Source organism: Scomber scombrus, chromosome 16 (assembly GCF_963691925.1).
Source record: "Scomber scombrus chromosome 16, fScoSco1.1, whole genome shotgun sequence".
NCBI classification, from domain to species: domain Eukaryota; kingdom Metazoa; phylum Chordata; class Actinopteri; order Scombriformes; family Scombridae; genus Scomber; species Scomber scombrus.
Genome location: NC_084985.1, coordinates 8,736,571 through 8,808,659, shown reverse-complemented (window position 1 = coordinate 8,808,659; position 72,089 = coordinate 8,736,571). Strand labels below are relative to the sequence as shown.

Genomic DNA, 72,089 nt, shown 5'->3' with positions numbered 1-72,089 from the left:
GCAAAACATACGGTAGCTTTTAACTGAAGAGGATACAGGATATTTAACTGTACATGGCAGAGGTGATTATTCAGACTTTTTTCTCTATAATCTTGATTAATTTAAAACTTTATACAAATATTAGTTTGAGGATTTTATAATAATAAATGCAGATGTGGTCATGGCAACAGGTGGTCAAATAATGTAAGGGTTAAAGTATATTAATCATTTACTATGTCAAATAATAAATCATTCAAATATATAGAGTGCCTTTACAAGTCAATGTGTGTCTTCAGGTTCAGTTTCTGTAAAAGTGTCTTCATCCCAATTTCTCTCTCTTTCTGGTGCAGATTTACAGCGGCGGGCAGCTTCAAAACTTCATTGATGGCTATGACGTCCACAGGAGCAACTGGATGCGATACGTCAACCCAGCACGCTCTTTGGCCGAACAGAACCTGGTGGCATGCCAAAACGGCCCGGACATCTACTTTTACACCATCCGACCAGTGGAGCCCAAACAGGAGCTGCTGGTGTGGTACAGCCAGGAGTTTGCACAGAGACTCTGCAGTCAGCAGGATGACATCAAACAAAGTAAGTACAGTTCAAAGCAGATTTTTCTACTTTTTCTATTAAAATGCAACGGTTAATAAATATACTGAGCAGGAAAGAACAGAGCTTATATGTTAGACTATAAAGGTGATGAAAGATGTTGTATTTTGGCTCTGTTCTGTGCATAGAACTTAACTTACAATCATATTGGCTGTTCAGATTAAACCAAACCATCCAGGATATTTGGTGAACTTGATTGCACCGTGACCCTGTATTGCTGAGAAATGAGTATAGTGGGAAGGAATGAAAGACAGCTGACTATCACCTGCTTTTACGTAGAGGAAACGTGATGATGTTATTTTGTTTTACAAGATCTGATAAAATGACAGATTTAGACCTGTGGCAGTGACTAAACACATAGCTCAAAGTCTATGTCAGGCGATGATAGTGATTATCAGCTAAATTCTTTTGCTTCAAAGTTGATAAAGACACATTATTCCCTTCAAGTGAATACCACCACCTATTATCTTTTACCAGACACAACATAGATGGTTTGATCCTAGTTCATCCTGTCTGTCTTAAGATCCCAAACTACTAGCTCATACGTAGAGGAAAGAAATCTCAGAGGATAGCGAAATCGAAGGGGAGTAAAAGCTGGTCAAAGTACCTTTGTGAGTCATTTGTTTTCAGCTATTAGTGGAACAGCAAGTCATATCCTCATGATCCTGTATGATTCTCTGCTGCCACAAAGTCTGATGATTCATACAACTGGATACACCAGATGCGTCGCCATTCAATTTGATGACTAATGCTTAGGTAGTATCATTACATAGTTTTTATCAATTTACTGTTAAGGATCTTAAAAGCGTTCAACTTCCTTTTGGAGAAAGTCCATGTTTTCTCATCGTTCATCTTCTGGGATTTGTTTTCTAATATTTTGTGATGTAAATCAGCAACTAGTTCCCATGTATTGGTTGTTAAAGCAACAATTGAAACACCAACTCTACCAACAGTCTGTTCTTTTAAATGCCTTATTGTATAATTGTAACATATTTTAGACAAAAAAAACTATGATGTGCATGGTTCAGGTCAGGTACAAGCTGATTTTCATATAAAGCAGAAGGAGAAAGAAAGCCAGTGACTGCCTTTAAGACAAAATTAAGATAGGTAAAATACTTGTTTTAATTTAATTTAATAATAATAATTTAAATTTTAAGTACATATCATTTGTATTAAATAGGCTAAAACATGCAGAAACACTTGTACATCCTTTCAAATGATTCTGTAATTCACGTAATGAACACTTGCAATAGGTGACGCACAGTAATGGTGTCAAAACCAACCAGCTGAACGTTTTCTCAAAAAGAGAAATAGAAGGGAAAAAAGGAAGAGATGTTTCACATTTTCTTGTGGCCAGTGTACGGTAAGACAGCTACTCAGAAAAGGTTTCACAAACAAAACTCAGAATCTTGCTGTACGACTGCACACATATGACATGACACATGGACTCCCACACACTTCGGCGCCAACCGTCTCTCCCACACCAAAATCACTACTGCGAATGACAAACAGAAATCTACACCACTGGGTCTGAGTGTCTGAGTCAAAACTGAAACTACTATCATTTACCATAAGAGGGAGTGAGCCTTCTGTGGGTGGATGTGTATTCACGAGACTTGAAATGAAACCGATTTTACAATGAACATTTGTACAAATATAAAGATTTTGTAAAAGTCAATCTTAAAAAACACCAGTGATCTGTGTAAATACCATACTAATAATAATTATTTTTCTTTCTAACAGAATACATGAGTGCTGATGAAGACCATGAGCCAGAGTACACCAAACAACACCTACCTCAGCAGACCTGGTTCAAGGAAAGAACAAAGGAAGAAGTGAAAGAAGAGAGAGATGATGAAGGAGATGAGAAGATCGATGTGGAAATGTTGGAGAGAGACACTCCTCCTGACACACCTGACGACCAAATCATGGACTTCAGCAAAAAAGTTGAAAAGGAGGAGAAGAGCGACAGGGATCCAGAGGATCGGGGGGTCATTCCCTCTCCTCAGTTTGAGCACAGAGAACCAAGTCTGAGATTGAATCACCCGTACGTATCAGAGCACCACCCTGCACTCCAATCTGGCCACCGAAATGTCCCCCTTCACCTCCACGGCCTCTACGGCCACAGGGAGGGGCTGGTGTCATCTTATCCCCTATACCCTCAGTCCAGACCCCTCCAGCCCACATACCCACTCATTCCTCCATACGGCCCACACTATTCTCGCCTCCTCCTCCCCTCCTACTCCCCTCCTTTTCCTGGGATGCTGCCTTCAAGAGGATCCCTCAGGTACAGCAACTACCTTGGCACAGATGGAATCCCGTACCCCCCAATCGGCCCACCTAATCTACTTCCAGTGTCCCTCCCTTACCCTCCATCGCCACAGGGAGGTCTGAAAGAACTAACACCGAATGTGTCACCACCACGAGGCGCCCCAGCCACCCCAGAGCTTTCCCCTCTCCCCAAGCCAAGCGGCCAACACCAGTCCCCTGAGCAGTCTCCCTCTGGCTGCGAGGAGGCAATGAACCTAACCCTGGCTACAACCAAAAGCAACCCAGCGCCACGAAACGGCCCTGGCCACAAATCCCTGCCCTACCCACTGAAGAAGCAGAATGGAAAGATCAAATATGAATGTAACATCTGTGCAAAGACTTTCGGGCAGCTGTCAAACCTCAAGGTAATTCAGTTCCTCTGTGTTTCTTTTTTTGTTAAACCATACCTGCATATGAAATTCATCTTGATGCATTCCAGTAAACAACCAAAAATCCTACTCATCATTTTCCATTTGATACCGGTGCTCATTACATTTCTTTGTATCATCTGTTTAATTTTAGGTCCATCTCCGAGTGCACAGTGGTGAGAGACCGTTCCAGTGTAACTTATGTAAGAAGAGTTTCACTCAGCTGGCTCACCTCCAGAAACATCACCTGGTCCACACTGGGGAGAAACCCCATGAATGTCAGGTATGTTGTAAATGATAGCTTATGTGTGTTTTCTTCTCTCGTTTCAAGCTACTTACAGTCTCTTAACTGCCCTTGCGATGACATAGATGGAAAGTCAAGAATGCAAGTGAAACACACTGTATTCACAATAAACGTAAATGTTCTCTGAGTTAAATACCTTTCAAGTAATGTCTGTTGGATTTTCAATGAGCCACCACCCACTGTGTCATGTAATAGCATCTTCACGCTTTTGTTTGCTAGTGTGACAATTCGGGTGTGTGCATCGAGAGTGTTATTGGATAGAACTGGTTTAACAAAGAGCAAAACATTGTTTTTCTGGTTTAATGAGGAGTACATCAAAGAAAAGGAATAACATAGTCAACCCTGATACCATGTTAATAATAACAATTATATGACTTCATATTGTATTGCTAAGATTTTCCTGGATAATGCCGAAAGCAATACTGCCACTTCTCTTAAGGCGTTTTACGTAATGATCAGTCATGTGAATGTTGCTCACAAAAGCCTTGACCTTTCATTTCTTACTTTCCAGGTGTGTCACAAGCGCTTCAGCAGCACCAGCAACTTAAAAACACACCTGCGACTACACTCTGGGGAAAAACCTTACCAGTGCAAGCTGTGCAGCACAAAGTTCACCCAGTACATCCACCTCAAACTGCACCGCCGCCTCCACAGCAGCCGCGACCGCCCATACCGCTGCCAGCTCTGCGCCCAGGCCTTCTTCCACCGATTTTCCCTTCGTATCCACCAGCGCAGCTGTTGCCTGGCTAACGCTCCAGTCAGCGTACACATAAAAGAAATGGTGGAGCGGTTTGATGCCAGCCAAGAGGCCGACACACTCACAGAGACGGCATCAGCACCACAGGTGGAGGAGGCTGTTGAGCGATGGCTGGCTCGTACGTTGGAAGGCGAAGGGAAGGAGGACCAGAGGGAGGCCAACATACTGCTGAAAGCTCTGACGATGGCTATTAACGCACCAGCACTGCCTTTGGCCCAATCAGCTGTACCTGCTTCGCACCACAGCCCCCCGCTAGCCTATCAGGAAAGGGCCAGCGTTGTCCATCTCCACAAACGGCCAACAGTGAAGACAGAAGGACAGTGAGAGGGGGTTGAAAGAACACTTATAGGGATAGGAAGAAATACAAAGATGGACATACAGCATACCATCAATCAAGAAAACAGATATCGCCAAATAAAACTCTCTATTTTGTCCAAGGACACAACAGGGAATATGAACATTCCCAATCCAATGAGCGCAGCACCAAAAGAAGAGCATTCCAAAGACTGGGCTAGGGTATTCAGTGATTGTACTTCCTCCCAAAACTCAGTGTAAAAAAAATGAAAAGTGGGTGGATGTTGTTAAGCTGTGAAGTATTTAAAACTCTTTTCACTCAGGTAGACAAGTATTTGCTTTTTTGTGCGTTAACTTATTACTTTTTGAAAAAATCCTAGTTGTCATATTTATTTAGTTGTATGATTGTTTTTTTTTTTCCTGTTAGTGTTTTTTTTTCTTCCTGTTTGTTGACATTTCCAAGGAGATATGATCTTTGAGGAAAACCATGAATGGTCTCAACAGTAACTTGTCACAGTTCATTGTGCATTGTTTAACTTTGTGTGGCGGTGTGTTTGACCTTCTGGATGCGTGTGTGAGATGAGTGGAAGTATATATGAAAAGTCAGGGCACAATGGTAGCACAAAATACCTTCCTACTCCCCAACTGTTTGCTATTGTTTTATTTATTTATAATTTAAAAAAGGGAAAATCAAGTATCGTTAAATTGTGTGTTAATAAGCATTTGCCAAAATTACAATGAAAGAACATGAACACGTAGAACCGTTTTTTTGGATCAATTAATTTCAACTAATTAAAACATTAGAAGGGAGGAAAAATATTCAGTCAAAGCATTAGCATTTTTTCTTCAGCATCCAGCAACTTTAGACATCAAAATATACAGACATACTGTGCAGAAGAAAACCAAATTATTCTCTCTCACTGCATTGTTTTTAGTCCAAACTTAATGCTGAGTCACTACAGTAAGATGCATCTATGTAGCTTTTTTACTGGATTCAAATGTTCCAGATATTTCTTCCATACAAAGCTTTACTGTAAATATTTTTTAACACAAGCTTAATCCAAATCTTACTGTAATTCAATCAGTCATAGGGTCAATATACTGCTTTTAGTCGAGGTGTATATTGCAAACTCAGGTGACTAGCTTTAACTGATTCTAACAGTGGGCACATTGGTACCTCATATTCAGCATTGGACAATAAATAAGAGCGACACAAGAGCAGAAGTTTTTAATATTGTTAATATTTTTGTCACTTAGCACTGGGAATAAAAATGCAACTAGATCTGTTTGCTTTTGGTGTCATGAAAAACCAGAAGGTGGGAAACATTCTTGAAAATTTTACTACTGAGTCAGTAATATACGTCTTTTTTTTCATTTCTTAGTTTTTTTGTACGATATGTTTGTCTATGTAGTTTATTTTTGGAAACAGGTTATGAAATGTTGAGAATTTATATGTGAGAGAATATTTTGATCATACTTTTATATTTACACGATGTAGCATATTAAAGATATTGTTTCTATATGCCTTGTGTTTTGTGTATGTTTTTTTTTAGAAAATCAGTTCATAAATCACAGTGTCGGTGGGCACAGAGAAAATTAGGTGGGCCTAGTCCTGTTCTGAAATACTATGTTAACTTTAATAGGCCAACTATACTTGCCTGAATGCACCACAGTTTAATCATACAGGCCTTACACATCATTTCAGAGGTATTAGAAGCACCAAGATGAACATTAACAACATTGCATATAACCACATATTCACACATAGACACACACACACACACACACACACACACACACACACACACACAGCTGTGCAGACGCAACAGCATTATTAATCCAGCGTATGGTTAAGGGTATACTGGCACCAATATGACCGTGACTGATTTATATGAAGTGGAGGAAGTGCCAAAAACTGTAGTTCTTTGTGTGGCCATTTGCAGCTGGCATCACCATCCCCATAGATTCCCATGTTAAAATGCCCAACTTTACAGCAGAAATAAACACATTTAAAGCCTGATAGAAAAAACAGATGTGGTCTCTATAACTAATTTCCCCCTTCATGACAACTGTATACTATGTATTTAGTAGAATACATTTGCAAAATTAAAGGCATCACTGTTTTAGTGACAGGAGGGTGCTGTCACAGGAAAGTTGCTACCAGAGCGCCAATGTTGATTAGGTAACGTAACCATGGCGTAACCCCAGATTCACAGAGCATAGGTGTAGCTGTAGCTGTCTCTATTTCAGTGTTTTTTGCATCCATGAAAGTTAATTATAACATTTTGGGCACCTTATAAAAGTCTTGCTCAGTGTTTGGTTGTACTAAAAGACCCTCTAAGGAGTCAGATGCTCTGTTTTTCCCCCAGTAAGTATGTTGTATTTCAGTGGGTTATAGCTTGTTTTTCACCAGCATAAAACAAGTTTGTTATGTGGTTGACCAAAATAAAGTGTTGTTTTTTTAAATTAAATTGACTTTTATCCTTTTTTCCATAGGAAAGTATGTGCGGTCAATTTTGACTTATAAAATAACAGATGTAACAATAACTGCTCATTTTAAGGTTTAAGAAAATATAAACAACTTATTTTGGGAATTTTTAAGTTTATTTGATAATTTCACGGCCGTATAATGTATTTGCCTGTTCTGTTCATCATTAGCAATAAAATAAATGAATTGTGCCTAACTATTCAATTGTATCTTAAATTTCTCTGTACTTGGGTCAACACTTGTTTTTCTCTCGCTCTGTGATTTTAGAACACATCTTACGTCGCAGGTCTTACAAGCTCTCTTCTTATTCTTATTCTTCCTCTTCTTCTTATCATCTAATTATTTGATATGCAACCATCTTATATCACAGAATGAAGAAATGACCAAGTGGGCATTTTAACAACATAATCTCTCTATGAACACAGTAATTAAAAATCAGGATGATTTAGTAACTGGGCATATTGCATACACGAACACAGTGCATACGCCCTTGACACATCCTGCTTACTCACATTCTCTTGCTGGTAATAAAACTCTAGGAAGTCCCATGCTACATCCCCCTCATTGGGTCACTTTTAAGACTGTCTTTCCTAGAAAACACAGGAAATGAAACTAGTCTGTCACAAATGATACTATGAAAAAGCACCACTTGCGCCACAATTTTTATATAACAAAATCACAGGGTGTGAAAACAGAAATTATTTTTTTCTGTCTGTCATTGTTACTGTGAAGTAACTTAGCAGATTGTTAAAGGCAGGTACAAAACTATGAATAACCAATCCTGACAGTAAATGTGGAACATTGCGGGGGTTTAGTTCTATCACATTTAAGTTCTGTCAGTCTGATTAATAATTGGAAATAGAGATACTCTGGGGACAGAGGTTGGACTGAGGCTGAGGTTGAACTCACTGATAAAAGCTCTGCATTATTGCCCCAAGCTTTTTTTTTTTTAAACATGCCTCTGCTTTTCTCTAGACAATGGCAGATTTACAAGCATAGCAGACAAACTGGAACAGACATGAAACCCCATTATATGATACTAACTCAATGACTGTCATCCCATGACAGTTACACATGCTTTCAATCAACAGAATCTATAGCAAAGTTACTGTAAGCAAGGTTTGCTCTTTACAGTAATTGTCTCTCAGTCACTCTCCCTCTGTGTGTTTCTCAACCTCTCTTTCTCTCTCAACCACTTTCTTTTTCTTTTTGCTGTGCAATGACTGCTCATAGTATTTCCTCCTATGATTTCTGTTGTGGGGGAGAACCCCCACAGTAGAAACCTACACACCACTGACCAGAATAAAAAAAAAGTATTTTCTATGTGCTCAGTCAAACTGCAGTGGTGACAGGAAATCCTTTCGTTCTGGCAAAGCTACTTTATCTTATTGTGCAATTAAGAAATAAAGGAAGAGGCCATAGTTAGAGATAAGACATGTAAAAGTAATATGTGCATGCTGTTTTGATAAAGACACGTGAGAATAGAATAAAAAAGAAAAACATGATAACATCCAATAAAATGAATGCCCTTTTCACAGACAGACAACCAGCTGAGTCCCCCTCAAACTTCAGACAGCCCATTTACACACCACATTCTCCGACACATTTGTATCCAATCACATGGACATAATACTTAGCCATAAAGTGCACAGACACCAGGATTGGGTTGCAACAGCTATTCATATATGTTTTTTAGGCGTAAATGTACATCTATTATTATGTTTTTGTGTGAAGACCTTCCTAAATCCTTTGTAACTACTAACTTTTACAAATGTTCTAGTAAAGACTTTTATCATGTGGAAATTGGTTGCTAAGAAGCATCTTATATGCATACGTGTATTTCATAGCCAGTATAAATCATACAGTTGTGGTCGAGTGGGTGGAAAAATATCTGATTATGCTAATATTATTTGGCCATTCAAACTAATACTAGTAGCACAATTTACAGCACAGTTTGCATAGTTTGACTAACATACTGTGACTAAAACAACATTTTAATCACAGGTCAGATGTCTACACTGTATTCTACTCCTGACTCTAAATAAGTCAACCGTAGCATGTCAGTTGTTCAGCTATATCAGAAGCAGGTAGTTCAATAAGAAGAGATCAATAGGAAATGTCTGACAATATTTACAGATGTTAGTGACAGAAAGATTTTTGGTGAATACACATTTCATAAAGAGCAGGGCCATATGAAAATATGTGGAGGTTGATGGAAACCTTTAGATGAATCTCCCTGGATATTGTGTAGGTCATTGTTGTGATGGGGAGTAGGTGGTATTAGCAAACGTATGTTCTGAAAGTAAAAATCACAGAATCAAAGGGATATTTGAAGAATGTCATCTGGGGACTGATTAGCTTGAGGGGCCAATGGCAGAGAGATTAGGTCAGGTATGGTGATGTCAGAATTGTGAATGATGGGATTTTGACAGCATGGGAAAGCAGAAGTTAGACCGTGGGAAAGCAGAAGTGACGGAGAGACAGAACTGACGCTTACCCTTTAAATGCTTTTCACCAACCCTCTATTCCTCCACTGTTATGTGTCTCCCCAATGAAGCCTGACCTAACAAAAAAACAACAACAAAAAACCACAACACATTTTTAATCTTTTTTTATACAGGAAGCAGACAGCAAATAGTAAATGTTACACAATCAAAGACAGTTGATGCACATATCCAGGTGTGTTACAAAATACACAGCCCTTCCCTGCATTCAAATCAAGCAGAGCAGGACAGGAGATGAGACAACTGATGTCAAGAAAAACAACTATATAACGTGATTTTGACACAAAGGAAGTTAATCAACCTGAAAAGAACAGCAGAACAACATATATTTAGCAGTCTTGTCTTTGGCAGAACTGTCAGCTGGCTGGTTGAGAGGATGAGACTCACATGACTCAGACATCCTGTTTATATGTTCTTTCCCCTCAATATCTCTTGAAACTTGACTTCTTCATAAACCAGATACTATATAGGTCTCCTCGGCTGCTGGCCGGCCTCTTAGCGGACTCAATTCATTGCAGTAAGTGCATAAGAATCACAACAGGAAATCCTTTAACACGCCACAAAGGGTGGCTGAGAGGCACATCTAAAAGAAACACACATACACCTAAAAAAAAAAAGAAGAAAAGGCAAACACTCTGCTGTTATTGTTGTTACAGTCACTCAAGTGAATCAATAAACGTGTTCCAGCTAATCACGTCATTGCTCTGAAGATAAACTATCTTCAGAAAGTGACGGGAACATTAGTATAGTTATCTCTCAAGTGTTTATTTTACACAAGGTAGTTTTCATCAGGGTACAAAAGAACATTTTCAGGGAAGTTGTTATCTCGTTTCAGATTGTATCATGCATCTATCTTACATGCACAAAGCTTTTTCTCTAGTTTCTCCTCTTATTTAATTGAAATTTAATTAGAGAATAAATCCATTGAAAAGCACCATTTCATTTTAAAGAGAAACATCCTCTCCTTTAACCAGACAGATCTGAGCTCCAGGGGGAAATGTATTCAAAGGAGCCTTCTTTGGGGTCATGAGAGGAGCCCTTACAGGAATCATGACACATCATATCGGTGTTATTTCCTTTATTCCCGAGAACACTCTGCCTCGGGGGCAACATGCATTCTAACACAGTATTACATCTCAAAAACAATGAATATGTCATACGTTTGTGTACATTGTGCTTTTATTTTACATTCAAAAATCCATCACAGCCCCACAGAGCACATTATGAACCATCTATACTAAACCCTGACTCCTGTATTTTGCCTCTGATATATGGATGCTACAGTGATGTCATTTTGACGTGGACTGATCACCAATTTGTTTAAACCTTTCCACCAGTAAAGTTTTCAATTGCATCAGATTGAATTACACTTTCAAGCAAAGTGCAATTCAGTAATTCCGGACAGTGCAGTGTGTCATGACCATTACACTAACAGGAAATTTACAAGCATTGGCGTGACATAATTAGTACCCTGCTACAGAGGCGAGGAGAGAAAGACGGAAAGGGAGAACAAAGAAGTTTGGGAGTCATTCACACGCTCAATGCTCAGAAATGTATTTGAATCACTTTCTTAATTTCAGTGCTAAGTGAGACCTTGGTGACAGTTAACTCATTCTCGCTTTCTCATCATTTATATATATATATATATTACATATTATATATTGAGAGATCTATCAGTAAGTACAGCATCACAATGCCCTGTGGTCATACAATCCCCTCAGTCCTACTCAGGCCATTGATATCCTTTTAGTTTAAAGGGGACATATGCTTTTTGGGAATGTCTGATATTCATATACTGCTATAAGTTATACATAGTTAAAGATACAAAACCTGACGTAAATGTATGTAAAAATGCTGCCTTTAAGTGAAAAGCCCAGGCTGCTCTGAATGCTATGTTTGCAAAGTTAGACACTACTTCCCATTTAACTGACGTCAGATCGTTTGTACATTCCAAAAAAAAAGCCATCCTTTCCATAGAGTTTGTTTCTAAGGTTGTTCCACTCACAAATTGCAGATCAGATTTGGGTTTGAACACATACAGATGTTTATATTTCAAGTAAAGAACAGGAAAAAGAAGAGAAACACAAATGATGCTGTTTGTTTTTGTTGCCTCTCCAGCCGCTGGAAGCTTCTGGAAGCTGGCCAATCAGATCACAGTCGGTTCACTGGGAGGGAAGCCTTAAAGACATAAGCGCTAAACTGGCCTGTTTTAGACAGTGGCTGAACTGAGGGGCTGCAAAAAGGGCTATTAAAAGATAAATAAGAAGTTTCTTGAAGTTTCTTTGCCCTCCGGCATGCTAAATCCAATTATTTAGATTATTATTATATTTAGATTTTTAACACAGAAGCAACCCTAGATAGAACACCATGGATAAGCTCACTAAAAAAACCTGCCTACAGCAGTTACAGCCAAAGATTTTGCAACTTTTTGGTTGAAAAGATTGAGCTAATCAGGAATGACATAAATAAGGCAGGCAGGCAGGCAGGCAGGCAGGCAGGCAGACAGGCAGGCAGGCAGGCAGGTAGGTAGTTTGGTTGGTACTTTGTTAATCCCCAGATGGAAATGACTTTGTTATAGCAATACACATAACAGAATGACACAACATGATTAAAATTAAAATGAACAATGAATTCTATGTTATTGAAATATACAAATATAGAAATATACAATGTGTGTCTGTCTGTGCTTTGGGTAGGGGACGGATTGTTGATGGTAACTGCAGGTTTTTCAAGTCTGTATGAAAACAATAGTCAAGTGCCCAAATTAATATTGAAAAAGGTTTTTGTTTACTTTAACAATTGTTCCTGTTCATACTGACTATTAAAAATTCCCCCTTCAGGTGGACATTCAATGAAGTGATGAGGGACAAAATCAACAGTGCTTGTTTTGTGCAAAAATAAATGTATCTGAAGATAGAGTTGTCTGAGATAGTACATCTTCCATAGTTACAGCCTTTTTGTAAAACAAGTTCCTCTTTGTATCCCAGTGTTTCCTGTTCAGCAGCAGTGGAAGGGTTGTAACTAAAAGATGGAATTTGGCACTAAAATTACAGTAATTTTAAAAGATATGGAATTGACTAATATAGTCAGATGAAGTCCCATATTATCCTCAAATAAACTTGTAATTACACTGAAAGTGCGCTTTGAATGGATTTCTCAATGGCCAGTGTGAACAGGAGGAACGATTACAGTAAGGAAGATATGTCAGTGTTCATTTGGGCACCAGACTTGAAAAAGGGTGAATCTGCTCTTTAATATATTGTTTTTAAATTTGGTGTTTTTTGCTTTAAATTGTATGCTTTAATTGTGTGTTTTTTGCTTTGTACTGTTTATTGTTGTGCTGTTATAATGTTTTAATATTTACCTACTGAAGGGACAACAGATGAAAATTAGCTATAAGCTAACTCTGGTACAGTACATCAAATGGTAACTATTTAACACTGTACATGGTCCCAATAAATAAATTACTACTAAAATAAGTAGAATGATTCTTCTTAAACTTGAATGAAAGAGTTCAATTTTTATCAAATAATGAATTGTCCATTTAATATTGATCCGAGAGTAATACATCTAATAAAATACCTGTTGACACAGAAAAAGGTGCATGGCCAAGCCCTTTTGCACCATAACACAAGGCCCTTCCTTGGAAGGTAATCAGCAAATATCTTAATAATGTATCATACAAACAACTGCCATAACTTCAGGCACTATGTGACTTTCTGTTTTTATGCAACTGCGGAATATCAAGGCTGACAATGACAAATGGCAGGGGTTGGTGAGTTTATGTTTTTGATGTGGGTAAGTGTGCTTTGAGATTGCCCAAGGCAAACACAAAAACAAACGCTGCTCTGATGCCAATGTTCACTAGTGATTTATGTTAAAAATCTATCACACCTTTTTTCTTTCCAAACACAGATTACTGACTTTACTTCCAGAGGTGCATGCCTTTTATTATATATTAAAAGGGGGTCCAACGATTTTTTTCATCCTACATCATTAGTCACAGTTTGACCTCAGTGTTTAACTTTCAGTTGTAGTTATTCTTTTAGTCAGCATTAAAGGCCATATACATGGGTGTGGGGAACTGAGTAATAAGACAGGACTGTGATGCTGTAACAATCAGCTTAATGAGTCTAAAGGTTTAACATATAAAGATAAAAAAAAAATTAGTTTCTATTTCCAAAACAGAAAACACACTATACAACCTACCATACTGCCCACATTGGATTATGGATGTATATCCTGCACGCACATGCTTCTGCCACCACCCTTAAACCTCTGGACGCAATCTACCACAGTGCAATTCAGTTCATTACACAACACAAGTATTGCACTCACCACTGTGACCTATGTGAAAAGGCCAGATAGTCTCTACTGATATGTAGAAGGTACCAGCATACAGGTGTCTTCCTTTTTTAAGGCCTTGTTATCTAAATTGCTTTAAATTTAGTTATTTAACCTTAGTTGAACTCAGTCAATAACCATGACATAAGATCGCAAGCAGGTTGACTTTAAAAGTTGCTCCTACAAACTCTAAACTGGGAAAACTAGTTTCTGGTCATATACACCTCTCTACTGGAATGAACTGCAAAATAGCTTGAAGTTAGAGATACGTGTTCCTTTGAGGGACTTTACTAGCTAATATTCTTCATAATGGTTGTGTTTTAAGTTGTGTAAACACACTATCTGAGTTTATATGATGATTGTTTTGTAATTGTGATATGAGTGAACCATCTTAATATGATCTTGTGTATATGTAATCTGTTTTAAGTTTTACTTGCAAAAGAAATCTTAATCTCAATGAGATTTCCTAAATATGTAAAGCTTAACAACAACAACAACAACAACAACAACAACAACAACAAAAAATAATAATAATGATAATAATAATAATAATACAGTATATATAGTGAGTTCATTTTAGTAACAGTAAAACAATACTCTTAATGTTTTGAGTGTTTTAGGAATGTACTGTAACCCCAATGCTAATTCAATGGAAAATATTTTGTTGCATAATGTATTTCAAAGAATTATATCCCTCCCTGAAAACAAACACTCATATGTAAATGGTAATTTGAATGATTGTAATTCTGTTTTTTTCGCGCACTAGTGAAGCACAATAACAGCAGGCATTAAAGGTGTATTAAGGATGGTTCTTGAGGCTCTAATAAGGAACCTGAGTAAACGTTTGTTATTTCAACTGATATTGTGCTTATTTGGCACAAATTGTGCATTGATTGTGTTCAACCACAACAGCCACTCAACAACCCTGGGGACAATTAACAAAATACTCAACACAGCGCAAAGAGAGAACAGCTCATTTTCCCCCTGGCCAAAAAAGAGGCAGGTTAATCAGGCCATGAAGTTGAAGGTTGAGAGTAATAAACTAGTTCCCTGAAAGGAAAGAGAAACAATTTTAATTTTAATTGTATTTTATTATTTATTTTTTTATTTTTTTATTAATGTAATTTTGATGACTGTTTATTACAACAGTCCACGATCATTTCCATGAGGGATTGTAGAAGTTCCCACACTGTGAGAGGGGAGTGAGAGAATTAGGGGATTTTCAGCGGACTTTATTCACTCTTCAATCTTCAGGGGACTTTCACTCTCCCTATAAACATGTTTTCAATCTCTTATCTCTTGTTATCTCCCTACCATAAACTATACAGCCAATAAATTGTGGGTGGCTACTGTTACAGTAATAGTTATACGGTATACTTTTGCTAATATTCAAATGCCTGGTATAACTTATACCAGACATTTGAATATTAGCAAAATTACGACATATAAATGACAGTATCACATACTATATTTTAAGTTCATTGTTGATTTCAAGAATGGTTGTGAATATAATTATCTGAAAATTAAAGCATTCATTTGTTAACGTTTAAGGTAAATGTTGACAGTATAATTTAATAATTTTTTTTTTATATAGTGCAATTGGGAGAGATGTTTAGAGTGGGTCATTATTGTTTTATGTTTATTGAACAGTTATTGCATCAGCCCATGTTCACTTCCTTATCCAACAGGTGGCAAACTGCATGACTTTACATTTATTATTCAGTAGCTGCTTTGAATGGATTGACCGAGCTGGTAGCGCCATCGTGAGGCAGAATAGGCCACATGCATATAGACGCATCCACGGGCCTCCAATCTAATGCATGATAAGGCGCCAGACTGAGGAGAAACCACAAGATGTCGCTGTTGATTCACTGACATTGTACTCTGCTCAAATAGATTATTATGATCGAGCCACCTAATCTCTAAATTGCTCCGCAAATGCCACTTTCAGTTAAAACATACACCTTATTCATTATTACAATAGATTTCCATCAATATGAGGGATGCTTTGAGTTCACCTTTATCACCCTCACTGGCAAATTAATGAGGCCATGTAAGGATTTATGTTTTGAGTTATCATCATCATCATCATAATCATCATCAGATTTACAACCTGTAGCAAGATGTACCTAGTTTGCTTTATTGACAACATTGATAGGCCTATATCACCAGACTTCCGATTACTTTTGATAGAATGATGGACTATTTGCGTAATTGTCCCTGATGATTTCACATTTTACTCCACTCATTTCAAGATGGAGATTCAGTGGCAAATCTAACCCAACAGAAGTATTGCAAATAAGAAACTACAACCACAGTAAAATTTAACCTCCAAACTTACCATTAATACAAATAAAAGGTACGCAAAACCTATAGGAAGTTTTAGACCGGAGAGGTGAGTAAGTGTGCATCATCAGAGGTCCTTTATCCTTTGCACATGAAACGTAATCCCTAAATATGGATTGCAAGCAACCCAAGGAAGCACTGAACAAGCAAAAGTGCATTAAAAACAATAAACAATTTAATTTTGGATTATTTCTCTATAAGAATATGATTGCATATTTGATAGTGGATCAAGTGTCACTACTGTCTGCGCGCATTGAGAGGCTGCCTTGTAAGGGTTGGGTGTTGCTTCTCTTGGGCGTGTCACCACACCTGAGCTCTACCTGCTGCACAAAAAATAAAGCGCCAGGAGCAGTTGTCATATGTCAATAAGTGCCATCCGTGCAGTGTTTTCTATTTCCGCTCCACGGTTGTTATCATCAGGCTTAAATCACACAGTTACCTTTGCTGTTTTGACTCCTTCAAAGACCAGCCAGATCGCCTTTTGCTACCGGTGACACATCGCCCTGTGGAGATGGCGAAGAAGAGTTCATCCAGAAAGTCCCTGAAAAGTTTGTTCTCCAGGAGTGAAGCCAAACTGGACGAATCGGTGGAAAAGGATGCGGACAAAAATGGGGGAGAGAAGAAGAGGTTCAAGTTCTTAAAGCTCAAGATTAAGTCGAAGGGGGGCTCTGCCTCCGAGAAGTCAACAACTGAGAGCCAGCAGATATCAAGGTAGGAGCTTGAAGAATGTGTTGATGTAAAATCAGGTGCCGGTTTTCATGCCCATGCATGTGTCATATGACTTCTCATGAGTAGCAGCAACGTGAAGCAGTTTATAGTGTTTTAAACAGCTATAAAAGTGCAGATAGACTACAGCTGCCTCTAATTTATTGCTGCCTTTACATTGCACCTCATATTTTACTACACACACCATTTAGCAATGTAAAATACCTCATACTATAATACATAGCATGCTGTGTGGTGTTTTGGATTGATGCTTTCAATGCCCCTGGTAATATAGATTTCATCATGAAGGAGCTTATCTAGAAGCCAGTGCAGAAATTTCACACAAAGTGTTAAATGATCACAAATATGTTGGCAGTAATTAAGAAACACTGATCTTTGTTTAGGGTTGTAACTTAAAGACAAACTATGACACAGTGTGTCAAGCAGACTTTGATGTTTACAAATGAGAATAGTATCACCATTTATCACAATTGTGTAGATGTTGGGGTATATAAACTGGAAAGTGTTATTTCTAGCAGCATGCTAAATTAATTTACCTTAATTTACCATGACTTTGTAGATGATTCAGTTGATAATCACTTAGATAACCTGTCTAGTAAAGATTGTTGAAAGGGGGATGTGAAATCCATGAAATACAGTACATTCTTTTGCTTATTCTATAACTGTGCAAAAGAGCAACTGAAACATGGAGAAATCAAACATTCTTCAGTCCTCTGAAAGCTGGCAGAATCCTCCAGGGCCATGTTCAGGGTGGAGAAGTTCAGCATATTTTTAGACAAAGACAAAATACACGATTGAGTGTTAGCATTCATTTACATTATGTAAATGTATTTGTAAACAAAATAGTAGGACTTCTCTGTGCTGAGTAAGAATTATTTGCTGATACTAGATGTTTTAGGACTGATGCAGGTATCTGATAACAGAAAAAACAACAATTTAAGCAAGATGAAGAACATGAAAGATATAAGTAAGGAGTAAGAATGCTGTAGCAATACTCTGTCATGTGCTGCAGGGATGCTGTTTTACAGCTAAGCAATAAACCCATTATTGTAAACAGAGGTAGAACCACCATCTGCTAAACTGTGATACTCTATGCTCATCTGTAAACTGCAAAGTCTGCTTTACACCCCTTAAACAAAGATCTGTTTTTTAATTACTACCAATGTATTTGTGATCAGCCAATAGCAGATCAGCACCTGTACACAGTTACTCAATACTAATGTTGGAATCCAGCATATTGGTGTTCATACTGTTGTCATTGTTTTAGTTCATCCACGCTCCTATCAGTGGACTTATAATATTATTTATATTGTATATTATAACAACCATTTTCAACATGTACTCACATTTTAGTGACAACACTTTTAATTGAACAATTAGGAAGGCAATCATCAGATTAACCGAAAGTAATAATTAATTACGGCCCAAGTGAGTGTTATACAGTAGAGTTTTAGGGTGACTCTGAGTGTCATACATGCAAGAAATACACCTAGAACACTTGTAAAGTTCAGTTGGAAGTATTTAACAATGTAAACTTTACTTTATTGTTCTGCAATGTTTACAAATTAACACTCTGTCCACTACTGTATATTAGCAATGGCATGTGTATATATGCACAGTAGAGGCGGTGGTTGAGCCACAAGTCACATGCCAGCATAATGTCATCATGTTGTTCGGGTTTTCGTAGACCAGACTGAGTGACATCTTGTGTTTACACGGTGGGAAAATGAATGATAGGCTGACACCGCAAGAACCAGAGTTGCACACAGAAGTTAAAAAGGGGTAACAGGGCATGAAAGACTCATATTGAGTACAAAATAATAAACAGTACCCTACAAGAAGCTTTCAGTTATCCATTAATATTAATTTTCAGGACAGAAATAAAATAAATTAGATATAATGAAAAGGAAAACATGCCTTTCCTCTTAATAGGCTCTTATCCACTGATTGTTTATCTTAATTACTTCTTGAAAGGAATTATGGAATGTATTATATAGTTTTCTATTGAAGTGTATGGATGTATTTTTGTCCTAGATTGGAGTTAAATCCAGACGTAGACTAAATCTGTTTTTGTTGTTAGTTTAGGATTTAGTTTTAATCCCTGTCCAGGATTTTATCAGTCAAAGACTTGCGGATCTCAGAGTCTAAGCAAGCTATTTAGTTTGTTTTGGCTTTATAACCTTTCACACAGTTCAAGTTGATGTCAAAGACATATTGGACTGACATGTAGCAAGTTTCATGTAAGTCAAACACACCCAGAACCGCAGTATGTGGTAAGGTTTGTTGGTCTCTTACGTGCAGCTGTGGATTCATTGAAGTACTGTAGAGAAACCTGCCACTCCACATGCCTATTACTTTACCATGAAGTTGTTAATCATTGACACATATGCACACACAGAGCATTACTGTGGCCAGGGATGCAGGTTGGCAACATTTTAGTAACAGTTACAGCACAGGTGTCTCAACTGTGTTTTAATACGTTGCATTATTCAGAGTAATCAAGGTCAAAGTCAGTCACTGTATCGTGGAACCTGTTATCTTTGTTTATGAAGTGTAAGCAAGTTAAGGTTACATAAACTGAGCTTTATACCCCTGAATACTTGATTACTCTCACAGAAAATGGTATTTTTATTGAAGCAGAATACAGCATGGTTGTTAGTTATGTTCGCGAGGCAAGTTATGTGGATGTCTAGACAAAAAGTGGCAAAAAGTGAACTTTGCTGCAGGAGTCCACCGTTCGCTTCTCATTTCCAACTTTGAATTAATGGTCAAGTCAGTAGTAATATGATTTAACTTCTTCTTCATGTTGTTTACTTTAATATAAACTTCTCAGATACATCCATACATGTTTGAGCCCAAATCCACTAGGAAATATGAGAGTGGACAAAGCAAACAGCCTGTGGAACAACCTTACTGTCACAGGATGTTACTTTTAGGTGTTTAGCTAACGGTATATTATGTACCAGACAAATTTCTGGTCCAGCGTTGTTTTATAGACTAAATGATCAGTAAGTTCATCAATAAAAAATCAAGACATCAATCGATAATCAAAATGTTGCTGCCTTAAAATGATACATAAACTGTGGTCTAAACAACCTTACATTAGGTATTAGACCATTCAAGACCCATGTGTTGCAATACTTCAGGATTACGGGAAAGCTGTAGGCCCTGATGGAGTTCCAGGCAGGGTTCTTAAGGACTGTGCACACCAGCTCTCATCGGTCATGGCAAACATTTTTAATATCTCACTGTCTCAGGCCACCGTTCCAACATGCCTCAAGACATCTACCATTGTCCCTGTGCCAAAGGCCTCTGCAGTGTCTTGTCTCAATGACTATCGTCCAGTCGCTCTCACCCCTATTGTTATTTTGAGAGGCTCGTTATGGCGAGCATTAAAAAGTCCATCAATATAACAACTGACTCCCACCAGTATGCCTACAGGCCAAACCACTCTGCAGCTGACGCCATCGCAGCCGTCATACACACATCCATCACACACCTGGAGAAGAACTCCTATGTGAGGCTGCTGTTCTTAGATTTCACCTCTGCCTTGGACTGGGACTGTGGTGCAGGGAGAACAACCTCACTCTCGACAACAACAAAACAAATAGTGGACTTCCGGAAGACCAGCACTGCCCCCCATCCTCTCCACACATCAACGGCACAGCTGTGGAGGTGGTCCCCATCATTAACACTATGTCAAAACGGCTTATCAGGGCTTGTATTTTCTGAGGAAGCTGAAGGGGGCCCAAACATCCTCAGCTCCTTTTACAGGTTTGTGGTGGAGAGTCTACTGACCTCCTGCATCACTGCAGCTGCACCGAGGCAGAGAAGAAGGCACTGCAGAGGGTGGTAAAGTCCTGCACAAAAGACCACCGAATGCAGCTTTCCCACCCCTCTCGAAACATCTACATCAGCCGATGCACTGACAGAGCTACCTGCATTATGCGAGGACCCCCACCCAACCCGCACATGGGACTGTCTTGACGCCTTCCCTCAGGCAGGAGGCTGCGCAGCAATCCGGTCGAGAGCCACCAGAATGAAAAACAGCTTCTTCCCGGGATGCTGTCAGGCTGTTTAAAACAGCTCAACAATGCTGCGCCCTTTATTGCTGCATGGTTTTTACTGTCTATTCCCTTTATGGCACTTTATTAGGTTGCACTTGATGCTGTTGCACTTTATGAGGCTCTGCTATGGACTATGACTTGAACTCTTAGTCCTAGTCTGGATGTTTAGTTTTTAGTGATTCTTTTATATTTATATACATATTTATGTTTTTTTTTAGTAAACATATTTATTTATATATCTTTAATTTAGCACTGGGACCTGAGCACTGTGTTTTGTTTTTTTCCCCATGTTCCTTGGTGAAGAAATGACAATAAAATGTGTCTGAGGGTCTGAGTCTGAGTCTGAACTCATGTACACACTCTGTCATTTGCTCATCTTTATATTCTTGGAACTTTCACATTTGTCTTCAGAAGTACAAGCTCTGTATTAGGTGAAACATTTGTCTTGAATTTCATCCTCTGGTGGTATTTTTCTTTCCCTCAGTATTGTCCAATCATTATTATTGACAGACCAAGTTAGATAGCAGCAGAGGAACTCATAAAGCGGGATCCATTCTAGTGATTACATTGTCAGTAAAATCTATGGTGGGCTTAAAGTATAATGTACTGCTGATACTGCTGATGAGTTCTTTTAAATCTGTTCTATTCAATGTATTCTTCTTGGTTAAATAGCAGTATTGATTCCAGACGATAAAGAATGACTAGCAAACAATGTAAAGTATCAGTGAGACAAAAGATGTAGATGATCCCTTGTCCAAAGGAGGAGTCACCTCTGTCTCTGCAACAGTGTTTAGTCATTTATTGACATGACATTGGATTGGACATTCTGTGTATTTCATTGTTTGACTGAAAGCAGTCTTGGATTAACATTTTTGAGATCTGACATGCCTTCAGTCCTCTGTGAGTTCAGAGTTAAGAAGCAGTTCAGCTGTTGCCATAGGGATTTGTTTTCCCATCCTCCAAAGAGGACCACTTAATTTGCATGATTTGTAACAAAGAATGAAGGTTAAAGCTGCACCAGTCTGCCTTTTGTTGTTGTTATTTTTAGCCATGTGTAGCAAATTATTGTGATGATGAATCTCAACATCGCTCAGTTTAGGTTGATTATATGCTCTGAAGAGTGAAGATGGTTAAACGTTAACTTTAATATATCCCTACAATGGTGGGATTAAATAGTGCCTATTGGAATTCAGTACTAAGGCTCTTTTCAGATACAGATGACAGAGTGATACTAAAAACTTTCAAATAAATTGCATTTAAAAACCAATTAAAACATCATTGAATGACTAAGTAGACATCATTTTCCTAGTCACAGGCTGAAACTATAGAACAGAATGACCTACATAGTAGTCTGTTACCTCCTTTTAGTCTTCGTTATGAAAATCTTGCACACCTGAACAAGCTAACACCCATAACCATGCACACAAAGTTAACGCAGACAGTTTGAGCTTGAGGAGACAGAGGAGCTACAGTAGCAGGCAAGCTTTATTTTCCTAAAGTATTTTTTACTCAGTTGAGGAGATCACCTTTTGGCATGTTAAGCAGCACACTCATTCATTCTTCGTAGTTGCACTTCAAAAAATGTTGCAAGAGTCCCATTTATGTGTTTGATTGATACCACTATCATGTCTGTACAGTTGCTGAAGCCAGCACCCAGTTAACTAAGCATAACGCCTGGAAACAGGGGTAAAAAATTAGTGTGGCCCTGTCCTGAGGTAACAGTTGCCCCTTTTACACAGCCTGATCAAAGCGGGAATGTTGCACCGTTACTCTGCCTCGCCCTTCTGTAGAAAAGGTGTGAACACAGAATGGGGGGGCAATTATTGTTCCACCAATAAACTGTCAGTGGAGATTGACGTTTTGACATGCGTATAAAAGAATGAGCTGTCATGCTAGACAGTCAACACTAGACGCCAGTGCTGTTGTGTTAGATATCACACCTCTGATTCTGGAGCGCCATCATGCTATTTAAAATCACGTACTGGGGCAGCAAAAAAGCTGGACAAAAGATAGGTCTCTAATAAACACTTTATATCTCTTGTTTAAGGACTTGTTTATGTCCTTTTAACTAGAGCTGCAGTGATTAGTCAATTAATTGATTAGGTGGAAACTATTGCCGAAGTTAACTGAATACTTTTCGGTTGTGGTCTGTTGGACAGGACAAAACAAGACATTTGAGAATGTCACTGTGGGCTTTGGGAAACACTGATCAACATTGTCCCCATTTTCTGACATTTTCTGAGTCAAACAACTACTCATAAGGGATATAACATGTTAAATTTGTGCGCTTTAGATTTTCTGATAGTTTGTTAAAGTAGTTTGTTAATAGTTTGAAAAGTTTGTTACCTGTGGACAAAGCCAGGCAGGATTTGTGCCGCTTTATTTCCCATATTTACTGTACACACATGAGAGTGGTATAATCGTCTCCTCTGACCCTCAACAAGAAAACAAATTCCCTTTAAAGGTCACTTAGATGGTGCCTAGTTTAGACCATTTACATACACTAAACGTGTGGTTTAGTGCCTGCTGGTTTGTAGATACAGATGTAAATTTGTAAGCTGCTCTGGAAAAGGCCTCACTTTAGTTCCCTTCTTCCCACTCTATTTTTCTAACAGCCTTGTTCTAATACAAACAAACATGCATTCTCACATTTTCCTGCACAGCCAGAGAAAGTACAGAAGGCACTTTCATCTCTTAGTTACATCCTGTTAAATTTAATCCAAATCAAGACTGAATTGCTGAAGCCTTTAAGTTCACACAGTGAAAGGTCTTTCCTGTTTCTGGATATCCTGTGTGACATGTAAACACATTTCACCTAGTCAGAGAGAAATTACTCATTCGCTTCTCCCTGGGCATCATTTCTGATACCAGAAAAACAACTTATTTGTCTCATGCATGTACTTCACTAATTGGCAGGCTATCAAAAAAAGGATACAAGGTGAGGCTTTGACAATTGCGTAAAAATGGAAGCTATTTTATTGCATTGTGTGCATGTGAGTCCGTGTCTTTCTGTTAGGTTCTTGCAGGTGTGTGTATATGTATGTCTAAATAAGCCCATCATATTATATAACAGGATCAACTCCTGTTGAAGCAGCGTTTTAACAAAGATTATCACCTGAACAGTTGTCACCCACATAAGTACAAAAAAATGTCAAGCTTCTACTCACACACAGCAGATGAAATGGTGTGCATGCCCGCTCTGTGAACACATGTGAATATGCATAGCCGTTGAAGTCACAGTGGTCTGTAAATTGTGCCATCGCTACTAATGTTTGCTTGTTGTTTGGCTTCCTGTTTCATCCAGTTGTTTAAAGAAAAAACTGACCCTGTGTATAAAGAGACCTTTGTACCATTTTCTTGATGTGATGACAGCTCATAATTACTGATGGAGCCTGTTTGTTGACTTTCCTAGGAAATGAGCCGGAAACAATTCTGGCAGCCAAACAAAGATCACAATATGTTATGAAGCAGAACGCTTCAAAATGGGTTATTTAAAGTGAACGATAATCAAATTAATAACTTTTATTTTAATTTATTTTATACTTTTATGTTAATTTTGGTAGCTAAAAAAATAATGTTTCATGTTCATTAACTCCTTTGTTCCAGACAAAAGTCACACTTACAGTAACATGGAGAGCTGTTATAAGAAACACAGTCACTCTTTGTTTCACTGGTTTTATTTAGCATTCCTTCAAGAGTGATTCATTGCTAAGCAGCATATTATACTGATTATGCTGCACAAACAGGATATCTATACACTCATCCGCCACTTAGAAACACCAGTGCAATCAAATGCAATCCAGTAATATTAAGCTTTTATGAAGCTTATACATTTTCAGTTTTTGTTGACATTGACAAAAAGGTGACAATCCTACTTTATGTTTATTATTGAGGTTGAAAATGTTGGCAAATATTTTGTCCACTCCATTGACAAAAAATCCCAAAGATTATTGTTATAAGCATTTGTCTCCCATTTTGTCTGTTTTTCAGACACTATCAATAGTTTCACTATCCAGCACTGCTATTGCCCCCCATTGACATCACTTTAATTGTACTTTATATTAAGTTGATCATCAAAGGTCATCTCTGTTCACATACCTGAAAAAAGCATCAGATGTATCATCAAACAGGTCCTTAAAGCTCAGATCTGTTACATTTTATTCTGTTGAGAAACATTAGAGTTCATTCAAGTGAATTCAGATTTTAGAATTTACTACCAATTTAACATTTTTCACTCTCTGCCCCTCAGTTCTCCTGAGCCTAATAGAACTGCAGAGGATGGAGATGCCTGGGCTGAAAACACTGTCTCGGACAAGAAAAGATCTTCTCTCTATGCCACCGCCCCCAGGTCAAAGGTCAGTGACGCCATTTTTATTGCTGACCTTTTTTCACGGGTAGTTATTAAAAATGATCACCAGTCCACCTTCTTTCAAACTGTGCAGTTACGCTGGAAAGATTTTTGACTGGATCATGTCAAAAGGTGAGTGTGTGTGTCTGTGTCTGTTCATAAATGAGGGTTTCATCAAGCTATATGATCACATGGCTGCTTGTACATTAAAATAGCAATAGTATCATCCACTTTACAAGGAACCTGTTATGAATAATTTTATTTTTCATTTTAATGATTGTTTCAGTTTTTACAATGAAAAAAAAAAAAGTCAAACTATAAAAGCGTGAAAATGTGTTTTCCATTCACACATACTCGCAGCATTTCACGGAGTCCTGTTATGTGTCGTACAGTGAACATCTTGGTCAACCAGTGTAAAAAGTCAGGTTTCTGTTTTCCTTACTGGCAAAGATAATCAGATACAGTTACACAGATACATAAAATGCTATACAATTCAGCACCAAAAACATCCTCCAACATAGCCATGAACTCGACTCCTCCCCTGCAAAAACATGAGCATTATAACTGGCATTAAGGTAGGATCTATAGTAGGTCTGCTGTGTTAGGCTGTGTTAGATTTAGCTTTGCTTCCCTAATAAACTGGCATCTGGCTGTATTCTGTACCAGCTGTTGTCCTTGCCTAACATGAAACGTTCTTTGCAAAGGCTCTACAAGAATGCAATACCAATACTAAGACAGCTGAACCTGAATGGATTAAATAAATAAAAAAGTTAAAGGCAGAGGGCAGAGAGTGCTTCTATGAACTCAGCAAATCAGCTGGAAAAGCCTTTTCTTTTTTCTTTACTATTTCTCAATATTGCAACTTAATCTTATTTGAGAGGACTAACACACTGGTGTGGTTTAAAGAAGGTTATTGTTAAGCATATTGTAATTTACCTACTGAACAACCTTGCAAATGCACTATATCTAAATGTTGTGTTGTGGTGTTAATCTGTGTGATGAGGAAGCTGAGCTACTTGACGATGGTGAGATCCCTTCTGTGTATAATGCAAAATATGTTTAGTCATTGCCACTGGATCATTATTCATTAACAAGATTTGCATTTTAAAGGTGTAGAGTGTAGACTTTAGTGGTATCTAGTGAAACAGACCTGGCAGAAATGGAATTTAATATTTACAAGTATATTTTTAATTAGTAATGTATAATCCAATGAAGCTAAAAATGGTCTTTTATTACCGTAGAATTAGCCCTTTATACAGTATCTATACAGGGAGCAGGTCCTCTTCCACAGAGCCTGCCATGTTGCACCGGCATGTTTCTACGGTAGCCCAGAACAGACAAATCAAACACTGGCCCTATAGAGGGCCTTTCACATTTTCACAGGTTTCACGGCCACCTTAAGTTCTCCTACATGCTTAGAAAGGGAGGGGTATTCAATTGGTTGCAGTCTGCAGACTCGCCACTAGATGCTACTTCATTTTACACTCTGCTATTTTAATTGCACGGCACCATTATCACAACAATTATAATCAATGTAGTACTGACACTGTTCTGTCAAGCTTAGCAACCCAGTTGGCCAGTTTGGCAACCAGTTCTAAAACCTACACCTGGGTGTTGCCCTTAAATGATCACCCGACCAGTTTCATTGTCAGTTTAGGTTCCTGTTTGTATGATTTCTGTTGTAGAAATTCTAACTAAAAATATCTTTTGCTATTTATGTGGAGCATAATCTGATTAAGTGTTGCTTGCATCAACATCCTACGAGGGTCAAATCAGTTTTTGGCACAAAGTGGTCATCTGATTCAAATAGGCTTTTGAGTCAACCATATTTAATGCATGTGTTTTAAATATCATATCCTTACTAAACATAAAGTCTTTACTCTGGATGAAGACAAAGAAGTAACAGCTAAACCTCTTTAAACTTTTTTCTTCTAATTCTGAAGCGTGGGAGTCTAACAGGATGGTGTTCAGTTGAAACTTGATATTATTGCCCATGGCAACAAATGTCAAGCACATGATTTATAATGTTTAAACTTAAGTTTGCTCTTCTCCTTCCATTTTTTTTCAACCAATATTATAATATACACAAAATAACGGAAATCACACTGGAGGAAACTTCTAGGTACACTTTTGTATCATTTAGTCAGTGACAATGATAGTATTGTAATAGTACTCTGATTTTTTCTGTATAGGTTGAGACAAGTGACCTAAAATTGTGTGGCCCCTCAGTTGAATTTAAATACCCCAACATTGATATACGTACACACACTTGTGGCAATGCTGTGTCATTTCATGAGTGTTTTCATATCTCTGTTTTGCTCTCAGACCACAGGACAGGTCTGTAGGTATTTTATCAAGACTCTTAGTATTTTATAGGCTTGCCCAAACAAGACTATTCTTGGGGGCAAAATTTTGTTCGTGAAAGTAGAGCCCTGTCTCATGTTGCGTCATCATCCCCTCTGCAACCGTATCTGCATTCCACCTGTAGGTCCTCTTACTCCCTCAGGGTCTTATTAGCACAAGTACAACCCCCTTCACAAACACATAAGCACACATTCACAAGTAACTATAATGTGCATTTTAATGCTTTAATTTTTAATGTCATTATATTTTAATCACACACTCAACTAACCAGTCTATTAAGTAATAATCAAAAGAAGAAATATTGTTTAAGACTACATGGGACAGATATACATGTACAGCACCTATCCTCTCCAGGGGGCACCTTTTTTTTTTTTTTTTTTAAGACACAGTACAGTGTGTCTGTACACAGTCTTTTCCAAACACACCAGAGACTCATTTATTCCCTCCAGAAGAGGGTGCAAGTGCTCTACTAAGGAGCAACGTTATGGGGAGCTCAGGTATCATTTGACTGCTTGTTTGTGTGACCTGAAAACAAGTGACTTGGAAAACTATGCTAATTCTACTAATTGTCATGAATTGATCTGGCAGGTGCTATATATAGGACAGCATATAAGGCTGAAACAAGTGAATGAACATACAGTATTTATGTAATTGACAGTTACTGTGCTGTATGTACAATATATTGTGTTTGTATATGTTCCCAAAATGTCAAAAGTCAAAAATGTATAATGACAAGAAGATTTGAAACCTCGCTTTGTCTGTGGACACATATGCAGAATGGTTTTAAAACATGGTAAAGCTTGATCATTTGTGGCAGCAGTTCAGGTTTTGACACCAACAGTGGACCAGAACACAAGTTAACTTTATAAAACTCTGAGGTGAAATTACTTAAATGATCTCACCTCCAAAATCTCCCATCACACCTAATAACAACATTTGGGATTCATTCAAACTAACTTAAATGCAGTATTGTGCATCAGTCAGTCTCGGTTAGTGACACATGCAGTAGTTTAATTCAATCATTGCCCTAAGGAAGCTGCATGAGAAGTAATCTATTATTTATGTATATCGAATGCAAATGTTTGTGTAACCTTATTAAATTTAAATTATGTTATAATTAAGAGGTTGTTTGTGAAAGGCTTTTGAGGCAGAGGCTTTGCCAGAGCATGAGCATTCATATTGAATGTCAATGACAAACCTTTGTCCAATATCAAAGCAAGCTATGTAACTTTTGCTGAATCGCAACCACTGTGGTTACAAGTGTTATAAGATAATGGTGAGTGGTAAAATGAAGTGTAACAGAAACACAAGTAAAAAAAATTTAAAGTTAACTACTGGACTCGTTCAGTTACAAAGCAATATATATATATATAAAGTTTGCTTACATTAACTCACACAAGCTACTCGTCATAAATGAGGTTATAGCAAAAACCCTGTAGAGTATTGAATTAATTAATGATGTGTTTGTTGTTTAGTAGTTCAGCTTTTTCATTTGAGAAAGATATGTAAATATCTGCAATTTTATGTTAAATACATGGACCCCTAGACTTTATTTGAGTGTATGCTCTTTTTCTGAAGCCCAACCCATATGGGCGTATGCAACACTAGACAATAACCAGCATGGCTACATGCCAAATCATAATCTACATATCCACAGATTTAAGAAGAATATATTTCTAAATATTCAGTTTAGATTACATAAATGTCATGTGATAATAGATAGTGTTTCTAGTCTTTACTGCCATGCATTTTCTGTAAATCTCCAAATTAACATATCAGCTTCAGACAACCTAAACAGATCAACATTCTTCTATTGGATCTTTTCTTAGTACTGTAAAAGGGTAAAAGTTGTGTGTGACTTTGTGTTCTTATATCAGTGTTTAAAAAAAATAAAAAAATAAAATCTCTGTTTCAGTTTTGTGCATATACAGATAGTTGACAAGACTATATGTGTCTAAAACAGCAGTGTTACCCTGTCTACCTACACACTTTGATAGTTCTCATACTTGACAAACTATCCATTACAGAAGGAAGAATTCTGACAGGCACACCCAGTTAGAAATCTGTCAGGTGACAGTGGCAGACGGCTTCCAGTCTGGTTTGTCACCAAGGTTCAACAAAACATACACATACAGTCAACTGAATAGCCTCACCCTTATCTCTTTAATCAGTGTTTGCAAACAAGAGAACGCTTTAGTATCTTTTAGAAAATCTAGAGGAAACACCTTTGTCATTTTAACCTGCCAGATTTATGCTTATCTTAATCAGTACAACAAATAATGTTCAATTTAGATGTTACTTATTTAAATTAGGATTGTACATCAAAACCTACATACACAAGCAGTCACATTTAAGAGGATTTGGTGCAAACTGATTCTCAGTTTTTTCACTTTTCTGGCTGTAAGGCTGCAAGACTCTTTAATTGGAAGTTGCTTATTAAGTTTTACAATTGACCAAAACTACCATCTATTGCAGTATGTTCACCAGATTGTGTTCTACCAGTCTGTCTTTTTTTCAGGGTGGAGTAGCTTTTACTGCTTGGAATGAAGACAGGGTGTCAACATTTTTTTCATGTTTACAAGCATAAGAACTCATAACTTGCATTGTGGAATATTTTTTCATTGTGCAATAGCCTCATTCACACCACTGAAAGAAGTAGTGTTGAGAGTTTCCAATTTACCATTTGCATTGACATAAAAGAGTGATGGGGAATGTTTGGTATGTGAGTTATGTTGCATGTATGTAAGGCAGCAAGATTTGTGACTAACTGATGTTTTAATGTTTCCATATTATATAAACCAACCAATGAAATTCACTTCCAATTATTAGTTAATACATATTTTTTGATGCTTTTAGTAACACATTATATTGGGATTTTATCTTTGTCAGTGTTAATGAGTACTTTTACATTCTATGTCTCTCTCTATCCTTAACTCTGCATCCCTTTATCTCTCTCTCTCTCTTCCTCTCAGGGCAAAGGCTTCAGCTACTCAGAGTTGGATCTCCGTAAGCCCAAACGGTTTGCTACCTTTTCCCTCGGTTTTAGAAAGAAAAAGAGGAGGGATGATGAGAACACATCTAAAAGCACTTTTGGCCTTCATAGCACGGGCATTGATGAGCAAGAGGAGGTAACGCCATCCCAAAATGTTGTTTGTTCAGATTCAAGAACTGCCTATTTAATTACATGGTCTTAGTATTTTTGCCTAAGGTTGTGTCTTCTCATGTATTATCATTACATTCACAAAGCTGAGCATCTGTTTCTCTGAGGAGGTCAATATTCAAATTTACTTTCCATTGCAGAACGTCTGTTTTGTTTTGGCCTGTGTAATTTCTCCCACTGCTGATTCAGTTTTTCTCTCTTCCCATGCAAACTGAGAAAGATATGTAACTTCCAGTAACCATCTTTTTTAAAAACTAGTTTAGAACTCGTTATATTGTGCAGTTCATGGAAAATATTTGTCAGATTATTGAAAAAGTCTAAAGATTTCTGGAATACTTTCAACAGTAAGTGTTACAGGGATGTTAGGTATCTCTTACAAATACAGATGATTAGCTCTGTGACTCTATGTAATTATGTCTTGTCTAAAGAGATTGCACAAACTGGGTCTATATCAATATCTGTAAATAATGCATTATTATTTCATGATTGAAACTTTAAATTATCCTCTTACAGAATCCTCTGGATCTCAGTCAGGTGCAGTTGAACCAAGCCAACACAATGACAATGTTCAGCATGTCTCAACCAGAGCTTGACACCAGCAATACATTTGACATCCCCTCTCCTCCCCCTGTGGCGACAAACCAGTTAGAGTCCAATTTCCCTCTGCTCAATCAATCGCAGTCATCTGGCACCGTAGATACAGAACCAGAATCCCAGGAACCTCTGACAAACAGCTTTGAACTTCTTGAACAGGAAATACAAAAAGCACCTATTGCTACTATAACTGAGCTGCAGCTAGATGATCCAGATTCATCTGAGGAGGAAGAGAACATTCCTATTCATAACTCAACCAAAAGCAATTCTAATTCATCTGCACCCATGACTCATACAAAGACAATTTCTGCTGTTAATGCTCAGACTGCACCTAGCGTTCCAGCGAACCAGCATGCCGTGATGCTCGACACCTCAGATCACAAAACAGCAGTTGTTGACTCAGTCTGTGTGAACAAAAGCCTGCATGATAGGGATGTCCCCCGGAAGTCTAACACAATAACAGAGATGTCTCTTACTGAATCCACCAGCGTTACATTATCACACCACCAGCCTGGAGCATCTGACACAGCTGACAGTCCAACTCCAAGCAGTGAAGCCTCCCTGGCATATGTTGACTCCACTATTACAGAGTCAGCTCCTGCTTTTCACACAGATAACTCTGCTCTCATTGGAGACTCTGCTACTATCCATCATGAAGTCTCAGTTTCTCAGAATGATATTTCTATCCCAGTTTGCGCTAACGAAAACCTGCCTGATAGTGATGTTCCCCAGCAGTCCAACACAAAAACAGAGATCTCTCTTACTGAATCCACCAGTGTTAACCATCAGCCTGAAGCATCCAACACAGCTGACAGTCCAACTCCAAGCAGTGAAGCGTCCCTGGCATATGTTGACTCCACTATTACAGAGTCAGCTCCTGCTTTTCACACAGATAACTCTGCTCTCATTGGAGACTCTGCTACTATCCATCATGAAGTCTCAGTTTCTCAGAATGAGATTTCTATCCCAGTTTGCGCTAACGAAAACCTGCCTGATAGTGATGTTCCCCAGCAGTCCAACACAAAAACAGAGATCTCTCTTACTGAATCCACCAGTGTTAACCATCAGCCTGAAGCATCCAACACAGCTGACAGTCCAACTCCAAGCAGTGAAGCGTCCCTGGCATATGTTGACTCCACTATTACAGAGTCAGCTCCTGCTTTTCACACAGATAACTCTGCTCTCATTGGAGACTCTGCTACTATCCATCATGAAGTCTCAGTTTCTCAGAATGAGATTTCTATCCCAGTTTGCGCTAACGAAAACCTGCCTGATAGTGATGTTCCCCAGCAGTCCAACACAAAAACAGAGATCTCTCTTACTGAATCCACCAGTGTTAACCATCAGCCTGACGCATCCAACACAGCTGACAGTCCAACTCCAAGCAGTGAAGCGTCCCTGGCATATGTTGACTCCACTATTACAGAGTCAGCTCCTGCTTTTCACACAGATAACTCTGCTCTCATTGGAGACTCTACTACTATCCATAACCATGAAGTGTCAGTTTCCCAGAGTGAGAGATCTATCCCTGAAACTACCAGGACCATCACCACAACCTCGGCTGTTAGTAGTGAAAAGCATGCTTCTCCTGTCAATCAAGATGCCGTTTATGGAGCTTTGTATGACTCCCTATTCCCCAAGACTTTTGCCTCTGAGATACTATCTTCCCTCTCAATCCCTTCCTCTCAAATCAATACTGAGGTAACAAGACATGGTAATGTCGAACATGTCATGATTAAAACCCTTAATGAGTGTCATACAGAAACTAATGTTACATACTCCTGTCTGTCAACTTCACATGATTCATCCACTCGCAAAATGGATGATGCTGTAGGCAGTTATACTAACACAAACTTCAGCGAAACAAAAGGGATTTCTTCAAGTGAGGGCTCCAGCACGGTTGTCGTTTCTACCTCAGATGCTCTTAATGCTCTCTACGAGCCTCTCGACAATCAGAGATTTACCTCTTTTCAAAGTTCTGCTGCTTCGGAGCCTCAAAAATACCCAGATGTGCTCTGTGGTTATCTACCTTGTACTGTCAATTCACATTCTGAACTTGCTGGTCAAGACACTGATAAGATTCCTTATTCAGAGCTGACCCAGTTCCATGCAGGGGTGAAATCAGACAACTATAGCCTTGTTGAAGATACTGTCCGATCTGTGTCTGAAAACTTTGCCCCTCCCATTTCTCACAGTGCAACATCCCAGAGGACAGATACTCAGGTTACTGACTCCAAACAGAGCGTGATTCTAGATAAAGAGTTAGTAGCCGACGGGACAAACGCTGATACTGGCAGTCCGTCTCCTGTACCTGACAAAATGACTGCTGTGAAGGGTCTTGACGTGAAAATCGAAAAAACAGAAAAGGAGAATTTCTCTGCTCCTTCTGAACTGTTGGAGGACTATGAAGTGGCCCCTAACCCTGCATATCTGAGTGTAGGATCAGATGATGGCAGTACCATGGAAGTCTATTACAGCGCTGAAGAGGATAATACAGAGGAGAGTGGGGATGGAGAGATGTATACAATGGATGAAAGAGAAGAAACCTGTGTGTTTGATGGGCTCAAAGAAGTGCAGGAGCTTCAACAGCAGGAGGAGGGAGACAAAATGGGCAGTGAAGAAAAGCAAGAGCACCTTGACAGCCTAAGTGAAACACAGCAACTACTAAGAGAAGATCAACTGCAGGAAACTGAGTTTCTTGAAGGCAGTGATGAAAGAAGTCAGGAGACTGAAAAAACAGACAGATTATTCCCACTAATAAAAAGAGCGGGGGAGGAGGAGAGAAAGGAAGAATTACTGGATACACCGGTTCAGCAGGTGAACACACTGATGGTATGCGAGTTTGCTCCACCCTCCAGTAAGCTGGATGGGCAGGGGGAGGGGTCAGAGGGAAACTGGACTGTGGACTTGGAAACTCAAGACCACTCTAATGAAGAGAAAGAACTCCCAAATGTACAAGTGCATGCTGCGTCTGGTTACAGAGAGGAAAACATGTTCACACCCAAATGTAGAGATGCTGAAGAGCAAGCTTCACTGACCGAAGAAGCAGGCAAGAAAGAAAAGGGGAGTAAAGAAGGCACTGAGACCACAAAAATTGCAATTATAGATGCTTCTGTTGTAGCAGAGGTTGTCACAGGCACTTTGGCGCCCTGCATCGTGCCAAAATCAGATGCCACAGAGATTGAACACAATAGGGCTGTACCAAGTAGTGAGTGGGTGGATCCAATTACACAGGCCACAGACAGACATGGGACGGTGCTAGACCAGATGTCAGTCCTGAACACAGACACACACCATCCTGGTACCAAATCTGCAGAGGCACTCTCAGGGGGGCAGGAGCTTCCACCAGAATTTCAAGCTGACCTGAATCAGGGGTAAGTTTTATTTAAGTTAGTAAGTAAGTTAATTAGTAAGTTAGTAAGTTTAATAGTTTGGTTGTGTGTGGTCTCAGGACACATTTAATATTCCTCAAGTATGTGTGTAATTGTCATTTTTCTGTCATTAAACTACAACCCTCTGTAGCATCAGGGGATAGTGCAACATGTGTGTTATTTTTACAAACATTGAGTGCTGTCATTTAGGAAATTGCTGCCTCTGTCATCACTGCTGCTTTGCTGACAGATACATGTAGCCTAAGGGTTAAGTTAAGACTAATACATTATGAACTGTTAATATAAGTGGTGTACAGGTACAGACAACAGCCTGTATATGGATAAACTTAACTTTCTCACCTTACTGTGTGGTCATCTGATAAGGCTGTGAAATATGAGGCCTAAACATCTCCTCTGATAAAAAGGTCAGCACTGGAAGAGCTGTCTTGTTTTACAAATAGAGCTGAATAAAAACCTGTGAAGTTTTGAACACACCTGTGTTGATGCACCATATGTATGGCGATGTAATCCAGTATCACTGGATGTTTTGAGCTGTCATTATCAGATGTCTTCAGCGTGGCTACCCAACAATGCCTGGAGCATGTGTAGTTCACAGGTCACACCTCATAATCCATTTATAGTGTTTAGTGTAGCATGACAAACACTGGAAGTAAATAGGCCAATTGTGTTCAGTCAGCTCTACATTTTTAAACTCTGAACTATGATTGATTTACTTTGCCATTTTTTGGTGAAGCTGTGTTTGCAACATACTGAGCATACAACTGAACAGTAAGGCAACACAAGTTTATTTGTTTAGCACATTTCAGAAACAAGACAAATCAGTGCGCTTAACATAAAACGCAAGCAACACAAGACAATATATTTTAATAGAAGTGTTATATTGGAAATAAACGTAAGCTAAAATAGAAATAAGACAGATAGAACAGGAAAATAAAAAATAACAGTGCAGTGTAAGATATTAACCCCTGACATTTTGTTTAATAAAAAAGTAGCAAACAAAAAAGTCTTCAGTCATGATTTAAAAGAACTGAGAACTGCAGCAGAAGCCAGTTTAGGGATCTGAGAACTGGAGTGACATGATCCACTTTCTTGGAGGAGTGAATTATGCTGCAGGAGTGGTTCCGTGCATTTCTTTGTTTGTTTTAGCATTTTCTCTCTGTTGTGAAAACTCAATGCCATTGTCATCTAGTTTAACTGAGGTGAACTTCAGTTAAAAAACAGTGTCTGTACTTCAAGAATGAGCTAACTGCAAGTGTTTATGGCTTTATGGCCACCTTTCAGGCTGAAACAGAGTCAAGGTTTAATATTTAAGAGATGTATTTCCCATACACCTTCTAAACATATATAACTTTGACCTAACAAAAGAACTTAAAATTTATATACAATTTGCTCAGCATATTATCCTTCTTGCTGCTGCACCACTGCATGCTTCTTGACATTTTTTATAGCTTCCATCTCCATAGACTCCAAGATTATTCATTATGGATTATGAATTCAGATATTTGTTCCCTCAATATGTGCTCATGACATTTAAATGTTTGGTATCCCAAGATTTAAGATTTATTGTCACTTGCGCAACAGTACAGCAATTGGCAACATTGAAGGCAGTGAAATTTGCCTTCCACAAGCTCTAGTTCCAATTATAGTACTATGCTAATATTTAGAACAGGAAAAAGGCACATCTCACATACCTGTAATTGTTATTGTATTTTTTTTTATTGTTAATGATTAAAACTTTAAATTTGACTTTACAATATGTCCGGACACCTGTAGATTTGGGTGTAAGCCAGATTGATCATTTGCTTATCAACACATTTGCATAGCCCAGTTGTGCTTTGACATTGCAGCTTTTCTAGTTCTGTTTGATGCTGGCCTGTGATCAAGAATTTCAATTCACCAGAACAAACGCTGCTTAAGGTGATGCTAAACCAACACACCGGGATCATATACCTGATAAGGGAAAGTTGATGTCTTTGGCACGACAAAATGAGTGGTGGTTTTTATGGTCGGGTTATTTGGCTTAGGCATGTCGTGTCATATTAAACTGCTTGATGCATCTCCTCCAAACTGATTGTTATGTGTGTCAACAGAAGGCAAAGATGATGGCTTTCTTTCCGTTGCCATGACATGATAAAAGAGAGAGATTTCTCAGGAAGACAATTATCCTGGGAATTTGCAGTATGCGGCCTGGCAGGTGCAAGAATTACAATTGCAGCTTATGTAAACACAGTCGTAACTAACACCCAGTATAGAGGGGATATGCTGGTTCAGCGTCAAAATAATCCATGTATAAATTTGTTGTGATCCTGTCACAATCTGGCTCTGTGTTCCTTCATTGCCATTATCCACCAGTTCATCAGGTACATGCAGACTTATATTTCCGTTTGTTAAACTGGACAGAATGGGATGATGAGAGAGGTTTCTGATAGTGTTAAGGGTTTACTTGAGATACTGTTTTGCTGCACGTTGACCCTCGTAGAAAACGAGAACACTGGGATGGCATTATGACAAGTTGTCTTGTTACATGCAGTCTTTAAATTCAAGTCACTCCACTTGACAGGCTTATTGCTTCATGTTTTTGTCAATAGCATTGTGTGTTTGTGTTCTTTTAAGACCCTAAGGCTAGCAATGAAGTGAGTTGAGGTGTGTTTGAAGTTTTATGCTCTGTTCCTTTGTCGCACTTTCTTTTGATTTTCAATAAATAGTTCTGCTTGTGGTCCTGTCTGCCTTCAGTGGGTCCACCTCCTGTGCTGTCTTTGTGACAAAATGTCTACTTTCTGCTGTGTATAAACAGAATTTCATCTTCTGGCTGGTAACAGTATGGCTTCTCATTCATTCAAAGTATTCCAGGATATCAGGGGAATGTGCTGCACTATATGTTAATGTTTTAAGCCACACGATGGCAGCAAATACTCATAACGTTGGCTTACCATATTACTGACATGTAGAAAAAGGAGGTGGAGTAGGTTCAGTGGACAGAGTAGTAGAGTTAAACTACTGTGTAAATGCTACAACAATAATGAGCTAATGATCCGTTGAAAGACAAAATACATAAATTAGAATTTTAAAAAACAAACGGTGTAGTAAGTTTTCCAAGCCACTGCTTTATGCTGTTGATGTTGAACATTGCATGGATTAAAAATTGTGTCAGAAATTCAGACAAAGATTTCTAGCTATATACGGGTTGAGTGAAGATGAAGAGCTGAAACATAGTGGTAATATTGTGGCAAATAATCTAAGAATTAATATCAACAAAGAAGGTTTTTGTTGGCTACTGTTTTCCAGCATTGTATGAGCTTCTGTAATGCTCTACATCCTTTCTATGGATGTGTTTTTGTTCAGCCCAAAACAAACAAGTTGTGACATTCTTCGCTTAAAGCAACTCAGTTTCTGGAGAACAGGTATGCTAATGCTCATTGAGAGATGAACAAGCCAGCCTCACCTGTCTCACAAGGTTCCCTGTGAGGATTAAAACACCCTTTAAGACTGAGTAATTATTAGATGCATTTTGTGACTCAACACCAACCTTTCAAGCCTTATTGGTAAAGAAACTGAGATATTTGTCAGTTTTTCAGTTCAGTACATGTAGGTGTTTGGAGATGTTTTTGGAGGGATTTGATCAGAAGCCAGTCGAGCCACTTGTAGGTTTCCTGTCCAAACACTGTCACTGAGCATTGTCCTTTGTTTTCCTTTTGAAGTGTGCCTGACAGACTGATGTCTGACAGCTTACTTGAGACACACATGGAATGACAGACGTGTGGAGAATTCCCTTTGTTGTAAATCATATTGTTTCAGCAAAAAATGTGGAAGGAGTTTAAACCACACCTTGACTTGATCTTCACAAAATCCTATTTCTTAACATGCTTTCACAGACCAAGGTCAAGCTATATGTATATATTTTTGAATATTCTTACAACACATACATCAATCCAATCACACACTTTTCAGACCAACTGAAAAAAGTCTCTAAACTAAAAAGATTTTCTAAACACTTTGCTCATAGAGACTGATGCTGATCTCCCAGGTTAAAACTGGATGGAAACAATTAGAGTTTAAAATAACCCCTTTATATTGGGATGGTGACATGCAGTTCATTATGGAGGAGAATGAGGGTAGAGCGTCATTTCTGGTAAGGTGAGTCCTCACCAAAATATAAGGGCCGTAAATGTGTTAGTGGTCATTTTCGCAGAAATTCCCAGACAGAGAGGTGGAGATTTCTGATGTCTGGTATCGTGAGACCAGAATGTTCCTGACTGCATAGGAATGTCATGTGCGTTGACAAAATATCTACCTTTCACCAACAGCATTCTAGTAAACAGGATTTTGACTATGTAAATACATAACTGAAACAGTACATATCTGTACTGTATTGTTTTTCATGTGTTGACCAGTCTATAAAAGATCATAATTGTGGTGTTTTCTGGGATGCAGTAGCCTTTAACACAGTGATCAATGATGTATAAACTACACTTGAACCCTCTGTCATGAGCTTAGTAAAGCTTCAGGGCTTGCTGGTGTTTGACAGCCAGACAGATGGTGGCTTTTGCAGAAATCCAAATACTGTATGAGATAGAGAAGGGAGACACATGCACTCTCTTCCCACTTATAAATTTCCATATACATCATGTATTTTTAGACAGTCATCCAGATCTGAAAAGCTAGCTTCATCCTGTAATTAGGGAAGGAATCATGTTTTGCCTGGTGGCTTCTCTTGTGAGTTTGCACATGTGTGCTGCTTGCTTAGGTTCATCTATTTACACAAACTCAAATTGGCAATTATTTGAAATAGATTTTTAAAATAAATGTTCTGATGTTGACAGTGCTGTGTTTTGAATTTGCAGTAATGCTTGTATTTAAGAGGAATTCAATCAGGTAAGACACAAGTTCACATGAAAAAAGTTTTATTTGATAGTCTTTGGTGTTGACGTCAATTAATATAAAGGAATGGAGCCTTATAAATAGCATCCAATCAAAGATCCCACCGCAGGGGAGCCATAGACAGGACAGGGCCCGATGAAATAATTGGATGATAGTTGAGAGGCAGAGCTCAGTGACGAGATAGGCTGACAAGTTTTTTCCTGCCTGAACTTGTACTAAAAGCTTCATATCAGCCAAATTATCCATCTGTACCTTCCATATGTGGACCACTTTGAAATTTGGATGCCTTGACAGGAGTTTGACAAAAAAGGAAGGTTTTTCACTTTTGAATTGTGAGTTTGACTGTCTCGACTTGTGGGGGCTTCATTCCAACATGTTTCAAACACTGCAGGCCGCTTAACTGAAACTATAGGAGGTATTTTTTAGGATGTTAATGAGTACAGAAAGAAGAGCTGTTAAGAGGAGTTAAACATTTACTTAAAAAATAACAAAAGCTTCATCAAGCAGATGATATTCTTTAATCCTGCAGAGCTACATGACCAGGCAAGGCAGGAAGCTACACATTGAACCATGCTCATACATAATGGCATGGAGCGTTTTCCTGTGTGTCATTCAGTTGTCTTGTACATATGGATTTAGGGTCCTTGTTGAAGCTGATACATATTCTAAGCATGACTGTACATTGACCTTCATTTACAGGTGTGCCTGTAGATGGACCGTACCTGTTGCTCACCTCACCGAGTGGGTGTCTACTGTGTTACTTTCGGCCTGCCTGTTCCCTCTAGTCATGACGAATGTAATTTGCATATAAGAGTGAAGAGGAGGTTTAGGATTTCTGCCAGAATGGGTAGGGATTTCCCAGAGGTTTTTTTTTTTTTTTTTACAACCTCATGGGTAATGGGGAAAAGGTTTAAAAAGAAGATCTTTTTACATCTATATTAACTTTTACATACTGATAATATTCTGACTTAATTACTTTCTACACTTATTCACATTCATACATCAGTCATTAATAAATGTTTTATTAATCCTTCTGTTTGAAAAAAAAAGACATTCACAATCACTCCAGGAGAATATTTTTTTTACAGAATATGATGAATACAACTTGTTTAAATGATGATGTTTGATTTTTTTTTTGTAAACACATGCCAAACTTGTACATTTGCATATATAAAAAATGTGTATCAGCTGCACAACATTTTTTACAAAAAATTATGAATTTTATTTCCATTTTTGTATACTGTGGTTCACATTAGGAAAAGTACAGCTAAAATAAATGTTTTATGATGTTTTTACAGCTCTCTCCTTAAAATGCAACAGATGATCAACACCTATTCATTATTCCCTTTTAACTTCATGTACACAACAGATAGTGTGAGAGGGACTCATTCTGAGTTTAATGTGTGGAGACAAGTCTGTCAATTGTTTGCACCATGCAATTAATGACGCTTTATGCGCAGTCAATTATAACAACTCCTCACATTTTCAAGTGAAATAATTACTTTTTTATTTTAAAGTAGATGTATTAGTAGATTTAGTTCAAATATTCAGCACTGGTTACTTCATTGTCTTATTATGTGTAAATTAATTTCTTGCAAGAACAAAATTAAATATTATGAGGATAGCCAAGTATGTCTAATTATACTTTAATTTGTGTTGTACCGACTATCAACAACAGCACACTGTGACCTTTAAGGTTTCAGGTTTTTTTGTTGCGTAATTTACTGAGGCAATTATAATCCCATGACCTTTAAATAATCCACCCCAGGCATTGTGCTTATTTGTCCCTTGAATGAAACTGTAAGGAGTGATACTACCTGTGCCAAATAGTTTTGAGGTCTAATGTCAAATATGATGACTGTTTAGTCATGATGGATATTCAATGTGTAGTTTCACACCCATTTCATCTTTTACTGGAAGTTGCCCACACAGTACATTACACACAAGACGCATGGTTTGCAATTAAATGGCTACTTGAAACCTTCCTGCTATGTGGTGAAGATTTCTACATTCCATCTTAGTATAACATTAGTATTAAATGTCAAATGATTCACTGATGGAGGATGAACTATGGACTACTGCTTGAGTCACAAAAGCTTTCATGATATTAAATGCAATGCTTATTTTGGTTCTTCACACAATATTGACAATGTTCCATAATTTTTTCTGCAAATATGCTCAGTTTACAAGAGTTTACAAGAGGTGACAAAGCAGTGCAAACCAAATCCAGATTCAATGCCCTCTTTTCAAATAATACCAAAAACAAAATTCCAAAAATACTAGAGTCAAAGAGAAATCCAAGATTCTATCTAAAGTCTGTCAAAAAACAACTTATTCAATAAAATTTTATTTTATTTTATTTATGTAGTGCCAAATCACCAAATACAGAGTTTATTATATCAACGCCAGTTTTCACACGAACAAGCACTTGCTTAGTTATTCACATTAAACTAATCTTTGACAAGTTATTCACATTTTGTGTAGGTTTCTTTTTAGTTTTCTGCATTATTGTCCCTCTAATCTGAGAAAACAAAAAAGTTCTTTCCCAAAAACCAGTCTCTAACTTGGTGCTGTAAGGTTCAAACTTTAAAACACCAATCAGAGTTTGGGGGTTTAGAGATTCTTAACTGTGTCAAACTCGAAGTTGAGGCGGAGCTAGATGCGTAGCCCTGCCTACCATAGCAGAAATAACAGCAGTGCTCTCTGAGGCAAATTGCTTAATGACAGCAGATTCACAATTTAATGTGTATGCTGGCAGTGTCTAATGTTGATCTTCATCCGTTATTTAGATTAAAATTATCCCCAGCTTGTGCCTCACATATATTAGCATGCATTCGGATCATAGAGGTGGACATCGGATAATTAACCAACAATGTTGAAATGAAAAATCCAGAAGATTGTTTAACAACACTTAGAGCTGTTCTGACTCTTGTAACCATCTGGACCATCTTTGATTTGCCAAAAAAAATAGGGGCAACTTGGGTGACAGGTTAAAAATAATTCCCAAGAGTCTTTAGAGATTATGGAAATACGCTTAGAGCAGCATTAGATCTTCTGGGTTTTTCAAACATTGACAATTAATTATCTTTTAGATAAACTGATGGGCACACTTTGTTATCCTGACACAGGTTTACTGTAGGACTGCTGTTCCTAAACATAATACTCTCTTACATACAATTATCGTAGCTAACTAGTAAGCTTTCTTAGATGCTAAGCAAACTAGGGCTTACTTAGCTTTAGTTATTTTATGTAGGCCTGTTCTTAAAAGCTAATTTGCTGGTTGTGTTTTTTTTTCTATACATAAATAATGTTAATCTAAATTGATTTTGTGTCTTAAAACAAAGTCTAACACAGTCTAATCTACTAATCAGCGTACTTTTTTCAACAAATTTCTCAACAGAATAGATAGAAAAAAGTGAGTTCTCGGAGTTGGACGGTTGTATTTGAAATGTGAAAATGTGACAGGATTTTGATATTATATACTTGACGCACCCTGTTAGTTCATACTAGACACCGAAGTCATACGCCTCAGCTATAATCAACTGCTGATTGAATCAGTATTCTTCATCAGTCAAGCACCAGTGATAGCCATTCTCACAATAACGCGTTCAATTTAAATATGACAAAGCAAAGATTTGCCTCCACCACCCCAACCTCCACCTTTCTGGTTCAGAGTCCCAACACTGTAACTGTGTCTATGGCAAGAGTGTTTGGCTTACTAGAAAGGTAAAACTTCGAACCACAGTATCACTCTAAATAATTCTAATATCACAGCTTTTATTTTCAACAATTATTCATAAATTCTATATGTACATTTTAAAAAAAGTACTCCAACTGAACACCAGAATATTTCAGGGGTTTATGCATCTTCTGCATGTCCTACATTTTTATTGTGACAAGATCATTTCAAATCATATTCCTTCAAACTTGAATTAATCAAAGTTTCTTTGTCCTTAATATGATGATCTTATTGTTGTTAACATTACACCCTAAATTGTGCGTGTAAATCTACAGCGTGTCAGCTTTAGGATTCAGCCACTATAAACACACATGCACACATGAGTACACACAAGTGTGCTCCTATGTAGTAGCTCCTGTTGTGGATGTTCGTATCTGTTTAGAGTGCCACGTTTTAAATAATGGGTGTTTTTCGCTGGAAAAGTATACATTGCACAGGAAAAGAAAACATACAGGTGTCTTCTAAAGAGTTTGCTTTGTAATAAGTGTTTACTTAATGTAACCTTGAATTATCAGCTGACAGTGTTTTGCTTATGTCCACATGATCCTCCCAGCGCAAACCTATTGTTGGTTTTATGCCAGAGTGACTCCAAAGAGTGAATCCAGCAAAATACTTGATTTAACTTCTGTCCTGTATTGTTTTAATCTAGTTTATTTAAGTACTTTTCAATTATTTTAACTATTAAATGTTAAAAATTGAGTTAGCAGTTAGTGAAACAACTTGTTTTATCCACAAGTCCTTTGTAAGCTTTAGTTGACATTGCATGCAAGTAATGACACTCAAAGTTGCTTTGTGTAATTTGCATTGTTGGAATTTCATGACCGCCACACCCTAGAAGCAGTGCAGCACCCTATGCACTGTGGGCCAGTAAACATTATTATCTGTTTTTGTAATTTCTGTTTTTGTCATCTTTGCCTGTTTCTCTCCTTCTCTGTATCTGCTCAGGTCCTTGACAGCAGCTTCAGAAAGTCAACAGACAGAAGTTGACCAGGAAACAGCTGACAAAATGAATTCAGGCTTCAGCAGACTGAGCACCTCTCTCCTCATAAAGAAGTCATCTCCCACTAAAGAGAATGATTCCACAACTCGTTTCCGAAAGCTATCTCTGGTCACTGATACTGATAACACTGAGGTCAACCAGGATGTTGTGGACTATAGCAGAACAATCACCACTGTGACTGAGTCAAATGAACCAGATCTTGGCTCAGAGTATACATTTAGAAATAACTTTGACAGGGTTTCTCAGTATAAACCATACAAATCAGACAACTCCTCTTTTTCTCATCAGAGTTACCAACTGTATGACACCAACTCCTCCACCTCCTCCTTTACCTCCTCCTCAGTTCCTGTTCCTGTGGCTATAGCATACAAATACCACAGTAATGTATCTTCCTCCTCCTCTTCTCACTCTACCGAGGAACCTATTACCCTTGACAACAGGCTGAGTGACGTTTATCTGAGCCGTGAGAGTGAGCCAGCGGGAGAACCAGAAGATGATTGTGGGAGGAGCTTTGTGGAGCAGGAGGAGTCTGCTGCACCTGCAGGTGAAAGAGAGGGACAGAGAGAGGGAGAGGCAGAGTCAGAGAGGATAAAGTCACGTTGGGAGTCACAACAGCTCCCTGTGTCTAGCTTCTCCTCGGTGCATCAAACCAGCCGTGACACCACTGACAGTACCAGGGAAGAGGACGGCAGCTCATCCCATTTTACTGGAGTGTTCAAGGCCATGCGTGTGGAGCTGGTCTCTGACCAAGCAGCACTTCCCCCTGCCTCCCCGGACATGGACTCACCTCGTCAGTGTGAAATGGACAGCCTGGTAGATACCCTGAAGAGCATGGGACCCTCCCAGAGGCCAAGAAGTATTGGTCTGCGTGGGCCTCCCCAGGGCCTCCAATCCGCCCTGCCACCCATTGTTGAGGATGTTCCCATTCCTACCAAGTCTAACATCCATACCTCCCCCACCAGTCTCAAAAATGAGATGGCAGCAATAGGCATCCATAACAAGTCCCTCAACGGACTTTACACTCTGCCTGTCGACCTGGGGCTGAAGAGGAGTACTACCAGAGACACACGGTCACCTCTGGAACTGATGAAGCAGAGTCAGCAGGTAAAGTGCATTCATAGCCAATTGCAGTACAGGGTCTTTGCTTGGTAAAAACTTTATTTTTCCATCATTTAAAATGTCTATGGTTTTAAAATAGAACATACATGAGAAACATTTATACATTCAATACAAGTTTTTCTCTGTGTATGATACTGTCAACATGTTTCTATAAAGAGATGCTTAGTTCTTTAAATATAGTTTTTCAATGCTGTCAGAAATGCAAACAAAATTCACCTCCATTGTATTGGGCTGGAGGCAGAAATCTCAGAGACAGATATCTGAAAAAAAACTAGGCAAATAAATTCAACTGCATGCCTCTAGGTGTGAAGGTTTTTTATATTGTTTGGTGTTTTGCTGTTTTGTTTTTTTCAATTTCCTTTAACTTATTGCTCTACTCTGCTTGATCACCTGCAGGATCAGCAACAGCCTGGAACAAGAGGCCTGACTTTGCCCCTTAGAACACCTGCTAACAACAATGTTATGATGAGAAAATTCTCAGACTCTTCCCCTGAGGACCCAAAATCCCCATTGCTTAATGGAAACGGAGTACTTATGTCACCCAACTCAGGTTCCCGTCTGGACAACAGTTCCATCTTTGCAAACTACAGGTCACCAACCAAAGAACAGACGCTGGATAATGGAATGGTGCATCGCTCAATCTTCGGTACCAACTCACTACCAGAAACAGTTACAAACAACAATCGTATGAGTGGATGGAAGGAACATGGTGAACATGGCAATGTGACAGACTCTGCAGGGTCCCGCTTTGAGCGCTTCTCCTTCCTTTTGAACTCCTCATCCTCCTCATCAGGCTCCATGAACGGGGTTGAAGATCCCAATGCTCGTATGAGTCGACCTCCATCACTTGGCATCGGCTCGCCACCCTCCAGCAGCATTATCAACAGCGCCATAGACTACCATAGACCGTTCACCACCACAGACTCCCCCATGTCCATGTTTGGCCAGACACAGGGGATGGGGATGGGGATGGGTATAGGTACAAGTACACTGACGAGTCCAATTCTGCAGAGGAGCTTCAGTAATGAGGGCACTGTGGGCATCCAGCAGACATCACTGTTCAACAGCTTGCAAGGAGGGTCTCAGCACCAGAGCAAAGAACCTGAGCCTGACAAGAATTTATTATCGAAATATAGAGCCTTCCCTGATGCTTATGTGAGTATGACTATTATTATGTATTTAATCTTACTGGGTATTATATTATTGCCATTTAAAGTGGCTGTAATCAATATTTTTATAATAACAATGTATCAAATGATAGTGTGTGGTGTAAGAGGTGTCGCTCATATAGATGAACATACAGTGAAATATCAGTGACTCTGCAGCTCCTCTTGCCTTTATGGAGCTTTATAGTGACTCAGCACACTATCTGCTCAGCACCGAATGGCAAATAAACACAGTTAGCAACCAGCTGGTGAACATAGTGGAGCATTTAGCAGCTAAAGAGCCAGATATTTCCCTCAAGAGTTGGTAGAGATAAAAAGAAAGGGAGCGAATATTGGACTTATATTCATCTGCTATCCAGAAATATGACCCCAAATAAATGCTGCCCCCAAGTGGCCAGAAAATGAGCTAATGCAGTTGTAAAGATGTAGCATTTGAAGCAGCAAATTACCTTATTATAGTAGGGTTATATGAGCAGCAGGGCATAATGTGAAAATGGAGATTACTGATTGACAAGGATTCCTGTTTTTTCATTTTTTCAGTGTTGAACTAATTCATGAAGGAGTAGGCTGCAGTTCAGGAGAGACACACAGTGTATGAATAATGTATTTTTCTGCACCCCAAGGGAAAGGGGAGTGACAAGATGAAAAACTGTGAATGAATAGTAAAAAAAAAAGCAGTTTTCTATCACTTCACATTTTGTTTAACAAAAGATAGGCCCATTATGAGAAAGCGTGAACTTTTTATTGGGGCTTTTGTCCACATTTGGTTGTGCATAGTATGCATAGTTTTCAGTCAGTGGAAGTATGTTTGAGGCTTGAAATGGTTGCCACGTCTATGTTAACGGTTTGAAATGGATTCCTCTGCACACATATCACTTTGTACAGTGTCCATGTTTTCTTTTCATATAGCCTCATTCTCAGATCTATTCTCCTCACTGTTGTGAAAAAGACAAACAACAGATCAGTTTACAATGGATGAGTACAATGACTTCATGTGTGGTTTGTTGGCCACACAAGAGAAAGTCCCTCTCTGTGTGGCTTTTGTTGGTGTGCATATACTTGCACATACTGGAGTATAACATGTACCATTTATGAGGCTTCATAATTAGGATATTTGTTGAGCACCATAAGCCATTAAATTCCACAAATGTGTATTTAAAAGTAGCTGTTAATGATTCCAGTAACACAAAGTGCATCAGTAGTGTCCAACATGCAATGAGTTCTTTGTAGTTAGAGGGATCCAAACCCCTCTCACCTGCCTGAGTACACACTCTTCCCACTGAGCATTACAAAATTACACAGAAACGGGTATGAATTAGACATGTATGCACAGGCTCTTTCATGCAAGCGTTCAAGTTCGTATATAAACTGATTAGGACATGTCTTGAAATGATTTTTGTTGGCAAGACAGGTAGCGTCATTTCAAACATTAGAACAACCTTTCCCTCTCACTTTTCTGTCTGGCTGTCTCTCTGTGGTAAATAAGTCTGGATCAAACCAGCTCGCTCAGTTGTTCTTCCTGTGTCACACCTTCAGCTAAGAAACCATCAAATGCTTTTAAGTGATTTTGCCCCTAACCACAAACATTACATTTAACCATTATACATATGAGTGCAGTTATGTCAACAATTAGATAATATAGCCACAAAATAAAACCCACAGGTACGGTTGGGAAGACGCAACAAGCAATAATTAGATACCTTCTGGTTTTAATGAGGCTGTTCTTTGTAATATTTGTTAATTGTTTTTTTCTTGCATAGCTCATGATAGTGTTATGTGTTATGTCAGTGCATGCAAATTCAGAAGGGCTGTCAACTGGATTCCACTGACATAGCTAGTCATTAGTCCACAGCTGTCATGTGTAATTTCAATACAAATGTTTGCACAGGATGTTTGCCCATGTTCAAACAATACCTAGTTTGCTTCTGAGACAGTAAGCAGTATCACAATCTGATGGCTATCCAGTGGCTTCAGTGGCTCCTTTTGTCAGGCCAAAGCACACAGCATGACTAAAGCTCATATTACTGTCTGGGCCCATTGAAACTTGACTGTTTCTAACCTTAGATGATAAGTTTGGCCCCCTAGAGATCTGCAAAGAATTATTATTGAAAGAACAAACTTTTGAGAGTTATTGCAGAAAGAGATGGGTTTAAATTGACCTGCCCTTTCAGTAATTTACAGCAGGGCTACTGAAGAAGGTATGGAAAGAACGCTGCAAAGTAATGTCATTACACTTGTTTTGCAAATAAGTGAAGTTCCTTTCCTGCCTACAGAGACAGCTGATTACTGTGTAGCTACCTGCACATTTATTAGTTTGATGATTTGTACATTTTATGTACAAATAACACACTGGATGCCAATGAACAATGTATACCAATAATAAAATATTAAAGACTACAATAGTTTAGGAAAAGTTGTAGTAAACTAGGCAGTAGTACGTAGTATTAAATACGTCTCTGCATAAACTGCAGTCTTGTGCCAAAGTCCAATCGGACAATGAACGGAGTCATTGAAAGTATTAGAGAATGACATAGGTGTTAACAGGGATGTACTTTACAGCTTTATCCTGTTTTCCTTCTGTCAGGGGAGAGAAAGAGGGAGTGGAAAATAAATGGTTTAGACATGGTTTGTAAAAAAAAAAAAAAAAAAAAAACACCCTAGGGAGAGAGACACCGGAAAACAGTAAGACACAAATGTACACATTGTGAGAATTTTTAACATGCTGCAGGACTGATGCATATCTTTGTTTGTCAATATATTAAGGCGATTACATGCTGCAAACTCCTTCGTGCAATCAAACCATTAGTGACACTTTATTAGCTTTTAGGCAGGAGGCGTCTCTATCTATTAATCCTGGCAGAACATTTTCTGCTTCACTGTATGTCTCCACAGGGCTCCCCACCCATTCCAGCTATTTGTTCCTGCAGAGACATGGCCACACCTTGTCTTCTGCATTCATCCTCATATTTCTTCCGTTGTTTGCTTAACATTTGATGAAATTGAGTTGACAGGGAGAAACGTGCAGGTAGAAGGGTGAGAGAAGATGACAAGGTGATTTGCTGTTCCCTTTTTGTGAGTTTTCATTAACTTTGCTCATCGGTTATATGCATCATGCATAGTCTGAATATGTGATTGGCTGAAACTGCACACCCCATCTGCGGTTTATACTAATTTTATGGGAGAGCAGATCTTGTGACTGCAGCTGCTCGGAGGGAAGGGAACAGAAGGTGAAAAGTGTCTGTGGGAGTTTATGTTTCAGTCGGGCATCAGAGCAGTGGTGAACATGTCACACACCATGAATGATGCAGTATCTTGCTGTTCTGTGTAGAGAGTGCAAGGAGTGACGTCAAGAGGGTCTTATATACAGAGAAACATACATGAAATGTGCAGTATGTAATGGTAGAGCATTGACAATCCTCTTAATCCCTTTGTTTTTTGGATTTATAAACCTTTTACTGTATATCACTGACACTAGTGTTACAATTAGCTCACGCTGCTTAGTTATCATCAGTCAAGTATCAAAACACTGTCAGAAATTACTTGCCAGCAATTTGGCATTACCATAGCTGTCTAAGCGTCATCTGTTGGAGCCGTTATCAATAAATGTAATGCCACGTTTGAATATCATGATTAAATCTGAATATTGCATATAGGTCAATGCCAGATGCAGAGACAAGAATAATTTGTTAGTATGTTTGGTTCAGAACATTTTGTTTAAAAAGATGTAGACAACCAATAGAAGCCTGGAGCTGAATTCAGTAATTATAATTTAAAAATGCAGTGACAATATTATTCAGAATTTGATGTTCTCTTCAACTCATTCAGTCCTATCTGCTTTTAGTCAAGTTGGCCTTTTTCAGTGGTGCTCAGATGATTGGTTTCTTTAGACAGTAACAATTTGAAGAAATAATATTTCAGTAATTTACATGCTCAATAATCTCAATTCTCATTACATGATTATTAATTACCTGATTCAGTAACAGTGTGCACAATATGTAATGTGAGAGATCCATCATTAATGTACTCTTGATAGATGTTTTTAGTTTTAGTTCTTTGCATTTAATATTTCATTATAAGTCCTCTGTGACTGCAACATTGATTTCAAGGTGATACATTACTATTGTTTTTACTCCCTCTGATCCAGCGCTGTGCTGTAGATCACCTGAGAGCCTGACTCAGGTATTGAAAACAAACAAGTTATGATACCTTATCAATACTCTTCTATTGTCTCAGTATTTGTCGCTCACAACACAGTTTCTCATTAAAGGAGTTGGAATGTGTGTACTTATAGTCTTCGTTGATTATGCAATATGTCAGCATGCACTATGATAACATTTTTCTGTAAAGGACAGTACCACCCATTGTTGCGTTATGAAGTAAAGACAATTGTGGCAGAACGAGATGATTTGTAATTGTTGCAGGCTTTAGTGTTTCAGACATGCTATGTCAGGTTTACAATAATATGACAGTGAAAGCTGAATTACCAACACAAAAATACAGAATAACAGAATAGAATACAAATTTATTGTCAATCAAGGTGAAAATATTTTACCCATTTGGTAGTAAATTCCCTTGAATGAGAAAGCGTGTCCAAATTTTTGTTTGACTGGGACTGAATGTGCACAGCACATAATACAACACTTACAGTACGAGTACTCCATGTAATAATAAAATAAAATGGTAAATTCAGTGCATTTATATAAAGCCTTTCTAGTCTTCCGACCACTCAAAGCATTTAACAATGCATGTCAACATCCACTCATTCACACAAACAATCATACGCTGATGGCAGAGGATGTCTTGCAAGGTGCCAACCTGCCCATCAGGATCTTAGGTAATAAACATTCACACGCACACTCACAAACTGCTGACACAGTCATTACGAGCAATTTGGCATTCAGTATCTTGCCCAAGGACACTTCAACATGGAAATGGGAGGAGCCAGGACGACACGCTCTGTATCCTGAGCCACAGCTGCCCAATACACAAAAACTTAACACATAACATTTTAAGTCCCTCTTCAGTCAAAAATATGTTTTTACATTCATCTGAGAATCTGAGTTCAAGGCATGTACTTACGAGTATGATTTGTGACATCACAAGAACTTAGAGTCAATCATGGGCCTGTAGTGCACAGGTGTGATGTGGTTACTTGAAGCTTCAAGTGAGCATGGACTTTATAGTGAAAAAGGATACATCATGTGCCCAGCAGTTAAACTTTTTAAATGAAAAATATTTCCATACTCATTGTCTTCAAACATGTTTGGATGGGGTCTTTAAGAAAACAGTGCAGGATAAATACATTTTTACACAGGATATGTTGTTTGTTGCTAAATGCATCCTGTAGTGCTTTCTATTAATATTCATGGCATTGACTGCATTAATTAGTTTGACCAAAGTAACCTTTATGTATTTCCCTTTTGTAAGACAGTTATTTTTTCTGTCATGGTTGACACCCATTTAATTGGAGTCAGTATTTTATATGTGAAATAAGAGCTTAATATCAAATAGATGTTAAAGCACATTTGCACTATATTGGGAACAAGGAAGGTCAAACTATTTGAAAGTGGCTCTGTGGTGGGAGACCGTTAATGTTGTATGAGGTATGTCTGTGAACAGTAATGAGTCACTCTCTTTTATTTAGGTCAATGTTGAAAAGCACCATAGGGCCCTCAACTCCCTTTCACTAAATGGGTTACCTGTTGCAATGGCTGTTGGTGAAAATGTAGTTATGTGCTCTGAGATAAGTTTGGCTGAAAATGGTTTTGTTCTTTCTCAAAATATATATCTAATTATAAATGTTTTTTCCAAATTAAATGAAGGCAGATAAGGACGCTAATGAGGGCAGTTGAAATAATAGCTTCAGTAGAACGACCTCTGTGGTTGGTAACATGATCAGGATGATAACCTGTTTCCGACCGAGCTCTCAGAGAGCAGAGGCTAAGTGATACCTGATACCAAAAAGCCACACAAATACACACAATCTCTCCTGTGAATCTATATAAAAAATCACACAGTGCTAACCTGCTACCACATTCCAAGTCACACAAGTAAACATCCAAAAATTCCACCAACATAAAGGCTAAGATTTGTAGACTGGGAACTCTACACCAAACATGCACTCGTGTGAAACAGTGAGTTCATTCATGGCGGTGGAGAGTGCAATTTCAGTACAGATCACAGGTGAACTCATGCTGCTATTATCAGTGGGCATAGTGCTAAGCAGCAAAAGGTTAAATGGGCACAGGAGAGGAATGAACATTACTATAAGGTGCTTGTTTTGCTGGACAGGAAGTCCTCTTTCCTCACTTCTCCCTCCTGATGCCCCTAGGACCAGTTAGACAAGGTGACATGAACATTGTCTGGCATGTGTATGTTCACCAGATGGAAACCAGGTGGAAGACCATTGTAATATAAATGATTGCTGAGGTTGCTCCATAATTACATTTTATATCTACTCTAGCACCTTTGTAAGTGATATGAACATTAAAATCAGGACTTATATATCAGGACGTATAGATAATACTAGTAACTATTCCTCCTACAATGACCTTTTCTATTGTCCGATCTTGTGCTTTATGTTATCTTTATTGTGACCATTGTTCATATTAATTAATTGCTTCTTGTCAGAAAAAATGCACTGATAAACACTGGATGGTAAAATTATATGTTTTTCTTTGTCTACAGCTCACCAAAGAAAAGGAACATGGGAAGCTTAATCCTCGTCCTGGAAAGGTTAGTCTGCACGCAAAACGCACTTAACACACAACAATTAGTCATTAAACACGTGCTACTGAAATACATTTCCAAGATCACATTTAAAGCTGACGGCCGTTTTTACCGATAAGTACAGCTTGAACCAGGGAACAGACATTGACCAGTGAATTGGCTGTGACACTAGCTAAAATAAACAATCAGCTCTTTTTCCTCATGCTGACAATTGGCACAGACAGAACACATTAATTTGTCTGATCTTTTGCTTTGGGTAACTTTCGTAGATTCTTCTCTTCACAGGAACCATTAATTAAGAACTGGTTAATCTAGTGATGTTATGCAAGGGAATTAAATGCTTTTTACAGGTGTCCTTACATAACAGCTCTTTCGTAATCTTTTCTTCTTTTTTTGTTGCAGTAGAAGTGTCTGGTGAAACAATATGTTATTCACCAAATAACCAAAAGCCAGTCGTTAAACTGCATACCTGCCAGGTATTGCTTAGTTCAGGGTGGCTACTTTAATAACCTTTAAATGTCAAGCCTGCTCCTGCATGCAGTGGAGGTGTGTGCATTTTCTTACTGTGGTTATTCATGAAGGATCTTGAAAAGAAGAGGTGGAGCTGACATTTAGGTTGAGTTTCTGGGTGCAGGGCCTCAGGCAAGAATTGATAGAACATGTCTGTACCATAGACATGAGTGGGTTTTTCTAAGATGCTACTGTACTCAAATTCAGCTCTAAGTGAAGTCCTCTTGAAATGAGTTATAGTCAGCTTTGCCATGTTGCAAATTCTAATGATTTTCAGGGAATAAGACACTCCTGCTGCCATTTTGTCCCTTTATACCTTGTAAAATTCTTGCATCTGATGTCTAAAGGGGATTATCATAAAATACTGCTTGGATATGAAGCTGGAGATAATGACATTATGGATAATAATGTCTCTGTTCTTCAATTTCCCATAGTATAAATGATTCTTCAGCAGCAAGGTTGAGCTCTTGCCTGCAGTAATTCTTTGTCATTAATGTAATTTTATCTGATCTGCCATTCTATCATTCTCACTGTCCATGGAAATGGCTTCTAATATTAAAACTGACTTTCTAATGACCATATTATAGTTGATTAATGTCTACATATGGAGAGCTTTAGATCTGTTCTACTCTCTACTTAAAAAGGTTAAAAAATGTATCTGCTTTTGAAGATTTATTCCATACTGATGCTGAAAGCTGCACAGTGAGCAGGAACATGCCCTTTGGCAAGACAGCCAAACTTCACACCTGTGTGTTGGCAAGCATAAAGCTTGCTGGCATGAGCAAAATTGCAAAATCTTAATTATCTGTTCTCTCTTCTGTTCACCTTTTGTGTAGATATATATTTTTGACCGGCCAGGAATGTGCGGCAAGAGGACTGAGGTGCGCAGTGATGTTGTCGATGCCACATCCTGGGAGCTGCAGGACACCATCTCCATCAGGGTGATCAGAGGAGGGTGAGTGGTCGAACTGCACACAAACTCCCCACATTTTTACATTTTTTTGTCCCAAATTCTTCTTTAAAACAACCTGGTATGGAGTCTCTAGCTGTTTCCCAATTCCATACTGCAGTCTAACAACATGCAATTCTATATACTATGTTTTATCTCCATTATCTTGCATTGAATTGTGGGACAATAGTGTACAGCACACTGGACACTCAAGTGTTTCTTAGTGTGCATACTGAATATTTTGATTAAAACCTACTTAGAATTAATATTGCATGGAAGTGGACGCAGCTAATGTCTTTTGTAAATTTTAGATTTGCAGTGGATCTAAAGAAGCATGCATCAACCAAAACTGAGACCAAAATTGAAAGTCGTACACGAACTACACACATACTCGGTGAAAAGCCAGCATTGATATATGTGCTACTAGGATCAAATTTGAAAATGTTTCCTTTTTTGTCACTTAAAGAAAATTGTTTTGTGTATCTGGTCTTGCTACAGTGTAACTCTCATGAATTATAGCAGAAAACAAACACCATAACCCTGTGTTGGCTCCTCATGTGATCACCACATGCAGTACAGTATTTGGCACAACATTAAATCCAGCGGATTCCTGCGAACTCGACAGGCAGATAGAATGACACTTTGCTTTTCTTAAAATGCAAGGCGTATAATTAAATCTCTTTTTCAAAATCGACCCTTCTGTCTCCGGATGCGCTCAAGTTGTGTTAAAACAAGCTATTGATTCATTTCAGCCAAGCAAATGCCTTTAATAGCAAACACACCCATACGCAAGCTTAAACATACACTTACCTCAGATGTGGAATGTTTTTTTTAGATATAGCCAACAACATGAACCTGAATAACCCTGATGGTTATCGTTCTGGCCTGCACTACTATCACTAGAAGAACACTCCCTTGGTTTTTTCCAGTGAGATAATTACACTGGCAGTGGCAGCCCACACATCACACACCGCTGCCCAAACCTCAGATAATGCTGTAATGAAAGCGTTTTATGTACACAGCATTTGTACTCCATTAACCCTAACTTAAACTAATATCACTAAGCTCAAGTTTATTTTATTAAGAGATTAATGTTCTCCTTTTCAATGAATAAATCCATTGTAATGTGCATCATATGCTCATCAGTATCCTCTCCTCTCTTCTCAACTGTGTGAACGACCAAACAGCAACATCAGTAAGGGAATAATGAGATCTCTGTGTGTGTTTTGACAGATTTCGGAACAATAATGCAGAAATGCCATTCAGAACAAAATATTTACACCGATACACAAACACATGCCCAAAAAGCTGAAAGACAGATTTACACAAACAACCTTTGTCCTCTCACGGCTGTCTTCTCCTCTCTAGATGGGTGCTGTATGAGAAGCCCAACTTTAAAGGGGAAAAGGTCGCCCTAGACGAGGGAGACATAGAGCTCACCTGCCCCTTCCACTCTCCAGAGGAGCAGCAACAGAACGGACAGAACAGTGAGCAGAATGGACAAACAAGTGATGAGCAGACCAAGCCATCCAGGAAGTTCATCATTGGATCTCTTAGAAGAGCTGTCAGGGTAAGAGAAACGTTTCTGTTTTAATGTCAACATATAAAAATTAAAATGTGATGATAGTAGCTGGTGGCAGATAGAAGGCTAGGATCAGAATACATAGTATGTCCTTACATACCCTCAGTTAATTTAGGACACACATAATGAGATACAGTGGAACTAATGTAGGTTAGTTATTATCTCCTTAACATTGTTGTCTGATGCCTTAAGGTTAAATATTTGTCACAGATATCCTGTATTGTAGTTTTCCAGTGGCTAACTGCTCTGTAACTCAGTAGCGCCATCTAGTGTCAAATATGAGAGAGGACCTGTTGCTCTGATTCCTGCAATAATGGCCAAACTTTTAGGGAAGTGACAGGGGAGTTTCAAGCGCTGCTTCTTTTTATCATCCCAAAACTTTTCAACTTTGCAGCAAAATCAAAAAGCATTACAAAATGTATTTATGTTTCGATCTAGGTCTATATTTTTATTCTGGGCTCAACTGAAATTGAATTAAATTAAATTGACTTTATCGTCCACCTTGGTGGACATTTGTCTTTGGCTTCCTTATACTTATACTGTTCCCTTATGCAGCCCCTCCTAGTTTTGGAACTCTGACCATGTTTTAATATAGATAAAACATTATAACAGTATACCAATTAAAAATCACAAAAATAATTTTACGTTTTTACGTTTACCTTTAATTAAATGCCAGGTACATTCAACTGACAAGTTTACTGAGGTTGAAATGAAAAATGAAAAAAACAAGCATTTTTGTTTTTCTATGAAATCATTTTACTGACATAAAGAAACATTAAAACTGCATCATCAAGCATTAATATCTAACATGTAACAAAGATCTGACAATAAATACAGAATTTGACAGAATGTGCCATTCACATGTTTATGGTAAATGTGGTCTTCTTGTTCACATATGGAGCACTTAAAGAGGGTTTTACTGCAATCAGTCTAGGTCCCACTGAGGCTACTACTTTGTGTGCTTTGTCAATCCAATCTGGACATCAACCTGTTATTCTCCCCATGGCTTGACTTTAATGGATGCTTTCGCTCTCTCTGCCCTCCGTCCTCAGGACTACAGCGTACCAGATATCAGTCTTTTCCCAGAGGAGAACGCAGAGGGCAAGAAGGTGATATTCAGAGATACATCCGAAGATGCCAGGATTTTTGGCTTCCCCATCAAGGCTAACTCCATCATCATCAATGCTGGACTGTGAGTGATGAAGAAAATGTGTGCTAGAATGGACTCAACATTGTCAAAAACAAACAAAAATACACACAATTTCTCTAAATGCTTTGTTTGTTAAATTTAAAACAATCTAATCAGAATCTAAATGCTTCCACTCTGTTCATTGTAATTATCTACCCTACAACACAGATGGCTGGTATTCGCACAGCCCTTCTTCCAGGGTGTGCCACGTGTCCTTGAGGTGGGTGGGTACACCAACCCTGCAGCCTGGGGAGTGGAACAGCCCTATGTGGGATCATTGCATCCCCTAAAAATAGTAAGTAGCAATTTATGTTGTTTGTTTTAAAAGAAGCCCCTCCACTTATGTTCTTGACTAATTCTATATACAAGTACTGTATATCAATTGATTGTTTGCAGTAAGGTGTTTATACTTTTTGTTATCATAGGCTGAACCAAGAGTGGAAAATATAAGCGAACCAAAGGTAAGAATGCACATTTACTACTGATAATACAATAAATAAAAGCAATGCTTTCAATTTTATTGAGACTGTGGACTTATGTATCTGAAAGCAGTGATATGAATGACTTCTATGACACCTACTGAAACTGACAAGATTATCAGAGTGCCCAACTGTAAAATTACATTCTGTGTCTCTAGCTTGTGATCTACGACAAGCCATACTTCACTGGGAAATCAAGGACCATCACCACTAACATGAAAGACTTCATGACACGAACAGACAGGCAACAGACTGCCTTTATGTACAATGTCGGCTCCCTTAAAGTACTTGGAGGAATGTGAGTGCTGCTTTCCAATGATTGTATTCATTGATCCTTGAAAAGAAATCTTAGTGATAATTCATGAGCTCAATCATCCTCATTTTTCTGCACAATTCAGCCTATTTTAATTCAGGTGGGAGTTCATACATGAAGCAGAGAGTCAAAAACAAACAATTCACAGTATAATTAGATATGCATGATTTTTAAACCCTGTGTCTCTCTCTGTTGCTGTAGCTGGGTGGGCTACGAGAAGGAGGGCTTCAGAGGCCACCAGTACCTGCTGGAGGAGGGGGAGTACCATGACTGGAGGGTGTGGGGAGGCTGTGATGCTGAGCTGCGTTCTATTCGGCTGATACGAGCAGTAAGTTGGAAGGAATATTCCATGGCGGGTAGTATTTGTTAATAAGTAATGAATGTTCTTAAATCATCCTTTCAAATGCAAAGGTGTGGCTTTCATACCTTTCAAAGATTTTTTTTTTTTTATTAAGTGAATGGTGTAACTTTAACTAAAGCAACAATGATATTAATGTAATGACTAAGTGTTTTACTTTGGAAACAAAGCGTGCTTATCGCTGTCTTTTACTTAACTTTATGGTCATTTTCTGTGTGCTTTTCTTCCTTTGTTGCCTCAATGACACTACTGTACATCCCACATCATAAAAGTCTTATCTAATCTAAAAGTCCACATTGCACTCCACCCTGATAAAAGAAGTTTAACTGCATGACACAATGACATCATTCTGGACTGGATTGAGATGCCCCCAGAAAATCAGAAATACTGTATAAATACAAATACAATTAGTTCAGCCATTTAAACCCCAAATCGAATATTTACTTCTAATTTCTGGCTCATGTTCTTGCTTCTCTGTAGGACCTGACAGAACCCTTGATGGTGATGTTTGAGCAGCTGGAGGAAGAGGACGAGGGCGCGCAGGAGGAGAACACCTTCGAGGTGACAGAGGCCATAGCTGATGTTGAGGTCTTTGGGTACAAAACCTCCACCCGCTCCATCCATGTACTCAGCGGGGCGTAAGTTGATAGATATTAAATTTACCTCTGTTGTTACATGACTAAGCAAAGTCAAAATGTAAAACAATAACAAGATAATTGTTCCTTTTCTTCCCAGATGGATTGCCTACTCCCATGTGGACTACTCTGGTAACCAGTACATCTTAGAGAAAGGTTTCTATAATAACTGTGCTGACTGGGGCTCTCAGGATAATCGCATCTGCTCAGTGCAGCCAGTTCTTCTGGTGAGCACCACTGAGCACCACTTCAAAACACTTATTCATCAGTTTATTGATGTTTTGATGCTAATTTTTTATTGTGTTGCTTTTTAGGCTCCAGGTGCTCCAAGTTCAAAGAGCAAGAATGAGGTAATTTGTTCTCTCAAACACTAAAGTCACATCATCTATTGTCCTAGTCATGTAATAGTGAGTGTAATAGTTACATGTAGTAGTAGAGAGATGATGTGTAGTGTGCTGGGCTTGCTACTCAGTTTAGAGATAGTGTTACTGAAGCGGGTGCAGACACTCTAATGCCTACAGCGCTGAGGATGGTTTATAATGTAAACATAAATATATTTTTTCATTTTTCCTCCTTCCTCCTCGTGTTCATCAAAGCATGAGAAGGTGAAAGTTAACTTGAACTTGTTGACACAAGCTGGTTTAAGTGCTGTACTGTATGTGTACTTTGTTTAAGTGCTGTACTGTATGTGTACTTTGCTCCATGAAGGGAAAACCCCTATTTATGCATGGAACTGATAGATATGAGAGCACAAGGTTGTATTCACAGTTATCATGTTAAAGGTCCCTTAGTTCAACATCTATCCTGTCATTTGTCTACCTCCTAGGTCTTCTCTTATGTTGACTGCAACTTGCAACTTTATATAAATGTTGCAAATCAGCTAAATACTTAGTGAAGTATAATTAGTACAGTATTGTATATCAAAAGACTAGTCTTTCAGGGATGAAGAAACATTGCAGTAGTAGTGCGTCTGCCGTAATAGTAGTGCTTAAAGGCCAAAATAAGACTATGAACAAAAAAAATAAGAATTAAATGCTATAAATGTGTTAACACGATCTTTCACTTTCCTTCATCTCTGTTTGCCAGATAATATTGTACTCTGAGCCAGACTTCCAGGGCGAGTGTCGCGTCTTTGACTCCAACCAGGATTCAGTGTCAGATAAACTTCTGGCAAAGTCCTGCCGAGTGGTGGAAGGAAGGTGAGGAACCTTTCACAAAGTATTAAAGGAGCAGAAGTGAGAGGGGAACAATAATACTAATAAATTGTGTGTAATAGAAAGAAAAAGAACCAATGAAAGAAGAAATCAAATATCCATGATGGTGATGTGTTATGAGAAGCTAGGAGATCAGGAGTGATTAAAGATATAATCTGTGATTAATACTAAATAAAAAAGTATTAATTGATTTATCTGTGTTTCAGCTGGGTGCTCTACGATTCCAAACAGTACGCTGGGAACATGTATGTCTTATCAGAAGGACACTACCCCAACTTAAACAGCATGGGATGCCCCCCTGGCTGCACCATCCGATCTGTCAAGGCCGTGCCACTGGTGAGGAAATGCTCATGCAGGGGAAAAAAGCTCTTGATTTTCTCCTTTGTCTGGCTCTCAACCTCCATCTCTCCCTTTGCAGATGTTGTCAGTTCCCTCCATCTCCCTGTTTAGTTTGGAGGGTCTGGAGGGCAAAGAGATCACTACAGACACAGAGATCTACAGCATGGTGGAAGAGGGCTTCAACAACCACATCCTCTCTGTCAGAGTCAACACTGGCTGGTAAGTGTTTCTGTCAGTCTGCGTGTGTTTTGGGGGAATGTTTAGCCAAGTGTAGCATTTGCAGAAATGTATTTGCACTGACACATGTGATTGAACCTGTTTTGCTCATGAGCGACAAGCCTCTCAGGTTGTTTATGAGAGTGAACAAACAGAAACTTAAAAAGGTTGTATACTGCAGCTTGAATATTAATTATGAACTGAAAATACTAAGTGAAAGGTTTAAGGCAGCTGATACACTGTTCAAAGCCTGTAATACCACAATGTTTATTATGGCAAAATAACAAATACTCTAATTTGTCTCTTCTTTTGCAGTTGGGTTGTGTGTGAACACAGCAACTACAGGGGGCGCCAATTCCTGCTGGAACCAATTGAAATCACCAACTGGCCGAAGTTTAGCTTGCTGGACACTATTGGCTCCATTTATCCAATCAGACAGGTCTGTTAATGAATCATTTTTACAGTCATCATAAAGCACATTTTTGAAATATCAAAATATGCATCCAGGCTATTACTAGTCAAATTTTATTACCTGACTGAATGTGCAGATCATCAGTTGACTGAATTAAATTCTTCTTGTCACTTGGGATGGTATTTATTTTTCAAATATTCTAGATTTTAGAAGATTTTCCCTACATCTGTGTGTAAAACAAATATACTAAAAAATGGCCTATGTGACTCTGGTTGATTGACTATGCTGGCAAACAAACAAAAATAACATGTCCAACAGTAGAAAAATCTCATTTCTGAATTGGATACTGAATGTCATGGTGAAACAGTGAAAGCGAAGACACAAGACAAAACGTGTACTTCAAAATATTGCACAGCCCTAAAGGAGTGACACTATATATAATAATCATAGTCATAATCTAAACTGAAAAGCAAAAATATGAATTTTTTTTTCTGTGGAAGGTTTCATCTGTGACCACAATATATTTTGGTATTTTTGTCCTGCAGAAGCGCCACTTTTTCCGCATCAACAACAAAGAGAGCGGCCACTATATGTCTGTCCAGGGCGGTGTGGAGGAGATGAAATCAGGACGAGTGGTGGTGGCACCAGAGGTGGAGCCCATGAGTGATATATGGTTTTACCAAGACGGATTGATCAAGAACAAGGTAATCCATGACTGAAACCTGCCATGATTATATTTTACAAGTATGGCCACATTTTCTGTTTTTTGTATTTTTTTTTCACTAACACTGAGCTGGTATTCATGTGTCTGCTGTAGCTGTCCCAAACCATGAACCTTCAGGTGATGGGCAACGTAGAACCAGGAGCCAAGCTGGTTGTATGGACAGAGACCCGCCAGCCTGTCCAGACCTGGACAGCCCAGACGACAGGCCTCATTTCCAGCCTTACTTTCCATGGCATGGTCCTGGATGTCAAAGGTATGAGAAGATAACTGATTTCTTGGCTTTCTGCATGATTAATACAAACATTTCAAACTGTGCACTTGTCCAGATGTGCAAAAAATAAATGTAAAGTTGCAAGAGTAATTTAATTTATTTTGGGTTGTCAGGGCTGGTATTTTTATTGTTTGAAGTGTTCTATAAATCTTGCATTTATAGTCTCTTGACTTAACATAAACATAATTTATGTTTACATTCGCTGCTTCAAACCAAAACTCATTGTGTGTATCCTTGTGATCTACAGATGAATTAATTTTCTTGCTCATAAAACTTTTTTGGGGTTTTTCTGAAATGATTGGTGGGACTGTGTATCCATACACAACAATGACACACTCAAAAAAAACTCCTGCTCCATAGCATTACTATAGGTCTAAAACTCCACAAGGAAGCTGTAAATGAATGCAAGATTCTAAATATTGCATTACATAATAGTCTGCATGTTTGAAGTGCTGCAATAAATGTGTCAAGAAAAAGACATAAATAAGCATGAAGATGGTTATATGAACTATAATAACCAAGCAAACAACTAAGCAAGATCATTTTTCTTTTTGTTTTGTTTCAGGTGGCAAAACTTATGACAAAGACCATGTGGTGATTATGCCAGAAAGTGATGAGAGGCCAAGCCAACAGTGGGAGATAGAGCTGCTGTAACCTGATGTCATATTCCTGTTTATTCAGCTTTCTTTTACAATCCCTGAATATTACCTGAATATTCTGGCAACTAATACTGCGTCTGCCTTATCGTGTAATTCATCTGAATGCCCATAACTACTTTTCTGAACATATAAATATGAACATTGCAACATTAAGAATGCAGTACAAGCCCTGGGCAGCTGCTAGTTCTACCAAGGCAATCTGTACACACCCAACTGGACTTGGATTATCTTCAAGATAGTTCAGTAGAGTGTTTGAGAGTGGAGTCATGTCCTGAAAATAATTCAACTTCCTCCGGATGATGATTTTCTGTGTGCAAGGACTACAGAATGGCTAACTGTCAGTGCCTTGACCTGTTGCAGTGACTGGATTCATCTGATGAATTAAAAAGCACAAATCAAGTATAAAAATATATATTTTTTAAATGTATGTATGTTTTGAAGATGTACTGATCTACTGTATCCAGATTTAGTATGGACAGAGTCATTCACATTTGTATGGTTTGATTTGTCAATAATTTGAGTATTCAAACTAGAATCTCCTTGTTTGTATGACTCTATCCTCATGCAAATCCTCTGGCTGTAGAAGCGCTTATAGTGTATGCGTTCATAACTTTGTTTACAATGGAGCAAACTGAGTCTTAATTGCTTGTGGATGACCTCTCAAGACACCAAGTGGCTTAAGACAGATAGTGAATGAGTGAAACCAAAGGAATGCACATAATGCAAAGAGATGTATGTTATGCCTTTTAAGCTATTTTTATATATACTGTGTGTATTAATGTTTGTTTTGTGGGAAATGTTGCAGTTACAGTATGTACGCATTGTACTGTATGTCATTGCATTGTGCAGTGCAATGAACTGGGATGTGTATCCAGGTTCTGTCGAGTCTGTTTCTTGTTTTTTTCATTTTTTTTCATTGTTAAAGTCAGTTACATGAAAATATATACTTACTTCAGCTGTTTGGTATTATTTCATACTAAAGATACAAAGTCAAATGTAATGTAAGAGGGAGTGGTTTTAAAATTGCTGAATAAAAATAAACCATGTCAAAGAACACATTGCTGGTTAATTGATTGCAAATTAATCATAACTACCATAATGGAAGGCATCACATCAATGTTGATGATGTTTCTCAGGGTTTTTTTCTTTTTAAATGTAACCCTAATTTTCTTTTAGTAGATTTTGAGTGTGCAGATAGCGAGTCGCTGCTTATTTGTTCAACATTCATTTGTTGTTTCAAATATTTACCCAGGTTGTGTTTCATTCATTATTACCATCCTTGCATTCATAATCCCATCTATTCTATCCATATATTGTTGTTTCACTGCCTGTTTAAACACTGAGGGATATTGTTTTGCGTTGCTATAGACAGTTTAGTAAAAAAAATACTAATGAGAGGAAACATGAAAAATGGAAAACAACCAAACAGCCACTGATAATATTTGTATATCATCATTCCAGTTATAGTGTATAAAATAATAATTTATTGTATCATTTATCTAGTTTATTTTTATTTTTAAAGTTTTTTTCTTCTTGTAAAAACTATGTAGAGAATTGCAACTCTTCAGTCAATACTACCAAGATCCATTGTAAACTCGCTTTGTTTGTATTAACCACACAGGTCTCATATTTCCTTGTGCTCTGCGGGTAGACATGGGAAGGGTTTGACAGATTAACCCTGTAAGGTTTTTATCATAGTTGGTAGGATTAAGCAGTGGGTTTTCTGCTCTCTGAAATTACTTCATGAGTTTTTCACAGTTTGTCACAATCATTTATTTGACCTATAATGTGTGCCTGCTGAGATTGAAAAAGAAAATATGTATGTCTGTCGGTGTTTTCATCTTTCTCAACTGAGGGAAAAGGGTGGAAAACAGTTTTTCAGTATCAGATCATTATCACTGCAGGCATGAATGCGGGAGCTCAAAAGTCCCTTTTGTCAACTCTGATTGCACAATTTAAATATCAGGTTTTGGAGCCAAAAGACAATAAGACCATGTATGAACGTACCCTCTGTAGGAGGATCTGTTTTACCCTGAAACCAGGTTTGGCCCCTCACTTACTGACAGAGATGATCGGCATGTTGCTTGGTGGGTTTGCTAATAAGAGGGTTAGCAATAACCCTAACCCTCTGCTCAATCTGGAACTATAGCTCTAATTTAAACAATCTCAGAAGTGCACATTCTTCAATGAAGGTTCTGCACTGTTAAGCTTAAAAAATCCTCTCTGCTATTTATTTTTGGTCAAAATCAGCCACAAAAGCAACAGTTTAGCCACAGTTTATGGTCATTTCACCTACAGGTCACCTGTAAACAAACCTGACTGTCTGGATTCCTCCTCTGCCGGAAATGTTGGTATTTAACAAGAGGGTTGTCTCAATGATGCTACTGGCCAATGGTGTTGACAAGGGTGTGAAGACACTGAGCTCTGGTTGGTCAAGTGTTGCATAGTAAGGGTGGGACTGAGATAAAGAGCTGATTAGAGGAGGTTGTAAAAAAAAAACAAAAAAAAAAAAACTTGACTGCCTTCACAACTTCCTCCGGCTACTGCAGCTTTCTGTCATCGGTAGAAAAATAAGCATTCCTCAAAGATTTTGTAAGTAAATTTACTTTAACCTATGTGATTTTGTCAAGTGTTTTACTGCAGTCCCCTTGTAGACATAGACCCTTAACTTTTTTGTTTTGACAACTGCAGGATTCATGAATAAACTGTCCTGAAGAGACTCATTCAAAAACACTTCAAATGTAAATCAAAATTGAACTTTAAGAGCTAATTAAATATCATTTGTCTATATTGGACCATGTCTCTCTGTATGAATGGATGTTTTTACTCATGGATGTGAGTTAATGTTATTTACTGTATGTGTTTGGACCATTTATTTCTATTGACTCGTGTTCTTATTCAGGTAAAACAAAGCCATGGACCCTGAGTACTTTAAGTCTCATGTAAGTTGACTTTTTACTCTCTCTTTAATCTGTCATATTACTGTATGTTCCCTGTTTCCTAAGATACCACATGTGTAGATCTGTAGTCTGTCAGTATATTTTCTAATGTTACAAAAGTCAGACTACATGATGCCTCCTGGGCCTGACACTCTGAAATGCTAGACTTATGCTATATTTCTCTTTAGATTTTATTGTAAAGAAAGTAATCTTAATTAGAAATAGACTGAACGCAAGTGCTTAATGTGATGTTTTAGCTGTATAGTCCTATTGAAGTAAATGCTCTAGAACTACTTTTCCAACCATCACCCCCACTTGTCACTCCAGAAGTGTAGAATATTTGACATTCTTTAAATTCAAGCATGATGAAAACTGTATGTTATCTTTGCTCATCCTCTGCTGACACCTTCAAGGTATGTCTGCGCATGACTATTATCATCCTGCATCTTGTCATGTTACACATTCCTTTTGTTTCCGGCAGCTGAATTATTATCAATAGACATGATCTGTGGCTGCTGTCAGGATGGTCGCTACCCTTGATTCAGTGTATATATTGGTTAAGTATAAGATTTCGTTTCTCTCTCACACTCTTACGGATGTAGGAAATGTGTTGGGGTACCCTGGGAACGATGCGACCCTTCTCCAATTTCCACCCAGACAAGGATGCTATGGAGATCCAGGCAGCGCTGGAGAAGAAAGGTAATACACCTTTCTTTAGCCTCTAAACATTCCAAACCCCACTCTTTAACACTCAGTATTGTATCATAATTGAAATCCTATCATTGTGTTCCTGGCTCAGATGCAGGGACTCTTGTGAGAATCCTAACCAATCGGAACAACGCCCAGCGACAGGTGATCGCCAAGACCTTTGAAGAAATAACACAAAAGGTAAAAAAAAAAAAAAAAAAAAAAGGCCAGTTTACAGCAGAGCTTCTCACTGACATTTACTATTGACATAATGGAAATTGCTCTGAAACAGTCTAAAAAAACATGAAAGTCAGAGTTACTGTTTCAAGGTTCAAGGCCTCATTAATCTCAACATGTCACAGAAATATTCCATGTTATGCAATACAACATAAAGTAAAGATGTAATGTTTGTGCATCTGTAACTTCCAATTGCTTGCTGATCAAACATTATTTAAACCGGTCTTAAAGGTTTTGAACACACCTTTGTTTAGAGAGGGAGTTGAGCGCTTCATTGAATATGACACTGTAGTGTCACAACTGCAAGGAAACATTAACTGTTTCTGGGTACCGTGAATCAACCAATAACATGACAATGTGTAGTTGTCTGGCAGTTTTCAGACTTTTTGTACTCAAGGTACTTTTCCTTTTATTAGAGGTGTCCTTAGTCACATGTGGATGACACATACTGAATTTTCACACATTCACTTTGTGGTCATACAACCAGAAATACACTGTTGCACAATAATGTATCAGAATCTTAAAGGAAAACTCTACAGAACTGAAACTCAATTTCCGTTGAGCTAGTCCGCCGACTTTCAGCAAATCAAGTTTCAGTTATGTTTTCCAGAGCAACACTGTGTAAACTGAAGGTATCAGAACTGTTTTTGTGAAATATGATATAATTCTGATAAGTTTTGTTTGATTGCATCAATATCATAGTGTCCAAATTCTTCTATTACCCCAGCCTATGTCAAGATGATATCATCACTCATTAAAACTGAGGTGTAGTTAAATTCGTAGATGACAGTAAATGATACTGGTCATATTTTATATATTGTGGGGTCAAACTTACCTTTTAAGCTACCATAATATGACCTAAACCAGAGTTCTGTGTGTGATGCTGCAATGCTTTGCATGAGAAAACAACAGGGTTTATTTTTGTTTTGTGGTGTCCCAGGATCTGGCAGCTGGTGTGAAGAAAGCTCTGGCTGGAGACCTGGAGACTCTGCTGCTGGAATTGCTATTGCCCCCAATGGAATATGAGGCTCACCGCCTGCAGCAGGCCATGACGGTATGTGGGTGTTTGTGTTTTTATGCATGTTTTGTGGGATTGGAGTCAGTGTTTGCATATCTGCGAGTGTGAATCCCTCGTGGGAGAGGGAAGGATTTAACAGCGTATGGATATACAGTATGTTCCAGGATATATATACAATATATGTTTGTGTGTGTGTGTGTGTTTGTGCAGGGTTTAGGTACAGACGAAGAAACACTCATGGAGATTCTGTGCACACGATCTGGCAAGCAGCTTCAAGAAATCAGTACTGCATATACCTTTTGTAAGTCACTGAACCCTCACAGCCTTACTCAGAAACAAAATCTTTTGGTTGATTGTTGTGGACATTCTCTTTTGTATCCCGATATTTATGTTATTGTTTGTCCCTCGTTTCAGTGTTCAAGAAGGACCTGGAGAAAGAAATGAAAGGAGAAACCAGTGGAGACTTTGCTAAGCTTGTTGTGGCTTTGCTACATGTAATTTCACAATATATTGTCCTTTACTCCCACCATTAAACTAATGACCAAGGCAGCTGGCCTTAAGCCTGTCAGGAAATAACAGCAGGCATTGTTCATGTTTGTTTACTGATACTTTAACAATGTATTTTGACATGTAAAAATTGGAATTCTGTTACAGCGTTATCTGCACTTTAAAATAATGATCATTTTTATTGATTTGTGTGGGATTATTAAATTTAGATGTGAACTTGGAAAATTGCAATTGAAAATCTTCCTCATCTCTCTTCCAACAGAAAGACGCAGGCTCCGGTGTGGTTCAGAAGGATATTAAGGTATTATTCCTTTATACATCAGTGTTATTTTGGTCTTGGTGATCTATATTAATAGGATAGTACTAATGTTGACAGTGCACTATTGTGGCAGTTAGTATACAAGCAAATTAATTGACTTTACTCGTATGTACAATATGAAAGAACTGAAGCAAGACCCATATGGAAGGTTTAAAATGCCTAAATAAAAACCGTTAAAAAAAGTTAAATACAATACACATTGTTATAAGTGTTTCCTTTATATATATATATATATATAGTTCTTTTTTTTTTTTTAGATGGAAATACATTTATTATTGACCAACACTTTTGGGAATTCTTGATCACAAATGTAATAAATGTTTTTTATGCAAATGTAATAAACTAAAATATGTAGTCAGTAGTTGTGCAAATTGGTTTAATGTGAAAGAAAGTCTCTCATGGGTCCCTTGTGTCAGTGCAGCCCTGCCCACTATTTCACCAACAAGCTGTGATTGGACAGTTGGGTTTTTTTATTTTGGTCTAAAGGATGTCTCAAAAAAAGTAAAAGCTCCCCTGAACCTCCTCATGAAATCTAGCAACAGTGGTTTGTATTTATTATTTGCATCTCTACGCTGCTCCAGACAACAATTAAATGAAATACACCTCTTCAATATCTTGTCTGTCCTGCGAATGATTTTAATGTGGCATGAAAAATTCATTAAATCTTCCATAGACTTACACAACAAAAAAAATCAGCCCAGCTGTCATTTTGGAGCATTGCTGACAACCTTAACTTTAAACTTCCTGAAATATCTGGAGAGAAAAGTGTTTTCCAATGATCCATTACTTGTTCTTACCTTCCAAGTAATAATATTTGTGCAATATGAAGTTTGTCTTATAAAGAAAGATGATGTAATTGCACAAGTTGCATAGATCAAGTATTGATGTGGTTGTAAGCCAAACATGTGTTTTATTTATTAATTTTCATTCTTCCAGTCTCTCTCCGCGTCAATTGGTGGGAAAAAAGCCGATGCGGGTCCATGGATTGACATACTGACCTCTAGAGACTCAGACCATCTTAACAAAGGTAATGTATTGGTCTTACATATTTGGTTGAATGGAAGTCTGAATATGTTTCATAGTTATGACTAACTGACTTTGTATATTATTGGCAGTGTTGATGGGACTGGAGCTGGAGAATGGACAGATGGTGGATCAGGTTCTGGAGAAACGATTCTCAGGAGACATTCGACTTGGTCTGAAAGTTTTAGGTAAATATTGTGGTGAATATTGCATGTGATTAGTACCCCACTGTATAGGTTGATCAGTCGCTAACATTTCTTGATATCCATGCCATAACAGTGCAGTGCATTCAAAGCCCTGATGCCTACCTTGCCAAAAGACTAACTTCCAAGAAGGTAAGAGGTTAATGATGATTATATGATCATCAAATTATAGTGTCTGATTGGTGGATAGATGAAATGATTGCTTGACAATTTTGGTCAATTAAACTATTCTTTGTTTATCAATATTTAATGGATCCTTTTTGGTCTTTTCTCATCACTGAAACATTGTCCACATGATACAAGTTGTGAAGACGGTACATATAGTTTAGTATAGCTTTCATGAAATTGTTTGTCCATGCTTAGTATTTTTCTTCTGTCTTGTATGCGTCAGAAGTTATAGTAGTAACTCTACAGCATTTATTTTATCATTGGCAGATCCCTGGGCTTAATCACTCATCTCTGTGCATCCGTGTGCCGCATTTTTGCATACAATATAGTCTTCAGTCAGTCAGGAGGATGACGTTAACACTACATCAGCAAAGCATAATTTCGTGAGATCATAAGAATAAGGAGAGGCAATATCTCATTCTGTTTTTTTTTCTGTGTTTTTATCACTGTAATTTATGAAAAGTGCATTGGGAGATAAAGTCGTCACTGCTCTTTTAAAGGGAGAGTCCCCATATGTTCATCCAGATTGGCTAGCCACGGGAAAGCACTTTTCTAGAGTATGCAAATATAGTTAGTGGTTAGGCCTGTTGTCCCTTCTGCTCCAAAACCAGTGGCCACTTTGTAGATCATGGTCCAGTGTCTGAGACTGTCAAATACTTCATTGTTGAAACACAAAATATTTCACTTCAGGCATCGACAGTGCAGGGGATTATGGTGTCTCACTGTGAGGAAGATCTGCTCTGTATCCGAGCTGCCTACCTCAAACTAACAGGCACTTCTCTCTACACAGCTCTACAGGTGAGTCACACATACACATATACAAACACATACTGCATGCCAATGCTACGCACTCTCTGCAATCCATAGAAAATGAAATCCATATTCACAACTTGAAATAGTATTGCAAAGATATGTGTACTGATGCAAAATTGTTTTTTTTTTTCCAAATCAAACATTTACATCCAAAAAGTAAATGTTCTAGTGCATGTACAGTAAAGACCTTTTTACATGTAACCTTAACCTTTTTCCAACAGTCACAATTCAAAGGGGATCTCCTACAGGCTCTACTGGCCATCTGTCGATCTGAAGATTAAACAGAAGTTCTGAATTCATATATATTTTATGCCAGTGCAAAAATGAACTTGGCTTTGCCGCTTTTCATATTTTATGGTATCCCATTAAAGTGCATGCTTTCATATATTTATGATTATTATGTATACACTTATTGCACATGCCAATAAAGGTAATAAAAAGTTATTTTGCTGTGGATATTTTATGAGTTCTGTTTCATCATTTGTTTTTATTACTTTATTATCTGCTACAATGCTTCCTCGTCACTCTGACGTAGCATTTATGTATGGTAATTTTTCCAAATAGCACTTTCAATTCACTTTAATTGTCATTCTTATGCTGGTACATAAAAACGAAATACTGTTTCACAAGTTAAATAGCTCCCTGTCACTTAATATTTATATGTTAAATTGTATTTTACTATACACATTTTTTTTGGTTTTATTTTTTTGTAGTCATTACATTTTAGATTTAATGTTAAT

General features: G+C 38.2%; 3 protein-coding genes across 3 annotated transcripts in view; all 3 read left to right on the top strand.

Annotated features, from left to right (window-relative positions):
* prdm1b (PR domain containing 1b, with ZNF domain) overlaps positions 1-4,897 on the top strand; it is a 9,875-nt gene extending 4,978 nt beyond the window's left edge. Inside the window, exons 3-6 of the mRNA XM_062435950.1 lie at positions 330-570; positions 2,332-3,263; positions 3,421-3,549; positions 4,082-4,897. Coding sequence (XP_062291934.1) covers positions 330-570; positions 2,332-3,263; positions 3,421-3,549; positions 4,082-4,651 — 1,872 coding nt within the window. The 3' untranslated portion in view covers positions 4,652-4,897. The remainder of the gene's footprint in view (positions 1-329; positions 571-2,331; positions 3,264-3,420; positions 3,550-4,081) is intronic.
* Positions 4,898-57,642: 52,745 nt separating this feature from the next.
* On the top strand, positions 57,643-64,078 carry crybg2 (crystallin beta-gamma domain containing 2). The gene is made up of 15 exons (XM_062436314.1): positions 57,643-57,818; positions 57,984-58,110; positions 58,241-58,276; positions 58,453-58,592; positions 58,809-58,935; positions 59,446-59,603; positions 59,701-59,827; positions 59,915-59,950; positions 60,687-60,799; positions 61,021-61,150; positions 61,233-61,372; positions 61,685-61,808; positions 62,327-62,485; positions 62,599-62,758; positions 63,342-64,078. Exons 1-15 carry the CDS (start codon positions 57,643-57,645, stop codon positions 63,428-63,430), a joined length of 1,842 nt encoding a protein of 613 aa, XP_062292298.1. The 3' UTR covers positions 63,431-64,078.
* A 2,272-nt stretch (positions 64,079-66,350) lies between these two features.
* Positions 66,351-71,630, top strand: anxa14 (annexin A14). The gene is made up of 12 exons (XM_062436102.1): positions 66,351-66,377; positions 66,977-67,073; positions 67,174-67,262; positions 68,239-68,352; positions 68,527-68,617; positions 68,731-68,810; positions 69,086-69,124; positions 70,079-70,169; positions 70,258-70,353; positions 70,445-70,500; positions 71,227-71,334; positions 71,571-71,630. Exons 1-12 carry the CDS (start codon positions 66,351-66,353, stop codon positions 71,628-71,630), a joined length of 948 nt encoding a protein of 315 aa, XP_062292086.1.
* The last annotated feature ends 459 nt before the right edge of the window (positions 71,631-72,089 follow it).

Bases quoted from the DNA above. Each gene is read 5' to 3' on its own strand.
- crybg2 (XM_062436314.1), top strand. From the start codon at position 57,643: ATGGATGCTTTCGCTCTCTCTGCCCTCCGTCCTCAGGACTACAGCGTA. The intron at 59,951-60,686 runs GTAATTTGTTCT...TCTGTTTGCCAG, and splicing joins GTTCAAAGAGCAAGAATGAG to ATAATATTGTACTCTGAGCC. The intron at 61,151-61,232 runs GTGAGGAAATGC...CTCCCTTTGCAG, and splicing joins CTGTCAAGGCCGTGCCACTG to ATGTTGTCAGTTCCCTCCAT.
- anxa14 (XM_062436102.1), top strand. From the start codon at position 66,351: ATGGACCCTGAGTACTTTAAGTCTCAT. The intron at 69,125-70,078 runs GTATTATTCCTT...TCATTCTTCCAG, and splicing joins TGGTTCAGAAGGATATTAAG to TCTCTCTCCGCGTCAATTGG. The intron at 70,170-70,257 runs GTAATGTATTGG...TATTATTGGCAG, and splicing joins CTCAGACCATCTTAACAAAG to TGTTGATGGGACTGGAGCTG.